Source organism: Salmo trutta, chromosome 33 (assembly GCF_901001165.1).
Source record: "Salmo trutta chromosome 33, fSalTru1.1, whole genome shotgun sequence".
Classification (NCBI taxonomy): domain Eukaryota; kingdom Metazoa; phylum Chordata; class Actinopteri; order Salmoniformes; family Salmonidae; genus Salmo; species Salmo trutta.
The window spans coordinates 16,394,902-16,459,051 of record NC_042989.1 but is presented as its reverse complement, the minus strand read 5'-3'; the positions used below and the strand labels follow the sequence as shown (position 1 = coordinate 16,459,051).

The window sequence follows — 64,150 nt, the reverse complement described above, 5'->3', positions numbered from 1 at the left end:
CGTACTTTTTGGAGAAATGTCCTCTGGTCTGATAAAACTAAAATAGAACTGTTGGCAATATTTACCATCGTTATGTTTGGAGGGAAAAGGGGGATGCTTGCAAGCCGAAGAACACCATCCCAACCGTGAAGCATGGGGGTGGCAGCATCACATATACTGTGAACCATCAGATCCTCCTCTCCACCCTCTCCGAGTTGGGCATCTCCGGCGCGGCCCACGCTTGGATTGCGTCCTACCTGACAGGTCGCTCCTACCAGGTGGCGTGGCGAGAATCTGTCTCCGCACCACGCGCTCTCACCACTGGTGTCCCCCAGGGCTCTGTTCTAGGCCCTCTCCTATTCTCGCTATACACCAAGTCACTTGGCTCTGTCATATCCTCACATGGTCTCTCCTATCATTGCTATGCAGACGACACACAATTAATCTTCTCCTTTCTCCCTTCTGATAACCAGGCGGCGAATCGCATCTCTGCATGTCTGGCAGACATATCAGTGTGGATGACGGATCACCACCTCAAGCTGAACCTCAGCAAGACGGAGCTGCTCTTCCTCCCGGGGAAGGACTGCCCGTTCCATGATCTCGCCATCACGGTTGACAACTCCCTTGTGTCCTCCTCGCAGAGTGCTAAGAACCTTGGCGTGATCCTGGACAACACCCTGTCGTTCTCCACTAACATCAAGGCGGTGACCCGATCCTGTAGGTTCATGCTCTACAACATTCGCAGAGTACGACCCTGCCTCACACAGGAAGCGACGCAGGTCCTAATCCAGGCACTTGTCATCTCCCGTCTGGATTACTGCAACTCGCTGTTGGCTGGGCTCCCTGCCTGTGCCATTAAACCCCTACAACTCATCCAGAACGCCGCAGCCCGTCTGGTGTTCAACCTTCCCAAGTTCTCTCACGTCACCCCGCTCCTCCGCTCTCTCCACTGGCTTCCAGTTGAAGCTCGCATCTGCTACAAGACCATGGTGCTTGCCTACGGAGCTGTGAGGGGAACGGCACCTCCATACCTTCAGGCTCTGATCAGGCCCTACACCCAAACAAGGGCACTGCGTTCATCCACCTCTGGCCTGCTGGCCCCCCTACCTCTGAGCAAGCACGGTTCCCGCTCAGCCCAGTCCAAACTGTTCGCTGCTCTGGCACCCCAATGGTGGAACAAGCTCCCTCACGACGCCAGGACAGCGGAGTCAATCACCACCTTCCGGAGACACCTGAAACCCCCACCTCTTTAAGGAATACCTGGGATAGGATAAAGTAATCCTTCTAACCCCCCCCCCCTTAAAAGATTTAGATGCACTATTGTAAAGTGGTTGTTCCACTGGATATCATAAGGTGAATGCACCAATTTGTAAGTCGCTCTGGATAAGAGCGTCTGCTAAATGACTTAAATGTAAATGTAAATGTAATCATGTTTTGGGGTGCTTTGCTGCAGGAGGGACTGGTGCACTTCACAAAATAGATGGCATCATGAGGGAGGAAAATGATGTGGATATAAAGAAGCAACATCTCAAGACATCAGTCAGGAAGTTAAAGCTTGGTCACAAATGGGTCTTCCAAATGGATAATGACCCCAAGCATACTTCCAAAGTTGTGGCAAAATGGCTTAAGGACAACAAAGTCAAGGTATTGCAGTGGCCATCACAAAGCCCTGACCTCAATCCTATTTGTGGGCAGAACTGAAAAAGTGTGTGCAAGCGAGGAGGCCTACAAACCTGACTCAGTTACACCAGCTATGTCAGGAGGAATGGGCCAAAATTCCCCAAACTTATTGTGGGAAGCTTGTGGAAGGCTACCCGAAACGTTTGACCCAAGTTAAACAATTTAAAGGCAATGCTACCAAATACTAATTGAGTGTATGTACACTTCTGACCCACTGGGAATGTGATGAAAGAAATAAAAGCTGAAATAAATCATTCTCTCTACTATTATTCTGACATTTCACATTCTTAAACTAAAGTGGTGATCCTAACTGACCTAAGACAGGGAATTTTTACTAGGATTAAATGTCAGGAATTGTGAAAAACTGAGTTTAAATGTATTTGGCTAAGGTGTATGTAAACTTCCGACTTCAACTGTATATTGCACAGATGAGTGTATGTTAAACATATCTTGTTAAGATCTGGCTCTGATGTATCCGACTACAAACACACACACACACACACACACACACACACACACACACACACACACACACACACACACACACACACACACACACACACACACACACTATATTAACCACACACACCATATCAACTAAATAAATGCTGTAGTTCGCCCACACACTCAGGACTCTTCACCCCTTGAGGATGGAGTGGGAGAGTAGGAGCTGAAATAGCTCCTGCAGTAGTCCTGTACACACGCGCACTGTCCACAGGTCAAGCTTTTTAGGATTCAAACCCTTGCAACCAACCATGATGGAAAACCTGTACAGGTATGTATGGTCCTATGGTATGGTGCTGCACGTGGGAGCCCATACCCTCTGTATTGTTTTTGATGACACACATGACAGAAACACTTGGCTGCCAGATGAGCTGGTCCACCTTAAAATAATCACTGTTTGTTACCTCCGTGTTTAAAAGTTCAGGCAGTTTCGGGAACAGCAACATGGCACAGTTGAAACCAAAACGTTCCTGTAAACTGCCATGTATTATTCATTCACCTTCATGTAAATTATCATGTAGTCAACTTGTCCAACCACTCCTGTCCTTATTAATAATATTACTCAGCTCAATTGTGGATTCTGCGGTAGCAGAAACAGAGACAGGCATCCTGACAATAACTGACACTAACTGAACGGTCACTATGGATGGAGAGTGCCTTCAGAATGTATTCATACCCCTTGACTTATTCCACATTTTGTTGAGTTACAGTCTGAATTCAAAATGGATTACATATATGTTTTTCCTCACCCACACACAATACCCCATAATGACAAAGTGAAAACATGTTTTTAGAAATGTTTGCAAATTAATTGAAAATATATCTCATTTACATAAGTATTCACACCACTAAATCAATACTTTGTAGAAGCACCTTTGGCAGTGATTACAGCTGTGAGTCTTTCTGGGTAAGCTTTCCACACCTGGATTTATATAATTTGTCCATTATAAAAATTCTTCAAGCTCTGTCAAATTGGTTCATGATCATTGTTAGACAACCATTTGCAAGTCTTGCCATAGATTTTCAAGTAGATTTAAGTCAAAACTGTAACTTGGCCACTCAGGAACATTCACTGTCTTCTTGGTAAGGAACTCCAGTGTGGATTTGACCTTGTGTTTTAGGTTATTGTTCTGCTGTAAAGTGAATTTGTCTCTTAGTGTCTGTTGGAAAGCAGACTGAAGCAGGCTCCATTCCATTTATTTTCTATACTGAAAAACTCCCCAGTCCTTAATGATTACAAGCATACCCATAATATGATGCAGCCACCAGTATGCTTGAAAATATGGAGAGTGGTACTCAGTAATGTGTTGTATTGGATTTGCCCCAAACACAGCGCTTTGTATTCAGGACAAGTATTTCTTTAGTGCCTTGTTGCAAACAGGATGCAGGCTTTGGAATATTTTTATTTTGTTCAGGCTTTCTTTTTTTCACTCTGTTAATTAGGTTAGTATTGTGGCGTAACTACAATGTCCATCGTTTTCTCCTATCACAGCCATTAAACTCTGTAACTGTTTTAAAGTCACCATTGGCCTCATGGTGAAATCCCTGAGTGGTTTTCTTCCTCTTCTGCAACTGAGTTAGGAAGGACGCCTGTATCTTTGTAGTGACTGTGTGTATTGCTACACCTTCCAAAGTGTAATTAATAACTTCACCATGCTCAAAGGTATATTCAACGTCTGTTTTTTTTACCCATCTACCAATATGTGCCCTTTGCGAGGCAGATAATTGTATGTGTGGGGTATAGAGATGAGGTAGTTATTCAAAAATCACATAAAACCCTATTATTACACACTGAGTGAGTCCATGCAAATTATTAGGTGACTTGTTACTCCTGAACTTATTTAGACCTGCCATATCAAAGGGGTTGAATAATTACTGATTCAAGACATTTCAGATTTTCATTTTTCATTAATTAGTAAACATTTAAAAATAACATAATTCCACTTTGACATTATGGTGTATTGTCTGTAGGCCAGTGACAAACTTAATACATTTTCAATTCAGGTTGTAACATAACAAAATGTGGAAAAAGTCAAGGGGGTGTGATTACTTTCTGAAAGCACTGTAAATGTTCCATATAGGGACAGACAGACATACAGACAGACAGTGTAACTGTTGTCTCATAGTAATTGTACAATTATGAATTTGAAGAATTATCTTTGTTAGGTTACGAGCCAGACAGTTTTATAGGAATGATTCCATACATTTTTCAAATGAACTGCCAATATGCCAACATTCCATTCAACCAACGCAGTCAATCCACAACCATGCACTGGCTGACATCATTTGATGATAGAACTTAGACAAGTTGTAAATGCAACAAGTACTTGATATTGTATCATATAATACAGTGGAGGCAGCTGAGGGGAGAAGGGCTAATAATAATGGCCGGAACGGAGCAAATGGAATGGCATCAAACAACTGGAAACAATGTGTTTGATGTATTTGATACCATTCCAGTGATTCTGCAACCGTGTCATTACCACGAGCCCGTTCTCCTCAATTAAGGTGCCACCAACCCCCTGTGATATAATAGCACTCACAACTTATCAAAATGTAGACATTTATGGTATGTTTAAAATATTTTAGATGCTATTTCTTTTTACCGTATAAACTGTATGACAATCTTTTAGGTTGACAATGATTCTATTACACATGTTCTGATACATCACATGCCTTATTTTTATTTTCCTCCATAAGTAAAATCAAGATTATCTCTATGGGTGCAGCTACAACGTAGAATGTTCAAAATATGCCGTGGTTATTTTTAACCACCCGTCTGTAGAATCTCGCCACCCGTCTGTAGAATCTCGCCACCCGTCTGTAGAATCTCGCCACCCGTCTGTAGAATCCCCATTATGTCCATAGATAGATGTTCGTGTCTGTGTGTGTAGTGTTGCCCCTTGGTGCCCGGCCTGTGCCCAGCTGAAGGAGAGATTCTCTAGCCTGGCAGCAGCCATGGCGGTTTATGGAGGAGAGGTGGACGTCACACAACAGCCTGGTATAGAAATATTATGAAGTTGATTATGAGTCTCCTTCTAACCCCCCATTTCTCCTCTCTCTCTCTCTCTCTCTCTCTCTCTCGCTTTCTCTTTTTTGGTTACTACACAGCCAACCATTTTCCAGTTAGTATCTCAGTAAACCTCTAACCTTTCTATGTAAGTGTACAGTATTTATCTGTGTGTGTGTATATTTTACAGTGTAAAGGAGGGTAGCGTGAGGAGGTACGTGTCTGTCCGTAAGGCGTTGGAGTTCCATGCGTATGTCTCTAACACTAGGTGGGAGGAGGTGGAACCACTGCCTTCGTGAAAGTCTCCTTCTTTCTCCTCTGTAAATATACACACCATATACAGTATATTACACATAAACATGGAAATATTCATTTTCACTTCTGTAAATACAGGTAACTGCCAAAATAATGGAAACACTTGAGTAAATGAGGGATCCAAAGTATATTGAAAGCAGGTGCTATTATTTTGGCAATTACCTGGCAGTAACCTAATATCTGACTTTACGATTGACTTTGTGGATCTCCTCCCTCCAGGATGAGCTGCATGGCCGGACTTTTCAGGCTTTCTCTGTGGATCAGGGTGAGACCCAATCTCTCTCACACACACACACACATAGAATGGTGCAAAGGATCCACACACAGAATCATACGTGTGTGTGTGTGCAGTGGACTCATGGGTATCCAAGGTGGGATTTGGGCGTGCTGTCGTGGGGCTCCTACCTCTCCTTTGCCATGGAAACACTTGTCACTGGGCTGCTCATGGGACTGGTTATTTACACACTAATAATACTTTCACTATATTATGGTATTACTACTTTACTATTACTAAACACCCAACAGCCCAAAACAATTTAATCAATTTTAGAATAAGGCTGTAACGTAACAAAACGTGCTTTTGAAGGGTACTGAACATGTTGACAATGTCATCATTCTGAGAAAGATGCCAAATCACCTCTCTCTTACAACCTACTAGAGTATGTAGACACACAAACACACACTTCGATGAGTTTCTCTGCAGTGAAATGTGATCTTATGTAAGAGTGGGAGTAGGAGGATGGCTGCTATTTCGGGACTGGGCAGAGGAGACTGGAGAGGCATCAGGAGGACAGATGTGTGTGTGTGTGTGTGTGTGTGTGTGTGTGTGTGTGTGTGTGTGTGTGTGTGTGTGGGCTGCACTCAGCTTCTCTTGTGTAACCAGCTGTCTTCTAGCGCCTAAAAGTTTGGAACTCAACTCCTGCCCACACTGACATTAACTTTGCCCTCTTAACTACCTTAATTCTAAACTAAATTATCAACTACATTTAGTTTACTTTATTTTTGTTTTTGTTAACACCGTCTCTAACTGCTCTGATCCTGTCTCAACTCTCCCCTCCGCTCAACAGAGTTTATTTCAACTCTTGTGTGTCTCTCTCTCTCTCTCTGTGTTTGTGTGTGTAGGTGCTGGTCCTTCTTGCAGACTGCCTTTGTCCTCCCAACATAAGCAGAAAGAGGAGAGAGCAGGTGAGAGGATGATTCCACAGAACAACGCAGCAACACACACAAACAAAGTGTGTTATTCATGCTCTACAGCAGTGGTTACGAAACCTTTTTTGAACCGTGGCACACCTTGATAGGATATAAAATTCACAGAATTTATTTAGTGGTAATGACCCCTATCTCATCTGATCCATACTGCACATTTCGGTATGTTTTTTTAATTGATTAAATAGGGTTTCTTTGAAATAGTTTTGATAGTTCCTTGCTCTTGATGGTTAATTTGTGTATAGATATTTTTTTTAGCTCTGGTAAAATAGGTCTCTAGTGTTGAACAATTTGAGCTACTGACGAGAGGTTTTCAGCATTGCAAAGGTGCAACCAAGGACACAAAGCCATGCTCTGTTTTGCTTCTATGGCAGAGGCTGTGGTATAGCTAAGCCCAGAGACATACAGTACCTGTCAAGAGTTTGGACACACCTACGCATTACAGGGTTTTTCTTTATTTTTTACTAGTTTTACTTCTGTAGTTACCAAAAAAAGTGTTAAACAAATCTAAATATATTTTATATTTGAGATTCTTCAAAGTAGCCACCTTTTGTCTTGATGACATCTTTGCACACTCTTGGCATTCTCTCAGCCAGCTTCATGAGGAATGCTTTTCCAAGAGTCTTGTAGGAGTTCCCACATATGCTGACCACTTGTTGGCTGCTTTTTCTTGACTCAGCGGTCCAACTCATCCCAAACCATCTCAATTGGGTTGAGGTCAGGTGATTGTGGAGGCCAGGTCATCTGATGCAGCACTCCATCACTCTCCTTGGTAAAATTGCCCTTACACAGCCTGGAGGTGTGTTTTTGGTCATTGTCCTGTTGAAAAACAAATGATAGTCCCACTAAGCACAAACCATGTGGGATGGGGTATGCTGCAGAATGCTGTGGTAGCCACGCTGGTTAAGTGTGCCTTGAATTCTAAATAAATCACTGACAGTGTCACCAGCAAAGGACCGCCACACCATCACACCTCCTCCTCCATGCTTCACAGTGGGAACCACACATACAGAGATCATCCATTCACCTACTCTGTGTCTCACAAAAACATGGTGGTTGGAACCAAAAATATCAAATTTGAACTCAACAGACAGAAGGACAGATTTCCACCGGTCTAATGTCCATTGCTCGGGTTTCTTGGCCCAAGCAAGTCTCTTCCTATTGGTGTCCTTTAGTAGTGGTTTCTTTGCAGCAATTCGACCATGAAGGCCTGATTCACGCAGTCTCCTCTGAACAGTTGATGTTGAGATGTGTCTGTTACTTGAACTCTGTGAAGCATTTATTTGGGCTGCAATCTGAGGTGCCGTTAACTCTAATTAATTTATCCTCTGCAGCAGAGGTAACTCTGGGTTTTCCTTTGCTGTGGTGGTCTTCATGAGAGCCAGTTTCATCATAGTGCTTGATGGTTTTTGTGACTGCACTTGAAGAAACTTTCAAAGTTCTTGAAATTTTCCATATTGACTGACCTTCATGTCTTAAATTAATGATGGACTGTTGTTTTACTTTACTTATTTGAGCTGTTCTTGCCATAATATGGACTTAGTCTTTTACCAAATAGGGCTATCTTCTGTATACCACCCCAACCTTGTCACAACACAACTGATTGGCTCAAACGCATTAAGAAGGAAAGAAATTCCACAAATTAACTTTTAACAAGGCTCACCTGTTAATTGAACTGCATTCCAGGAGAGTGTGCAAAGCTGTCATCAAGGCAAAGGGTGACTACTTTGAAGAATCTCAAATATAGACTATATTTTGATTTGTTTAACACTTTTTTGGTTACCATATGTGTTATTTCATAGTGTTGATGTCTTCACTATTACTCTACAATCTAGAAAATACAAAAAATAAAGAAAAAGCCTGGAATGAGTAGGGGTGTCCAAACGTTTGACTGGTACTGTACATGTTGTCCACCCAATCAAAGGATCAGAGAATTAATCTAGTACTGAAATCATAAGCTACAGCTCGGTAGCACTGCAGTGCATAACATGTGGTGTGTAGTTGACTCAGAGAGAGAAAGACAATAGTTGAAAAGTTTTTAACATATTAATTTCTTCAAAAATGAAGGAGAAGCAAGAGAGAGGGCGAGAGAGAGCTAGCTATATTTCATTTTTTTTCACTTTCACTTACTATCAAATGCAGCTAGCTAGTTTAGCCTACTCAAACACCCGGTTCAATCAGAGAGTGATGCTATGTTACCTAGCTGGTCATGGTAAGCTTTTGGTTTTATTAATTTATTGCCACCGGGGCACGATCGTGTAGCTGCTAAACTTGCTAACTGTACATTGTACTGTATGATTACAGCGGGTTTACTGATGTGTAAGTTCTAGTAGTTATGCTGACTTGATGTTAGCTAATATGGTGACAACGATGTAGGCTGTGTGTAGCGGTTATGATATGGCTTGGAAAGGTATTTTCACCTGGTCACAGACAGCTGATGTGTTGTGAACTGAAGTCCAAAAGCGAAGGGAAGAGGAGAGAGCATGGATGCGAGAAGGAATTATCCAACAATCAAAGTGCTCATGCTGTTTGTATGTGGTTGCTATGAAAGTAGGGGTGTGCCGAAATGGCCACCATACTCGTATCTGTAAATTGACAGTTGATAGTCGGATCGGATGATACTAGTGATTGGAAAAAACTGTAGTGTAGAAAAAACTGTAGCGGCAGGTAGCCTAGTGGTTAGCGTGTTGGACTAGTAACTGGAAGGTTGCTAGATCGAATCCCCGAGCTGACAAGGTAAAAATCTTTCATTCTGTCCCTGAACAAGGTAGTTAACCCACTAGGCTGTCATTGTAAATAAGAATTTGTTCTTAACTGACTTGCCTAGTTAAATAAATAAAAATATGCTTAAATAGATGTTGGCAAAATACCTCCCTGCACATTCTCACTGCAAAAAAGCTACAGATTAGGAGGGGTGGGTGTGTTTGTGTCCTCAACTTGTAGCAGGCAGCCAATAGTTTAATCTTTTTTCTCTACCCTTGCCGCACTTGTTAGATATTATGCATATTGATAGCGTGATAGCAAACCTCCTCGCCATTTGATTTATCATAGTAGCAGGCAGCAGCAATCTAAATGATCAGACCGATATGAGGAAAAGTGACCGGGTGAAATTATGAAGCAAGTGGACAAAGAAATACAGCTTCACTATATCCAATCAGAGCAGCAGGATCAACGTACAGCCCGCCCTTCTCTTTACAGACGGGCAAACTAGCCAGTTGAGTTATTTAGACCCAACATGACTGACTCAAAGACAGTACGGTATGGTTTAGAAACTCTGTGACTGACTGACATGAAAAAGATGCTTGCTGGCACCCGAAAACAGGGTGTTGCATTCTGCGAAAACAGTTGCATTCTAAAATATAATTTTTGTTCCCCCCAGTTTTATCATTGCACTGTGATACTAAAAGCGGCATCAGTGTGCTTTAGGATCATGCGGGAGCCTCAGAGTGGTTGGGTAGGCTGTTTGGCCGGTTTCAGCCAGCTGGATTTAGGACCAAGCAGACACCACAGAGCATGTGGACAGGCTGTGTGAAGGCAAAGCTTCTGAAAGGCATGGTGCTGCTGTCTCTGTGTGTGTTACGCTTTTTCTCCAAGTCATAAAAGCAATGAGAGCAGAAACTGGCTACACTTTATTTGAATGATGTAGCTGGCAAGGTAACTGCTGTTTGACTTAACAGAAAAAATATAAATATTCCCAGTGCTGAGCTATCAGTGTAACTGACATGTAACGTTAGCTACAGTAATATTTAATTCCCTCTCGACTGAAGTTCTGTCTGAAGAGAATAAACTAGCTAGTAGCTACCACAGCCAGTTCAGCTCTAGTCTCTAGCCATCTGTCAGGTTAACTGTATCTAACAGCTGTTGTGTGTGTGAAATGTTTTGTAGCCTTTTTGTCCTGTTTCAACAGAAGTAAATTAACTTGGCTAGTTTTCTTCAGTTGATGTAACCTTACTATTAGAGCTAACCAAAAGTTGGCTAACATTAGCTAGCTCACTAACTTTAGCTATTATTTGTGCCTCAATCACACTAGACCCGAATCAAACGATGAAACCAGTGGCCAAACAATCGAAGACCAATAATTATTATTATTTTTTATTTTTTTACATTTTGACAGCGCAATGTGAGTATAGCAACATACTGCTATTGATCTGTCAGTTTCCCTAGCTAACTGCCTACTTTTCACAATGACATGGTATAAACAGCTCTACAAGCTATACTGTCAGGTGCACAGTCAGTACACAATACTATGCTCATCAGACAGCCAGGGAAGACCAGTCTACGGAGCTCAGGTGAATTTTGCATTATAAACTGCTCAAAAAAATAAAGGGAACACTTAAACAACACAATGTAACTCCAAGTCAATCACACTTCTGTGAAATCAAACTGTCCACTTAGGAAGCAACACTGATTGACAATACATTTCACATGCTGTTGTGCAAATGGAATAGACAACAGGTGGAAATTATAGGCAATAAGCAAGACACCCCCAATAAAGGAGTGGTTCTGCAGGTGGGGACCACAGACCACTTCTCAGTTCCTATGCTTCTTGGCTGATGTTTTGGTCACTTTTGAATGCTGGAAGTGCTTTCACTCTAGTGGTAGCATGAGACAGAGTCTACAACCCACACAAGTGGCTCAGGTAGTGCAGCTCATCCAGGATGGCACATCAATGCGAGCTGTGGCAAGAAGGTTTGCTGTGTCTGTCAGCGTAGTGTCCAGAGCATGGAGGCGCTACCAGGAGACAGGCCAGTACATCAGGAGACGTGGAGGAGGTCGTAGGAGGGCAACAACCCAGCAGCAGGACCGCTACCTCCGCCTTTGTGCAAGGAGGAGCACGAGAAGCACTGCCAGAGCCCTGCAAAATGACCTCCAGCAGGCCACAAATGTGCATGTGTCTGCTCAAACGGTCAGAAACAGACTCCATGAGGATGGTATGAGGGCCCGACATCCACAGGTGGGGGTTGTGCTTACAGCCCAACACCGTGCAGGACATTTGGCATTTGCCAGAGAACACCAAGATTGGCAAATTCGCCACTGGCGCCCTGTGCTCTTCACAGATGAAAGCAGGTTCACACTGAGCACGTGACAGACGTGACAGAGTCTGGAGACGCCGTGGAGAACGTTCTGCTGCCTGCAACATCCTCCAGCATGACCGGTTTGGCGGTGGGTCAGTCATGGTGTGGGGTTGCATTTCTTTGGGGGGCCGCACAGCCCTCCATGTGCTCGCCAGAGGTAACCTGACTGCCATTAGGTACCGAGATGAGATCCTCAGACCCCTTGTGAGACCATATGCTGGTGCGGTTGGCCCTGGGTTCCTCCTAATGCAAGACAATGCTAGACCTCATGTGGCGGAGGAAGGCATTGATGCTATGGACTGGCCCGCACGTTCCCCAGACCTGAATCCAATTGAGCACATCTGGGACATCATGTCTCGCTCCATCCACCAACGCCACGTTGCACCACAGACTGTCCAGGAGTTGGCGGATGCTTTAGTCCAGGTCTGGGAGGAGATCCCTCAGGAGACCATCGCCACCTCATCAGGAGCATGCCCAGGCGTTGTAGGGAGGTCATACAGGCACGTGGAGGCCACACACACTACTGAGCCCCATTTTGACTTGTTTTAAGGACATTACATCAAAGTTGGATCAGCCTGTAGTGTGGTTTTCCACTTTAATTTTGAGACTTCCATGGTAAATTGGATTTCCATTGATTCTTTTTGTGTGATTTTGTTGTCAGCACATTCAACTATGTAAAGAAAAAAGTATTTAATAAGATTATTTCTTTCCTTCAGATCTAGGATGTGTTGTTTAAGTGTTCCCTTTATTTTTTTGAGCAGTATATTATAACAATCAGTGAACAGATACAAAATTCCATCTGAGTTCATGGGTAGGCTATAGTCTGGGATCTGGGAATAATGGTAATTTAAATGATTGAACCATTGATTCTATTCTTGGATAATATAATGTATAAATGTACACCAAGGTAATTCTTTGTCATGCCTCATCTTAGCAGGATCAGGTGATGACAGGGGTCTCAGCAGGGTCAGCTAGCCAGGGAAGTCCAGTCTGTGACGGCGCTCAGGAGAACATTTATAGATACAACACTTTATTCTCTCTGTGCAGAAAACACTGGACAAGCCAGATGCTTCAAAGATTGAAACTATTTTAAGGCAGTCTGACAAACCTCAAGTTGATTTCCGAACGGTATCAAAGGTTGACAGAGGCTTTTCCTGATGACACAAAACATGTCAAACAAAAATTTGAGAAAGACCTGGCAGACACTATTGATGATGATGAATGTATACAGATATGTTTGAATGCCCAGTCATGTTCACATAATCTCAGACATATATCACTCCAGTTTAAGACCATCCATAGAACATAATATATGCCAGTGAAACTAAATATTATGCACTCAGAAATGTCATTCCTCTGCTGAAGGTGTAAAACACAAAAGGGAACATATTTGCATGTTATGATCATGCTTTGTGTCATCAGGAAAAGCCACTATCAACATTTGATACAGTTTGGAAATCACCTTGAAGTTTGTCAGACTGCCTTAAAATAGTTTCAATCTTTGAAACTTCTGGCATCATCTGACATGATGGCGCTGATGGAGATGGCAGCATCACGACTAGCTCTTAGGAAACTCTGCAGTATTTTGTTTATGTACTATTTTTTACGTTATTAGCTCAGGAATTGTTTTGTGTCATTACATACAGCCGGGAAGAACTATTGGATATTAGAGCAACGGTAACTCACCAGAACTTTCAGCTACAATAAATGCAGCCTCAGGATATGTGGTTTCCAGTTTGCATAAAGTCCACTGAAGTTCTTTGAGGGCCGTCGTGGCGCCTCACAAGTCCTCAACTGGTAGCTTCATTAAATAGTACCCACAAAACACCAGTCTCAACTTCAACAGTGAAGAGGCGACTCCGGGATGCTGGCCTTCTAGGCAGAGTTCCTCTGTCCAGTGTCTGTGTTCTTCTGCCCATTTTAATCTTTTCTTTTTATTGGTCAGTCTGAGATATGGCTTTTTCTTTGCAACTTTGCATAGAAGGTCAGCATCCCGGAGTCGCCTCTTCACTGTTGACGTTGAAACTGGTGATTTTAGAAATGGATCACTAGCCACTTTAATAATGTTTCTGTATCTCGCATTACCCAACTCATATGTATAAACTGCACTCCACACTATTCTACGGTATTTTTGTCACTTTTAAATTGTGTTTACATCTTGCATCACCCATCTCATATGTATATATTGTATTCTATACTACACCACTGACTGTTAAACAGCCATCTCCAGCACATCAGAGGCTGCTGCTTATAGACATAGATTAGGAATCACTGGCCACTTTAAGGAAAATTAAACACTAGCCACTTTGATAATCTCAGTAATCTTGCATTACTCATCTCATATGTGTAAACAGTACTCTATACTATTCTACGGTATCTTAGACACTTTAATTGTGTGTAAATATTGCATCACCCATCTCATATGTATATATTGTATTCTATACTATGCCACTGTATCTTAGTCCAATGCCACTCTGACATATGAACTCAGCAAAAAAAGAAACGTCTTCTCACTGTCAACTGCGTTTATTTTCAGCAAACTTAACATGTGTAAATATTTGTATAAACATAACAACATTCAACAACTGAGACATAAACTGAACAAGTTCCACAGACATGTGACTAACAGAAATGGGATAATGTGTCCCTGAAAAAAGGGGGGGGGGGTCAAAATCAAAAGTAACAGTCAGTATCTGGTGTGGCCACCAGCTGCATTAAGTACTACAGTGCATCTCCTCCTCATGGACTGCACCAGATTTGTCAGTTCTTGCTGTGAGATGTTACCCCACTCTTCCACCAAGGCACCTGCAAGTTCCTGGACATTTCTGGGGGGAATGGCCCTAGCCTCACCCTCCGATCCAACAGGTCCCAGACGTGCTCAATGGGATTGAGATCCGGGCTCTTCGCTGGCCATGGCAGAACACTGACATTCCTGTCTTGCAGAAAATCACGCACAGAATGAGCAGTATGGCTGGTGGCATTGTTATGCTGGAGGGTCATGTCAAGATGAGCCTGCAGGAAGGGTATCAAATGAGGGAGGAGGATGTCTTCCCTGTAACGCACAGCGTTGAGATTTCCGTGCAATGACAACAAGCTCAGTCCGATTATGCTGTGTCACACCGCCCCAGACCATGACGGACTCTCTACCTCCAAATCGATCCCGCTCCAGAGTACAGGCCTCGGTGTAACGCTCATTCCTTCTACAATAAACGCGAATCCGACCATCACCCCTAGTGAGACAAAACCGCGACTCTTCAGTGAAGAGCACTTTTTGCAAGTCCTTTCTGTTCCAGCGACAGTGGGTTTGTGCCCATAGGCGAAGTTGTTGCCGGTGATGTCTGGTGAGGACCTGCCTTACAACAGGCCTACAAGCCCTCAGTCCAGCCTCTTTCAGCCTATTGTGGACAGTCTGAGCACTGATGGAGGGATTGTGCATTCCTGGTGTAACTCAGGCAGTTGTTGTTGGCATCCTGTACCTGTCCCGCAGGTGTGATGTTCGGATGTACCGATCCTGTGCAGGTGTTGTTACATGTGGTATGCCACTGCGAGGACGATCAGCTGTCCATCCTGTCTCCCTGTAGTGCTGTCTTTGGCGTCTCACAGTATGGACATTGCAATTTATTTCCCTTGCCACGTCTGCAGTCTTCATGCCTCCTTGCAGCATGCCTAAGGCACGTACACACAGATGAGCAGGATCCCTGGGCATCTTTCTTTTGGTGTTTTTCAGAGTCAGTAGAAAGGCCTCTTTAATGTCCTAAGTTTTCATAACTGTGATCTTAATTGCCTACCATCTGTAAGCTGTTAGTGTCTTAATGACCGTTCCACAGGTGCATGTTCATTAATTGTTTATGGTTCATTGAACAAGCATGGGAAACAGTGTTTAAACCTTTACAATGAAGATCTGTGAAGTTATTTAGATTTTTACTATTTATCTTTAAAAGACAGGGTCCTGAAAAAGGGAAGTTTCTTTTTTTGCTGAGTTTATGTATATATTCTTAATCCATTCTTTACTTTGATTTACGTGTATTTTGGGTTGTGAAACTGTTAGATATTACTTGTTAGATATTACTGCACTGTTGGAGCTAGAAGCACAAGCATTTCGCTACACCCGCAATAACATCTGCTAAACACATGTATATGACCAATACATTTGATTTGATTTGATTTGAAGGCTGGCTGAATTCTGTCAGAGAATGTTATTTTATCTCAGCATGTCTACAGATTCCCCCTCCCTGTTTTGTTTGATTTTACTTTAATTTATTTAGTCAATATTTTCTTAACTCTTTCTTGAACTGCATTGTTGGTTAAGGGCAGTTCAAGGCAGTAAGCATTTCACGGTAAGTTCTACACCTGTTGTATTCGGAGCATGTGACAAATACAATTTGATTTGATTACTTCGTATCCCTTGCACAAATAGCCTACAGCTGTGTCTGTCCCGAGCTCACTGGTGCAGGAAACTCTAATATTTTATCCAATGTTTCAAGTTCCTTGCAGACAGGCCATGCGTCGCCAATGTGATTTATAGGATATTTATTTTTATCAGGATATTTTCTACATGCAGGCTGCAATGTTTTTATGTAGGCTATTTTTACATAGTTGGCAATGGCAATAAAAGTTACTTTTAGATTTGTATGATTTTCATTTAAATTTAGACTGTAGATTAACCACGGACAATGATTTTGAGATACAAAGACTGCTTTAATGAAAAGAAACTGTTCAACGAAATTGTGCTCATGAAAATCATAACTGGCACGCAGATTGGTAGAAATGGTAACATAAATTGGCACTCCAAATGGAAAAGGTTGCCGACCGCAGATATAGCCTATTACCGGTAACTTCAGGTGCATAATGACAGAATATTCTAAGGCCATCAGCAGTGGGAGGAGAGTCAAGAACAGGTTTTTTTCCTTCTGGTTAGGCAATCTTTATCTCTGGCTCCCTCTTGAGTCATTTGTGTGTCTTAATTATTTTATCAAACAGCCTGCTCAAAGCATCAGACAATCTCAGTACATATAGCCTAGTTGATTTTATTAAAACACATAGGGTGTGTCTATATATGGAAATATACATGTTAAAAAAAATTGACCAATTGATTGCTTGAAAGAAAAGACTGCTCTTGGTTGACTAAGGGACAGCCTTAGTAGAAATGCAGGAAATGAGCTTTAGATTTCCCAAACACTTCTCAAGGAGGACCCACAGACCCACCGTCAGGTTATGTCCCCCTCACTTCTAAAATCAAAATTACGCCCCTGCCCGAAAATAACAATGTTTTTCACGAATAATTACAAATAATACTCCGATCATCATCGTATCCAGAAAATTTCCCATATCCGTTACAATACTTGTTTTGTCTGACTACAAGGCACCCTCCTATATGAAAGTGAACTGTGTTTATGTGTGATCAGGGGTGTATTCATTCCGCCGATTCTGTTGAAAAACGTTTCTTAAATTGAACAAAACGGGAATAAACATACCTGGATTTGTCCAATAAAAACTCTTGTTTGCAACTGTTGGACTAATGATTACATCCTAGATCAGCTGGATGCAGACAAGATTGTGCAAGGCGGTATTAAATGTGTCAATGTTTGTCACCTTGATTACTCAAATTTCTCTCAACTTGTGCACCTACGTTGTAAACTTTTATTCATAGGCTAGGTTGTAGCCAGCTCATGATGGGTATAAGGAAAATTTGAGTATCATGTAGCAGCCTAAACCTATCGATGTTACATTGAGCTGGGTGAATGGAATATGACTGACAGACATTCAATATGCTGTAACAGAAATTAGGCAATTAGACAAAAATCATCCTCCCTTATCTATATGATATAGGCTACTGTCCATTACACATGACAAAAAAACATAAAAGTCCATGGATGTAGTTAGCTATATGCTCTCTTGGGTAAATAAATTAAACTAGCTCCAGTAGGCTAGTCTTTTTGAGTGTGAACTGTATTACTGTACTGTATTGTATTATACTGTATTATATTGACTGGAATTACACAAATCATGATAAAACAGAAGAGGACATGCGATTCTGGTGCAGCACATGCGACCTACAAAGTTACAAGTGTAGGCTAGCTAATTTGATTTTAATTTTGAAATATAGTGTTGAGGATCAGCGTGGCAGACGTGTTGTTTCCTACCCTTACCACCTGGGGGCGGCCATTCAGGAAGTCCAGGATCCAGTTGCAGGGGGAGGTGTTTAGCTTAGTGATGAGCTTTGTGGGCACTATGGTGCCCACCAACACCACCTCGGACACCACATCCAGCTTCAGACAGACACATATAGATTCGATTTTTTTTAACTTTCGTTTATTTAGGAAATATTTTAACTCTTTCTTGAACTGCATTGTTGGTTCATTTTAAGGGCTTGGAAGTATTTCATTGTAACAATACAATTTGATTTGGTAGCAGGGTGGTGTGAGGTGTACGTGGACAGAGGGGTGCGGAGAGGGACTGATGTCCTGAAGGCCTTAGCTCTGTGGGCTACTGCTGTCTTCCTTGGACGACCTGTACTCTGGGGGCTCACCTGCTAGGTACAACTGTGTGTGTGCGCAGATGATGCCAATTACAATGATCATATGCGGTTGTGATACCTATTTTAGTTGAGTGTCTGCTAAATAAGTGAAATGTAAAATGTGGGTGGGTGTTTGAAGGGAGAGCAGGGTGTCAGTTATGTTCTGGAGCTCATGAGAGACGAGATACACCTGGCGATGGCCCTGGCAGGTAACCATGGTGACCACTATCCATAGCTAATTAAGCTACTCTGGCCCTTACCTCCTTCTCTTAATTCTAGCCCTCACCTCCAATCCTTTAATTTATCCAAGTATGTGTAACTGCATACTTGGAGCGTCTGAAAGTGGGTGTTGCAAAAGTGGGTGGATCAACAGTGATGTGCGTAACATCAGCACTGTTATTGGTTAGACAGGCCATAGCCCGGTGCGCCATGGGTCAGCTTAATGTTAAAATAGCAGCCACCTGAAACAGTCGAGTGGAAACAAATCTGCCCAATTAGCTAATTCGCTTTCCATACACCAACTTCTGTTCATCCACCGTTCTTTCGCCATGGCCACTTTCAGACACACTCCACGTATGCAGTTACCCATGACTGCATTTATCTGCACTGACCTGAGTTCAGAGGTGAGGGTTGAACTGTGTATTTTGTCTGCAGGATGTTGTTCGCTGGCGGAGGTTAAAAGAACCCTTGTCAGAAGAGCTGAATTCACCTCCGGGATCTGAAGAGTGAAGACGCGGAATTCTCTCACACACACAAATTGGATTTCAAGGCACCAGCCATGTAACACCTGGATAAATTAATGATTTAATACATTTGTAAATTGTAGTGACCCTCGCTGCTTTTCAAGTTTCCAAAACACTACAAATCTGATGTAATGTGCTGATGAAATATCACCTGGTATAATTTGCAGTGGTGGGAAAAGTACCCAATTTTCATACTTGAAAGTAAATATACATTTAATAGACAAAGTCTCAAGTAAAAGTCACCCAGTAAAATCGTACTTGAGTAAAAGTCAAAGTATTTGGTTTTAGATATAAGTATCAAAAGTATAAATAATTTAAAATTCCTTATATTAATCAAACCAGACTGCACGATTTTATTTACGGGTAGCCAGGGGCACATTCCAACACTCAGACATAAATTTACAAACAAAGCGTGTGTTTAGTGAGTCTGCCAGATAAGATGCAATAGGGATGACCAGGGATTCTCTCTAAGTACGTGAATTAGACCATTTTCCTGTCCTGCTAAGCATTCAAAATGTAATGAGTACTTTGGTTTCAGGGAAAATGTACAGAGAAAGTACATTTTCTTTAGGAATGTAGGAGTAAAAGTTGTCAAATTTAAATAGTAAAGTACAGATACTTGAAAGTACTAAAGTAGTTTTGGGGGGTATTTGTACTTAAGTACTTTACACCACTGATCATTTGAAGCCTCATTAAATCATGTTTCTTCCCAATATGACTGATGTTGCAGTTTGACTAGCCTTGCACAGCCATCCTTAGAAATCTTGTCTCACTGAACCCTGGGCTTCCAAGGGTTTGACTAAACCTGCTGTACTGGAGAAATCCCTAAGCTAGGAGACAGAACTCCCGAGTGGCGCAGCATCTCAGTGCTAGAGGCGTCACTACAGAGCCTGGTTCGATTCCGGGCTATATCACAACTGGCCGTGATCGGGAGTCCCACAGGGCGGCGCACAATTGGCCCAGCGTCAGCCGGGTTAGGGGAGGGTTTGGCCGGGGTAGGCCGTCATTTTAAATAAGAATGTGTTCATAACTGACTTGCCTAGTTAAATTAAACAAAAAAAACTAATGGCAATACAAATAGCAATAGTCAATCTCATAATCAACAGCTGGTGACTTCAGTAGACCAGCAGATGTCACTAACACAGCTTGGACACACTAAACCTTCTTGGTACAATTGGTGGCAATGTTGAAAACGTCCCCATCGCATACACGTTTAAAATTCCCACCACACACCCTTGCAGAATCCTGATCTTCTTTACAGACCATACTAGCAATCTAAACAAGGAGTTGATACCTACGGCGGGAGAGCAGGATCATGGTTTAATCACATTCATCAGATACAAAACGCTTCCCATGGCAATACTGAGATTAAAAATACACACTCAGAGTTAATTTTGGAGTCTTTCCAAACAAGTGGGTGTGTGTGTTCAACTTGAGTACTCAGGCGCATCAATGGCTGTGGAGTGTATTAAGTTGCAACCGTTACTTGGTGCTTGCTGAGTTGCCATGGTTACTTGGTGCTGTTGAGCACAGCAACAGTCTTCATGCCATAGTGATAGTAGCTGTAGCCTGACACAGTCGTCGTTACCGCTGTGATATACCTGCACATAAACACAGTATTACCAACACATGCAGAACAAAAACAATGAACCATTTAGAGTTTCAGAGTGCAGTGTGTAGCGTGCCAAAACAGACTGCCTGTGGTGTGTTTCTTACCATAGGGCTTGCAGGAGCGGACTGTCTGTGTAGTGAAAGACAGGTGAGGCCAACGATGCTGCTACTAGGAAGAGCTGGATCGCTGTGTTCACCTGCACGCGCGCATACAACCCACACACACAATTAACCAACTAGACAAATGACAGAGGACTGTTGTATGATGTTTTGTGCATGAGTATTTAGATATATGTGTGTGTATATAAGGTACAGAAACTTACCTTGCTGAGGGTGGTGGGTTTGAGCTGCGCTGTTGTGTAGCAGGGGTTAAAAAACTTACTGAGAGTCACCTGGAACGAGAGAGAAGGAAAGAGAGAAAGAGAGCGAGAGGAGGGAGCGAAAGATAATTATTATGTAGTCTAAACAAAGGAACGGCAAAGATCTAAACGCAACAAAGTTCTGGATCCACTGCCATTCATCTCCTCGTTCCTGTATCCTACTGATGGACCATAGTGTCCGTGACAGCTCTGAACGCTGTGTGTGAGACTTACAGGAGGTGGGACAGTCTTGTATCTGACGTAGAAAACAGCTGCTATCAGACCAACGTCTCTGGCTATCACCAACGCTGTCAGGGGAGCTAAGAAAAGACACATGGTCAGAGGTGCTGGAAGAGCACAAATTTAACAACTAATTCATTTTTGCTTTCAAATGTCTTCTACATCTATGAGTATTGTGTTGACATTGTTTGGGATTATTAGCCCTGTAAACAAAGATTTAATTGAATTTCGCAGCAAGGAAGGACTTGCATTTCAACACACCTGGGATGAGCTGTGCGTAGGTGAGACTTATGTAGAGAACGCTGATGAGGATTTTATCAGCCAATGGGTCAAGTGCGCTGCCCAGCGCAGACTTCTGACTGGGCCAGTTACGGGCTATATAACCATCCAGCTACAAAGACAACACACAAGGTTAACAGTGTGTAGTATGTATGTGTGTATGGTGGTGTATTATTTAATTTATCAAAGTATACTATATATAAACAAAAGTATGTGGACACCCCTTCAAATTTGTGGATTCAGCCATACCTGTTACTGACAGGTGTATAAAATCAAGAACACAACCATGCAATCTCTATAGACAAACATTGGCAGTATTATGGCCTTACTGAAGAGCTCAGTGACTTTCAACGTGGCACCGTCATAAGATGCAAGTCAGTTTGTCATATTTCTGCCCTGCTAGAGCTGCCCAGTCAACTGTAAGTTCTGTTATTGTGAAGTGGAAACATCTAGTAGCACAACGTCTAGGAGCAACAACGGCTCAGCAACAAAGTGGTAGGCCACACAAGCAATGTCAGCACAATAACTGTTCTTTGGGGGCTTCATGAAATGGGTTTCCATTACCGAGCAGCCGCACACAAGCCTACGATCACCATGCGCAATGCCAAGCGTCGGCTGGAGTGGTGTAAAGCTCGCCGCCATTGGACTCTGGAGCAGTGGAAATGCGTTCTCAGGAGTGATGAATCATCTTGCAGTCTGACAGACAAATCTGGGTTCGGCGGATGCCAAGAAAACACTACCTGCCTCAATGCATAGTGCCAACTGTAAAGTTTGGTGGAGGAGGAATAATGGTCTGGGTCTGTTTTTCATGGTTTGTGCTACGCCCTTTAGTTCCAGTGAAGGGAAATCTTAACACTACAGCATACAATGACATTCTGGACAATTCTGTGTTTCCAACTTTGTGGCAACAGTTTCCCTGTTTCAGCATGACAATGTCCTCGTGCACAAAGTGTGGTCCATACAGAAATGGTTTGTCGACATCAGTGTGGAAGAACTTGACTGGCCTGCAAAGAGCCCTGGACTCAACCCCATTGAACACCTTTAGGATGAATTGGAACGCTGACTGCGAGCCAGGCCTAATCGCCCAACATCAGTGCCCAACCTCACTAATTATCTTGTGGCTGAATGAAAGCAAATCCCCGCAGCAATATTCCAACATCTAGTGAAATGCCTTATTGCAACAAAGGGGGGACCAACTTCATATTAATGCCCATGATTTTGGAATTAGATGTTCAACAAGCAATGTCCACATATTTTTGGTCATAGAGTGTATTTCAAGCTGTATGTATGTGTGTACCACATCAGTAAATCCAGCCAAAGCAAAGAGCCCAAGGGAGAGGTGAAAGTGTTGCTCAGTTATCAGGACTCCCAGGACTGGAGCCAGTGCGATGCGACACACACACAGCAGGTTGGGGATGGTCCACGGGTTCTCATACTGAAACACACATAGAAAGTAAAAAAACAAACACTGGTTGAGCAAAATTTAGTGCAGGACTGTGCATTGTTCATATGACTAGAGAGTGTGTGGTTCTTTGCCTTTAAAACATGCCATGACAGGACAAAGGTGACAGCAAGGGAAACCAGCCCTAAAAGTAGACTCAGCAATATGGCATAATTTAAACGACAGCAGGGCAACTTCCTGCTCACAGACAACAACAATGAATCTGCCAAGACTACCACTTGTCTTACCACATCGACCTACACCACCTACCAGTTCTTTAAACTTGAACAGTCCTTGACCAAGATCAGATGGTCCATCAGCTGGCTGGGTGGTTTCCCTCAGGTCCACTCCAGGTGTGCAGTCGGCTGGGGTCTCACGGGGTTTTCCACTACAGAGACCTCTCCAGCCTGGAAACACACCAGAACTCACTGGGAACAACCTCAACCCCAGGAGCAGATGAGAGTTAGACGAGTGATCAGTAGGGTAAAACCTAAAGCGGCTGTCGTGACCTCTGCGGTGACAAGATCGGGTGACGCTTTCGGTGGGACCCTTTAGCGCATGGCCGCTAACCTCTGGGGTCGTTGGGCTGGGGATGTGCGTGTCCTGTGGGGGATGTGTGTGATATTGTGTGTAGCTGGACCACTGGGCGACAGAGGAGACGCTGTTTTTAAGTCTCTGCAGCAACTTCAGTTCTACCCTCACACACACACCTGTCTGCTGCCGCCATGACGCAGGAATTGCCCAACACACACTTCTCGCACAGTGCGCTACGTGCCCTCGCGCACACACCGCCAAGTTATTTTTAGAAACCGACAAGAACATCGCGAACAAGACGCGACTTACAAACTAACCTCATTTACCACTCTTCACACACACACAACTGTTTATAACACCTCCACGCTGGTTCATATTTGTCCTGTTTCCTTAGTATCAACCAGCAGCTCTAGCCGATCAAGCCAACGTGTTCCATGTTTGCTGCCGTATTCCGCGACAGTTTTACGACGTCGTGGTATTGGTGGATATCAACACAGATACAAGCATCTCTGATGCCAGTACTACAGGGTTTCCCAAAACTGTGATTTAAAAGGTTAGCTAGGTTTGATAATTTGGGTGATTATAATCCGATAATGCAGGATGTGTCACCATTTTGGGCGTTCAGAGTGCATAATTTTACCAATACCTGCCTCCTTTTCTCTAAAATGTGAAGGTTATTTATTTCACGCATGCGCAGTCAGATAAATCCTTGAACCAGTCACTTGCACCTCAGCTGAACAAACAGCGCCTCGCAGTGGACTCTATACGCAACTGCAAAGGAGTCTGCAAAACCCTGTTCCTAATATTTGTACTTTATTTTATCAAAATGTTCATATTTCTAGCTTATTTATTTTGCCACATTCGTCCCCAGAGCAGTTAAATTATAAGATTTGCATAATACAAATAGTCAAAATACATGAACATTGGTCAGGAATTAATATTCAAACAGATTCATTATTAATGTATTAAACTGTTACATTAATATACAGTACCAGTCAAAGGTTTGGACACACCTACTCAAGGTGAAAGTCAGTCAATCTGGAAAATTTCAAGAACCTTCAAGTGCAGTCGCAAAAAAACATCAAGCACTATGATGAAACTGGCTCTCATGAGGACCGCCACAGGAAAGGAAGACCCAGAGTTACCTACAGGGGATAAGTTCATTGGAGTTACCAGCCTCAGAAATTGCAGCCCAAATGAATGCTTCACAGAGTTCAAGTAACAGACACATCAACTGTTCAGAGACTGTGAATCAGACCTTCATGGTCGAATTGCTGCAAAGAAACCACTACTAAAGGACACCAATAAGAAGAAGAGACTTGCTTGGGCCAAGAAACATGAGAAATTGACATTAGACCGGTGTAAATCTATCCTTTGGTCTGGAGTCCAAATTGGAGATTTTTGGTTCCAACAGCTGTCTTTGTGAGACGCAGAGTAGGTGAAAGGATGATCTCCGCATGTGTGGTTTCCACCGTTTAGCATGGAAAAGGAGGTTGATGGTGTCAGGGTGCTTTGCTGGTTACACTGTCAGTGATTTATTTAGAATTCAAGGCACACTTAACCAGCATGGCTACCACAGCATTCTGCAGCGATACCCCATCCCATCTGGTTTGCGCTTAGTGGGACTATCATTTGTTTTTCAACAGGACAATGACCCAACACACCTCCAGGCTGTGTGAGGGCTATTTGACCAAGAAGGAGTGATGGAGTGCTACATCAGATGACCTGGCCTCCACAATCACCCAACCTCAACCCAATTGAGATGGTTTGGGATGAGTTGGACAGCAGAGTGAAGGAAAAGCAGCCAACAAGTGGTCAGCATATATGGGAACTCCTTCAAGGTTGTTGGAAAAGTATTCCAGGTGAGAATGCCAAGAGTGTGCAAAGCTGTCATCAAGGCAAAGGGTGGCTACTTTGAATAATCTTAAATATATTTTGATTTAACACTTTTGGTTACTACAGGATTCCATATAGTTTTGATCTGCACTATTATTCTACAATGTAGAAAATAGTAAAAATAAATGAAGACCCTGGAATGAGTAGGTGTGTCCAAACTTTTGACTGCTACTGTATAGATATACATCTCAGTATTGGAAGAATTCACTGATACACAACCAATTATTTACAAAACATGTGTATTGCAATAAGTAACGGCAGGTCTTTAAATGACGTTTGTGTATTATATAGTCTGTAGCTGGTACTGTCTGTGTCCTTTCTTCAGCAGGTAGCCCTGTTCATTCAGAGAACTGATGAAACCCTCAAAGTCTGCAACCTGAATCAAAACACACACACACACGCACACACACACACACACCCTTTTGAATTCCACGACCTGCAACATAACAGCAGCCGTAAGACTGAAAGCAACAGACAGAGGTGTGTGGGTGTTACCTGTATGTTGAGGTCCTTGGCCAGGCTGCGTAGCTGTGGGAGGTCGTACAACATGGTGTGTGTGCGCTGAGCGTGTGTGTTGAGCCCAGTGATAAATCTCTTGGCAGCCGAACGCTGACTCATCCCAACACCCAGTACTGACCGCTCAAAGTCCAGACCTCCACTACCATCAGAGAAGGTATCTGCCAGACTGACACACACAATATACACATTCACACACACACACACACCAGAATGTCCCCCACAGAATTGTCCCTTTTAATTGAGCGTATTTTCATAAATCTGTTTTACCATTCAGAAATGAAAGCACTATCTAGTCCTCCCCCATTTGAAAGTATCATAAGTATTTGGACAAATTCACTTATAGTGTAGTCAATTTAGTCAAACGTTTTGTATTTGGTCCCATATTCCTAGCATACAATGACTACAAACTTGTTGAATGCATTTGCAGTTTGTTTTGCTTGCGTTTCAGATTATATTGTGCCCAATAGAAATTAATGGTAAATAATGGATTGTGTCATTTTGGAGTCACTTTTATTGTAAATAAGAATATAATATTTCTGAACACTTCTACATTAATGTGGATGCTACCATGGATTACAGATAATCATGAATGAATCATGAATAATAATGAGAAATCTTTAGAGGTATAATATCATACCTCCCAAAAATTGCTAAGCTCCATGTTTTGGGGGCATGATCTCTGTGCATCTGTAACGAACTCACCCATCATTATTCATGATTCTTTCAATACTATCTGTGATCATGGTAGCATCCATATTCATGTAGAAGTGTTTAAAACATTCTGTTCTTATTTACAATAAGTGACAGTACATTATGTACCCCAAAATTGAATTTGTCCAAATACATCTGACACCTTTATTTCTAAACAGTAAAACAGATATGTATGGAAATACCCTCAAATAAAAAGATGATATTCTGTACTCACCACCTAAAACATTTGATTTCAAATCCAAACTGCTTGAGTAGAGGCAAATGACATGTTTCAGCTTCATTGTCCAAATAAATACGTAGGGGAATGTATGTGGGATAGTGTGTTACCTGTGTTTCATGATCTCCACTACGTCTTCAGCGTCACTCTTGGTGGCTGTCTCTCTGAGCTCCAGCTTCGCCCGCGCCTACACACACACACACACATAGTCAGGGCACAGGCTCAGGTCTGTGTGACATGTTAGAGACTTTAGGATGTGTTATGATCAAATTCCATGTGTGTATTTGAGTGAGTGTGTTTGACTACCTCTGTGAGGCGGATGAGGGACTCCAGCTGGCGTGTGGTGATGGGTGTGCCGTCGACCGGGTGTGTGTGTGAGCGTAGGGAGAGGTAGAAGTCCTGGAGCGTCTGGGCAGCGGCGGTAGAGAGCGAGGGATGAACGTAGCGACGGGCATAACCAACATATTTTCTCAGCAGGGAGTGGGGGATGGGGTCTACACACTCCCCTGGACACACCTAACAGAGACAGACTCAATGTCAGAAATTCCATATATTTTGGTAAAGTACTTTGGTATTTGTGTGTGGGTACCTGCAGCCGGTCAGAAAGAGGTGTGTCAGAGGGCTCCAGCAGCGAGCTCTGTGATTGATGGTCGTCTCCTCGTGTAACCACGGCACCTGAAGCCCCTCCCTTCCCTGACCTGACGGCCATGACATGTTCCGACAGCCGGCGGTCATGTGACTCATCAGGAACATCCAATAGGAGGAAGACCACGTCAAACCTCGAAAGGAGGGCACTGCCCATCCTACACGCACATACACAAAATAAGTCAACTTGTACCTACAGTTTAGCATTAGCTAAAAATGAAAGGTGAAAATGTGTGAGTCTACTTGAGGTTTTCGGAGACCGTCTTGGCCCTGTTGTAGTGTCCTCCAGCAGGGTTAGCAGCAGCGATAACAGAGGTCCTAGCAGGTAGGGAACACACCAGACCAGCCTTAGCCAGACTGATGGTCTGCTGCTCCATGGCCTCTAGTAACGCTTGTTGCTGGTGGCCCAGCTTATCAAACTCATCTATACAGCACAGCCCTGACACAAACACACAAATGGCACAGATAGGTTGGATGATGACAGTTGGGATGATGATAGTTGGGATGTAAGCGCACACACACACACACCTCCCCCTACCTTGGTCTCCTAGTACCAGAGCTCCAGCCTCCAGTGCGTAGTCTCCAGAGCCGGCGTCTCTGGACAGAGTGACGGTTAGCCCTGACGTACTGGTAGTGTTACCACACACATAGATCCCCCTGGGAGCCACATTACACACCGCCTACACACACACACACACAGTTACAACGGCTGAGGTTGGCGTGTTCGTAAGTGTGTGTGCATGTTACCTGTAGCATCTGACTCTTCCCCAGGCCAGGGTCTCCCACCACCAGTATATGAGGGTCTCCTCTGATGGGGATCCTGTTCTTATCATCAGCATGCTTCTGACTGCCTCCAAACAACGCTAAGGACAGGCCTGCTTTTACTAGCTACACACAAACAAAACACACATTTATTTTTAAACAAACACATTTTTTTGAAACATGGCCATAGCTTACCTGAAACAACATGACCAATGGAAACTAGGCTCTCACCAGGTGGCCGTAGATGGCTGGACACAAGGAGCTGGAATACAAATCACATCAGTCACTCACAATATATAACAAAAGCACTATATTAGTACAGTAGTGTCACAGTAGTATTCTGTGTGTGCGTGTCTTACTGTACGATGAGCTTCAGTAGATCAGGTTGGCTGTGTATTTCCTGGATGGCGTACAGCTCCTTCAAAGAGAACTCTATCCCCGATGACCTTTCTCCTCCAGATGACCCCTGACCTCCAGCCTCCTTCACTTTCTGACCTTAAGAAGAAACTTGATTGTCCACACAATTTGAAAACACTTCATTGTTTGGCCTCCCAATAATATGAGTAACAACTACACAATAACAGACCTACAGCTACCTTTAGAGTTGCTGACGGAGTTGGCCTCAATGTAGAGCAGGAACATACACTTATCCTTCTTCCCCCTGCTGCCGCCTACACACACACACACCACACAAAACACACACACACCTCATCAATTACTCAGACAGTGCCAGTGATGTTAACAACTGTGTGTGTGAGTGAATACCATCGTCTTGGCTGACTCGGACTGTTCCAGTAATAGTAACGGTGTCTCCAGGGACCGCACTGTCACAGAGGTCAGAGGTCAGATGACATTCCACCGTCCGAGGGATCCGCCCTGCCTCCCTCTGCTCTCCTCCAATCAGCTCCTGGACCCTGGGGCACCATGGGAAATAGAGTTTGCAAACAGCCTCAGTCCCCTAAACACTTTCCCCCCTAGTCACTGACCCCTAGCCCATACACCCTAGACACAGACCCCTAGTCCATAACCCTAGAAACGTATGGAGATATAAGAAGATTGGATAGGTATGTATAAGCATTATAAATAATAGTGTAGTTACTTGATATTCTGCCAGTCCACAGTGAGGGTGAGAGGGGAGGTCCTGTTGGGGACGAAGGAATGACTGCGACACTGTGGCTGCACACACTGAAGAAACACACGCACAATCAGCACACACACACACAGCCTGTGGTTCAAACCAATGTAGGTTGTAGTGAAAGTGCTTTGTGGCAAGGTGAGTGTATGTGTTGTACCTTGGTGGGCATGGTGAACTTGCCGTGTGGCAGGGTGAGTGTGTGTGTGTGTGAGCAGCCGGAGCAGGTGAAAGCCAAGCGTGTGCAGAATGGCCTGATGTTGCTGACACGTACCACGGTCCCCCTCACACACACCAACCGACCAAACACACTCGCACGCAGCGTCCTCAGGGCTGTCAATGGCTCATAGTTATACAACCTGAAACAAACACACAGTTATATAACCTGAAACTGAGTCAGAGAGAGAGAGAGAGTGTGCGTGTTTTACCTGGCGCTGATGTGGGGTATGTTAATGATGGGTGTGGCTCCCCCAGGAAGCCCTTCCCCCTGTAACTCTGCAGCGTGTCTCTCCAAGTCCATCGTCAAAACCTGACACACACACACATATTAAAATACATAGACACAACTACCTTCAGTGAAGCGTGTGTGTATATGTACCTGGTGTATGGCGAGGCCCAGACAGTTGAGGGTGGTCTCTGGTTGTTCTCTCAGCTGATTGGACAGGTCCGGCAGAGCCATATACACCTTCTTATCCTCAACAAGAGCCTTATAGTCCACCAACACACTGCCCTGACGCTCAATCTCATCCTACACACACATACAAACAAATTAAGCTTGCCCACTCACCAAAGGCTACTATTTTTAGAGGTTAAAACAATGTGCAGAAATCTCATTTTTTTCAACTTACTTTGTCATAGAGGTGTATCTGTGAGGTGAAGTACTGTTCAAACACTTTGATCTTCTCCACATACGGAGAACTCTCTATGAAACCTTCATACAGGAAACACACACACACACACACAAATAGATAATTACAAAAAAATAGGTATATAGACAACACACACTAAAATACAAACACACAACAGTAGGTTTGCGGGACCTTAATTGAGGAGGACGGGCTCGTGGTAATGGCTGGGGCAGAATAGGTGGAACGGTATCAAATACGTCAAAGACATCACTTCCATGTGTTTGATGCAATTCCATTTACTCCATTATTATGAGCCGTCCTCCCCTCAGTAGCCTCCACTGATACACACCTACCTTCAGTGAAGTAGAGGGCCCAGCCTTTATAGGGAGAGAGTCTGTCCAGAGTGGTCTGACACACACGGGACTGAGAGGAGCCTAGAAAGAGACAGCAAGAGAAAGAGATACTGAAGCCTCCACAATGGAGTCAGTGTTGTCCCAAAACCAAGGGGTTGGAAATCATTGAGGGGTTAAGGAATATTTTGAGGCTAGTCTTATCTCTAACTGTCCCTTACCTCTAACCAGGCTAACTGTGTGTGTCTGACCCATACCTCTTTGAGTACTGGGGGGGCGTGAGTTTCCTCTCCATGGTCTTCCCCTCCATCCCCCTCCTCCTCCTCCCCTCCATCCCCCTCCCCCTCCCCTCCATCCTCCCCTCTGCCCTCCTCTGCGGGAGCCGTGAGCAGAACCCTCTCCACTCATCTTACACCTGGAAATGAGAGAAGGATAACGTAGAGAAAGAGAGAGGTTCAGGTGTCTGGGGATGAATATGGATAGCTCATTCTGAAGGCATCCTAACATCCTGAACATTTGTGAAAAACTAACATTGGAGAATGGAGCAAAGCAGGCTAAAGTTGCCAATGAAGATAGTCCTCGCTCTAATAGTCCTCGCTCTAATAATGCCTCGTTCCTTGTTGGAGTGTATCATGGAGAAGGATGTGTTTTTGGTAGATCCATTTGCGGTCAACGAGATGGTGGAGGACACACTGGGGAAAGGTGGAGTCAAAGTGACCAGGAGTGGTATTGTGTTGATTTATTGCATGTTAGAAGAACAAAATTAAAGTGCATTATGTCTTGGGGAATTATCAGAGTATTTAGTAGAAAGCTTTAATTTTCTGATCTGGGCACCGGTAAAAGGTGTAATCTCTGGCGTTGCGGTGGAAATTGAGGTTGGAAAACTAAAAGCAGAATGGTACCAGGAGTAGTGGGGGCAAGTCGAATGAACTGTATGGAGAAATGGAAGGACAGAGGAAAGCCTATATAATACGGTATGTTGTGGAAGAGTCAGTGGAATCACGTTCCTGAGTTCCCTGTAAGGGTGAAGAAGGTCGAAGTAGCAAGAATCCGAGCTGTCCACCAGGTCCCCTATGCAGAGGCAGTGCAAATAGCCGAATTAAAAAATGCACATTATGAAGAAATGGCAATGGATGCTCCGCGGACCGCCATAATGCCGATGAAGAGAAGATTAACCTCGCTAACATAACTCGTTTAATAGAGGAATATGACGCAATTAACAGTCAATTCAATAGCTAACGTTAGCTGTTATGTTGGGTGTGAACGACAGCTAACTTAGGTCACCTGAGCTAGCTAACTCACAATGTATGGTGAAAAGTTAGCACATAGCTTAACTATCTTCAGCTAACTCACCTGCTACTAGAATAGCTAAATTAGTTAGCTAGCAAACGTTAGCTACAATCGTGGAGACAAATGTTTCTACTCACCCGAGTTGCTTGGCTGGGAAGCAAACGTCACTTCTAAAGACAAACTTTACAGAATAATAGATACTCTTTGGTTACGCTTCTTTCATACGCTAAATGTGCAATGATATTCTTAACTAGCTAACGTTATAGCAGATATATAAACCATATATTTGGTTAACAACACGACAGCTTCTGTATTCAGTTGATGATGGTTCTGTTTATTAAATTTGTTAGCTTTGGCGCAATTTCGAGGCAACTTCCGCTTCTTTGCAGCGGAAGACCATTACCAACAGGATAAACAAATACTAATCATAGTTTTGTTTTAAGTCTTGTATGAATAGCTATATAACATACTTGTTATAGGAGCTAGCAGAAAATATAAATGCAGTATGATTCGTACGGGGAAAAAAGCGTACTGGATTAAAACTTGCAATTTACTCCAGCTCGCTAGGTGGTGGTGATGCACCAAAACTTTGAGGATATCAGAATTAATAGTCACACAACCGAGGAAGATTCTCTCTCATCAGCACCACCTCTCAGCATCCATTCCCAGCTAAACGGATTCTCCGGAATATTTGTTTTTACCTTGTCGACGACACACACACACAGCCCAAACAGCAATGGATACCTCCGGGAAAGAGAAGGAGGCGATGCAGCTGATGGCTGAAGCCGACAAGAAGGTCAAATCCTCCGGCTCATTCCTGGGGGGGATGTTCGGGTGAGATGAGATGCACTGGTTTCCTTGTTCAAGTCAGTACACGAGCGCTGATTCAGTAATTCATCACGGAGGGGGGAAGGGTCGATGCGTTGCATGACATTGGACAAAAAAATCGCGAGGGTATTGGTGATGTAGCTGTATGATGATTAGGCCTACATTCATGTAAATGTTTTAAAAGTATCATTATGCAGTAGTGAGGGGGAGAATGTCGGGCCTGTTTGTCGCAGTCAGTCAGGCCTCTGCCTTGGGGAGAAGATCTGCACTGTTCCGGTCATCTGACAGCAAATTGTCAACATTTACTGTTTAACCACCAGGATATCGTTGCTCATTACAGATGAAAGGGTAGTGGCCTATTATATAGGTACGAAAGTCCAGAAAGGACATACTGTATGAATAAATAAATAAATACATTCCTACGTTATGTCAAGATCACAACTTATTTACACAACATCACCAAAAGTATGTGAACACCCCTTCAAATTAGTGGATTCGGCTATTTCAGCCACACCCGTTGCTGACAGGTGTATAAAATCGAGCACACATCCCTGCAATCTCCATAGACAAACATTGTCAGTAGAATGGCCCGTACTGAAGGGCTCAGTGACTTTCAACATGGCACCGTCATAGGATACCACCTTTCCAACAAGACAGTTGTCAAATTTCTTCCCTGGTAGAGCTTCCCCGGTCAACTGTAAGTGCTGTTATTGTGAAGTGGAAACGTCTAGGAGCAACAACAGCTCAGCCACAAAGTGGTAGGCCACACAAGCTCACAGAACAGGACCTCCAAGTGCTGAAGCGCATAGCATGTAAAAATCGTGCGTTCTCGGTTGCAACACTCACTACCGAGTTCCAACCATCTTCTGGAAGCAACGTCAGCACAAGAACTGTTCGTCTGGAGCTTCATGAAATGGGTTTCCATGGCCAAGCACCCGCCAGCAAGCCTCAGATCACCGTGCACAATGCCAAGAGTCTGCTGGAGTGGTGTAAAGCTCACTGCCATTGGACTTTGGAGCAGTGGAAACGCGTTCTCTAGATTGATTAATCACACTTCACCATCTGGCAGTCTGACAAACCATACAGAAATGGTTTGTCAAGATCATTGTGGAAGAACTTGACTGGTGTGGAAGAACTTGACTGGTCTGCACATAGCCCTGAGCTCAACCCTATTGAACACCTTTGGGTTGAATTGGAACGCAAACTGTGAGCCAGGCCTAATCGCCCAACATCAGTGCCGACCTCACTAATACTCTTGTGGCTTAATGGAAGCAAGTCCCCGCAGCAATGTTCCAACATCTAGTGGAAAGCCTTCCCAGAGGAGCGGAGGCTATTATAGCAGCTAAGGTGGGACCAACTCCATATTAATGCCCATGATTTTGGAATGAGATGTTCGACGAGCAGATGTCCACATACTTCTGGTCATGTAGTGTATCTCATGATCACGACATAACAAAAGTTGTTTTGTCGAGATCACAAGATACACTCTATAAATAGGAGTGTGAAGGTATTGATGATGGATTGACAGTATGGCTGAGGTGGAAGAGCCCATGGTGGATCAGAGCATACGTTGTTTTATTGATTGCTACACTAAGTTAGAATGTTAGCAAGCTAAATGTTCCTTGCCTAGAGCTAAAAGCACATGGGGCATTTAAGCCCTGACTGATGTCTGACGGCAGCACTGTCTCCAAGGCTGTGTGTTCCACCCCCAGGACCACAGTCAATCGCATGCAAGCAATAACGCAGCCAACTTGGCTAGTCTTGTGAGTGAGCTAGCTAGGTAGTCTTGTTACCTAGCTTGCTAGCTAGCTTGTTATCTGTGCAGGTTGTTAGCTTGCATAACTGATATGCATATAATTGTAAGGGACACTTAATATTTTTATGGATAATATTTCAATTTACAGAGCTTGATCAGATTCAATAGCAGCTTCAGAGGCTGATAAATTAGGATTCTGCCTTGTAGGCTTTCCTTGTTAAAGCTCCTTGCAAGCAGATCAGCATTCAGTGCATTATGTATATGATCAAGAGTGGTTGCACTCTGTTCCTGGCAGGCTGATCCGATTCAATAGCATCCTCAGAGGCTAATAATATGAGCCTTGCATATGAGGCTGCTTTTGAATCTAATCAGCCTACCAGGAATAGAGCACACCCACTCTAGATTATATGCATCAGCCTATAAAGCACTTTGACAGCTAATCTGCATGAAAGGAGCCTTACCTATGAAACAGCCTACAAGGCAACATCCTGACTTATCAGCCTTTGAGGCTGAAATTGTATCTGATCAGCCTGTCAGGAATGGAGCTTACACACTGTAAATAAAAATTATATCCACAAAAACATGAAGTGTCTCATATAATTAAATAACAGTTACGGAAGCTAACAAACAGCATAGAGAGCAAGCTAGCTTGTTATCTAGCTAGCTAGCTCACAAGACTAGCCAAATGCATGCGATTGGCTGTGGTCTTGGGTGCGGCATGCAGCCTGGTAGACTACCTGTCAGGCATCATTCAGGGCTTTAATGCCCCACGAGAGCACTGCGATCAATGCAGCCACAGGGCTCCTTGATGAGGTTGTTATCGTGCATCTGAACAAATTAATGGATGATCCATGGTACTTTTGATTATCTCGTGATTTCAACAAAACAACTTTTGTTATGTCGTGATCACGAGAAAATGATCTTGTGATCTTGACAAAACACTGTTTGTTATGTACTGTAATGATCATGAGATAAATATGTCATGATCTTTAGATAACAAGATAATATTTTTTTATTCATACAGTATGTCCTCTCTGGACTTCCATATTGGCCTATTCTGTAGAACAGACATGGCTCTCTGACATGTAGAGTAGGCCAACTCTACTCTATTCATGAGATTTCCTTTAGTAGACAACGTTCAGTTTGTATCCTCCTGAATGAGAGCCAGTAAACACAAACACACATTTTCTGACGATGTCCAGGTCTATAGCTCATATACCTGCCAGTTTTTAACCATGTGTGTATGTGTGTGTGTATGTGTATTTCAGGGGGAGTCACCACAAAGTAGAAGATGCATGTGAGATGTATGCCAGAGCAGCCAACATGTTCAAGATGGCCAAGAACTGGACTGGTGGGCCTCACACACACACACACACACACACACACACACACACTGCTGAAATACTATAGATGTTACATAGACATGATAATTATGTTTGTGTGTGTGTAGCTGCTGGTAATGCGTTCTGCCAGGGGGCCCGGCTCCACATGCAGCTGCAGAACAAACTGGACTCAGCCACCAGCTTCGTCGACGCAGGGAACGCTTACAAGAAGGCTGACCCTCAGGGTAGGAACACGTACCCATATCCACTCACTCCAAAACATACTAGACTAGAGGGCAAAGCCTCCCTGACATCTGGGACCCTCCCCTTTGATATTAGTCCCTAATAGTAGATAAAGTATGCTTTTGTCTTTGGTCTCTCTCTCTTACCCTCTCTGGTGGGAAAACCTAACCTCTCTTACTCTCTGCTCCCTTCATATATCTCCCTGCCCCCTTTTCTCTTTCTCTCTCCCCTCTTTCACTCCTCCCTTTCCTCCTCTTTCTTGTAGAGGCTATCAACTGTCTAAATGCAGCCATCGATATTTACACTGACATGGTAAGCCTAGTCCAACCCTTGAGCCCTGACCTCTAATCCCTAACCTGTGACCTCTAACCATACCACTTTCATCTTTAACCTGCTTCACCCATTTCTATGTGCAATTGTGCATGTACTGTGTGTGAAGGGGGCTATTTTTTCTAGCCATCATCAGCTGAGACCGCCCGATATAAAGGCTGATACAGAATGTACTGTATATTCTAGTGATTCTGTATCAGCGTTGTTGCAATCAACGTGTTATTCTCCATCTCTGTCCTAATGATCCACATGTGTATTACAGGGTAGGTTTACTATTGCAGCCAAACATCACATCACCATCGCAGAGGTGTATGAGTCTGAGCTGGTGGACATAGAGAAGGTACGGAACACACACAAAACGTGCGCACACACACACACACACACACACACAGAACTCCATATGAACAATACTTTATTTGTGTGTCTCCTGTTACCCAGGCGATCGCCCACTATGAGCAGGCAGCCGATTATTATAAAGGGGAGGAGTCCAACAGGTGAGTCTCCTGTGATGTTTAGTATAAATTAATACTATACCATTCAGTTATGCTACCCTCTACTATTACTCAAATGCTATTGTATTATACTACTCAAGTAATTTCTATCATAGAGATTAGGGTTCAGGGGGAGTTGTCATGAGGGGCTCCCCAGGTCTCTATGCTGGGACCTGTGCTGTTCCTTCTGTCTCTCACTGTCTCTCTCCTCTCTCTCTCTCAGTTCTGCTAACAAGTGTCTGCTGAAGGTGGGCCACTACAGTGCTCAGCTGGAGCAGTATCCGAAAGCCATTGAGATCTACGAGCAGGTGTGTTTTGCCTGCATTTTAAAACCCTGAAATGTGATGATCGGTTCTCTCTGAGAGATGTCACAGTGATGTAATGGTGTGTGTGTCAGGTGGCCACCAATACCATGGACAACCCCTTGCTGAAGTATAATGCCAAAGAGTACTTCTTTAAAGCCTCCCTCTGTCACTTCATAGTGGATGAACTCAACGCAAAGGTATTATTATTATCATTATTATTAGTGGTAGTTGTTCTCTTGTTTTGAAGCAAGACACACAGAGTAGACACATTCTTCATATTATTCTAACTGAACCGAGGGAGTACCTGTCAATTATTAGTGATTGTGTGTGTGTGTTTTGTGTTTTTTTTTATAGCTGGCCATAGAGAAGTATGAGGAGATGTTTCCTGCTTTCGCAGACTCCAGAGAGTGCAAGCTGCTGAAGGTAGACACGATGAGCGCCTTTGTGTGTGTGCGTGTGTGTAAAAGACTTCACGCTGCTCGTTTAACAGCATAGCTTCCTTCTTCACGAGCCCACACCCATCTCCCCCTCTCTGTCTCTGTAGAAGTTGCTGGATGCCCATGAGGAGCAGAACTGTGAGGCGTTTACTGAAGCTGTTAAAGAGTTTGACTCCATCTCTCGTCTGGACCAATGGCTCACCACCATGCTGCTCCGTATCAAGAAGACCATCCAGGGAGATGCTGGAGATCTCAAATAAAGAGAGATAGAGGGGTGGGTTGGGGGAGGATACAAGAGGGAGGGAGGGATAGAGAAAAAGATGGCTAGGTAGATAGATGATGGAGAGAGAGGAGGGGAGAGAGGATGGACAGAGACAGAAGGAGAGATGAGGGAGAAAGGGATGAAGGGAGAGATATAGGGTTAGGGCAGTGGTGTGAAGGGAGACAGGTCTTTATGCGTTTGATGTGTTCAGTGTAAATAAGTCCATGGCTCCTGTAGTCCATCATGTCTTACCATACCTCTCTTCACACTCCTGTCAAAAACGCTGTTTCAACTTAAAATAGGAGTTACCCAGCTGATGTAAAGTTACGTCAACTTATCAAGATGAGTTGACAAAACCAGGGAACAAATGATTAGATATATTATAGTATACAAGTTCATACAACTTTATATTTTAGGTCAGTGGGGTACACTTACACTCATGTTTTAAGTTGAAACAGTAAGCCTTTTACAGTGCATGTCACACTTAACCTTCCTAACCTCTCCACTGAATGTTCCCTTGTTTGGGCCCTGTACGTTCATGTTTTAACATGTAGGGCTTACAGATAGTGTGTCAAAAGGTGGAGTGTGTGTGTGTGTGTGTGGCACACACACAATGTATCACATTGAAGCCAATATATCTGTGCCAGTGCTGGTTGTCATTGTTTTGTTGTTGTTGTTGTTTTGTGTGTGTGTGTGTGAGTGAGTGAGTGCGAGAGACAACCAAAGGGACACCCCGTTCTATTCATTATATTTCTATGGTCCCCTTAGATATGTTTTCCACCCCTAGACACCTCCCCTAATCCGCTAGACACTTGTGATCTGAAAAGATTGGCTAGGTAATAGCACACACAAATCCAATCCTCTCAGATCTACACGTGTTAAGGGTCAAAGGTTAAGGCCAGAGATTATGGGAAGTGTCTGTAATGTAGTGTGTGTTGCTGTGGTGTGTGTATTCCTCTCAGCATGTTGCCATGGTAATGATGTGTGTGTTCAGTGTTGTGTGCAGTCAAACTACATGTTATCACACATATCTCTATGTTCATGAATTACCACACGTTTGTGCAAAAATTTACTAAAAATAAAACTTTAACAAACTTGCATTTGCTGCGGTGTGTTTGTGTGTGCTTGTGTGAAAGAAAGCGAGAGGGGGGAATATTGAATATTTCTATAATAAAAATCAATGTAAAAAAAATGTAATACATTTAAATTGATGGGAATTTTCGTGAAATCAAATAACAATTATATCTAACACTGATTTTCCTAATTGTTTGCACGTTTGTCAGACTGTAGGACTACAAACAAAACATTTCCTTCAGTCTGTATCATCTCATCTTGTCAATGAAACAGCAAGCAACTTCGTCATTTTTTCAGACATTCCGATGTTGTTTTTAGAAAACCGCGATATTTGTTATCAGCAACGTTCTATTGGCAGTTCGTTTCTGGTTGTTTGTTATTTTGTCTACCCTGTCCATTAATCACGGAAGATATTTCACTTTATATATTTCATATAGGTTACGTTTAGATTATTTTATCACATGGATATTCAGGAAGTGTCAGGATCACCTGAGAGCATCCGTCAGTCACCAGATCGCTATAACTCTCTGTCGGACAGTCTCTCGAGCGGTCCTTTTGTATCACGCCATCCCGTCCCGTCCCGCAACGTGGGGAACTACCTGTTGTATGATCCGCTGCAGGAAAACGTACTCAGAGCTGCGAATACTCATAGCGGAGAGGAGTTGGTGTGCAAGGTCTGTGGATTAAAACAAATATATACAAATATTTATTTTTGAAAACATGATGGTGCCCAATCACCTACTCTTATCTCTTTTCCATCTCAATCGTTGGCGCCATCTTCTAGTCTCTTCTCTCTTTGTCTCCTTACTCCAGCCTTTCCCCATTATCTCCTCTTATTCCTGCAGTGCCAACATGCTCAACAGAAACAGGACCCTCATGTACAGTAGGCATGTGTTCGTATGTAGGCTGTGCAAGCACAGTTACACCATAATGCAGATCTAGTCTTATTGGTTTCATAGGGCCTCAAAAGTATTTCTGAATTCCAGTTGTTTCACCTATAATATTGGCTATTGTAGAATCTTGATGTCTTCTCAACAGTGTTCCTGTGTTCTAGGTGCTTCCTGTCTCTCGGTACCGGGAGGTTCTGTGTTCGTACTACTGCCTGCCCCCCCACCCCAACATAATTGAGATGCGTGATGTGGTTGTCGGGGACGCCCATGCCTACTTGTTCTTCCCACGTTCCTACGGGAACCTAGGGGTGATGCTCCAGGCCCGGCGGCTACCAGAGGACACAGCCAGATACCTGTTCCGCCAGCTGGTGTCGGCTGTGGCACATTGCCATAACAATGGACTAGTGCTCAGAGACCTCAAGCTGAACAAGTTTGTCTTCAAGAACAAGGAGAGGTGTGTGTGCAGAGCAGCCTGGTGACCTAGAGGCCGGAGAGGGAGCATACGTGACAAATAGCTTCTTAACAAAGAACAATTTCTTAAGCAAGAATTTTGCTATGACTATTTGGGAGTGGTCTAAGTAGGAGGGGAAAACTGAAAACTAGCTGTTATTGGCAAAGAGGTTTAGAACTCTCTTTCTTATTGGTCTATTAACTCATTTACCGCCTGTTGATGTCACCAGGCAGGCCAAAACTCCATCCCACCAAAACAGGCTGAAATTTCAGGCGCTTAAAGGGCATTGTCATAATTTTCACAATATTATTCCAACCTCAGTGTGGAAATGTACAGGAAATCACATTTTTGACTGCACTGGGCCTTTAAAGTTAATTTCCTGCAATTCTACACATTTTGCCATGGGGCAGCAATTCTACTCATTTTGCCATGACTTATGCCATGTTATTGATATCTGAGTGACTTACTAAATCAATGGGGTCCCCCTGGAGGTCAGGAACCCTGGGCACATGCCCTGTGTGCCTGTATTCGGCCTGTATTCGGCCATGATTAATACACATTTAGATAGCTGGCTAGACTAATTTACCAATGTAAAAATTGTTAGCTGACATGGCTAATTGAGTTACTGTCAGTGACTGACATACTGTAACAAGAGAAAAACTGCTGATGCACAACCAAATTTGCTCAATTTTGAAATTGCATCTTCTGTATTCTACATCTTGTGTATTCTAGTTGAGATCCCGACTGAGTTTAATTATTTTTGGTCGGGCCCCATTTGTGTGTGTGTGTGTGTGTCAGGACCCTGTTGATGCTGGAAAGCTTGGATGATGCGGTCATAATGCAGGAAGGAAACACCTCCCCCTATTGCAGCCCAGGACATGGGGACGTCTCTGGCAGTTTGTGGGTCTGTGCTCCAGCTACAGATGTCTGGTCTCTGGGAGTGATGCTCCACGCGTTGCTATTGGGCTGTTACCCTGTTGGGGCTGGACTAACCCAAGAGAGGGCCGTACTAACCTCGCAAGCTCGCTGTCTGATACGCTCAGCCCTGCATTCTAACCCCAACCTCCGCCTCTCTGCCTCCGAGCTTCTCACACACCCCTGGCTGTCCACACATGCACAGGCATACACACAGGCACATACACCAGATCAGACTGTACCTACCTGACACACACACAATATAAAGCAACACCAATAAAGGATGACATTTGTATAGAATTGTGTTCTTCATTTTCTTTTATGCTATTTTTAATAACACTATTATTATAGTTTTATATATTGTAGATTAACTTTCACCCTATAGTTGAATCAAAGAGTTTGGAATATACTGGTTAAAGGCACTTAGTCAGTGGCTCTTGATATGAACGTCAACAGTAGCCTACAGCACTTGAGTTTCCATGCTTTACCATTTTAATCTTTCCATTTGTTGCAATCAACTTAACTGACATTATACAAATGCCTTCTATTCCATGAGCCACATGAGAATTATATCAATATAAAGCTGAATATTTTTCTTAAGGTTTGACTACACTACTTATGGCGCATTTTCACTGAGGATTTACCCTGGTGTTTTAAGCAAGAGGCTCTGACTTTTCTGTTTCCATCTACGCGGGACAGCACCCATGTCTCACTGGGCCATGGCTCCGGTGGACCTGCTTTCGCTTGGGCCCAAAGCCAGGCCACTGGTACTTTTCATATGGCATTTTCATAACAATGGCTAACTGTGAACTTTAACACCTCAAAAAGCAACTGTTTTGATTATGCAGAAGTTTATTCTCACTGTCAGTCTCCCCGGTTACGACCCATTTTGCCTGTCCTGACCCTGAGCCTGCCTGCCGTCTACGTCTATCGACTTACCAGGATTATGAACCGGGCGTTTCCCAGTGCTCCCTCATTTTCTAGCTACAGCCCTGTTTGTTTCCGTCGGACCGTTCAAAGATGGCGTATTTTATAACGCTGATGTCCGGGAGGGTACTCGCCTGGGCTACGGCGGTGTGGGAGAAACAATCCACTGTTTGCCGTAGTCTGGAGGATTTTGTGGCGGAAGTTGTTCGATTCTCCATTGTCTGAGAGAGGCGGTTCGGAAGCTACTTCAACTGCATCAAGACTCCCGTAGTGTGGCAGACTACACAGTGCACTTTAACGCCGAGAGTCCCTGGAACCTGGAATCCCTGTTCTACACGTTCCTTCATGGATTTTCAAAGGGAATTAAGGACAAGCTCGCAGCCCGGGAGCTGCCCTTGGACCTCGACTCTCTCATATGCTTGACCATAAGGATCAATGGGTGACTACTGGAACGCAGTAGGGAGAGGAGGTCTGTTCCCAGGCACACATGCCCGTCCACGGTTTTCCCCTCGCCTCTGAAGAACCCTGGGAATCACTAACGCCTGCATTCCTGAGAGAATCCAAAGTCACCCGAGTTCCCTCAAATGCTTGAGGACTGTCGACCCGCCTCCTCCGGTGCTCATGCAACTCGGCAGGACTAAATTGTCCCCTGAGGAACGTTTACGCAGACTGAGCTCTAAAAGCTGTCTGTATTGTGGAACTTACATATCCACCTGTCCGGTAAAAAGCCCAGGCTCATCAGTAGGTACAGGTACACTGGTGGGCCATATAGGGAGTCTCCCATCTCCCATTACTCGCACTCCTCTCCATGCTATCCTGTTGTGGGGTGACCGGTCAAAATCTCTCCAGGTGCTCGTGGACTCTGGGGCCGACGAGAGCTTTATGGGCACTAGCCTGGTGTCGGAGCTGGGTATCTCCACACAACTCCTCTCCGTTCCCATGGACGCCAGAGCATTTGACGGATGCTCTATTGGCAGGGTTACTCACAGTACGATTCCTATCAACCTGCGAGTGTTGGTACCTTCTTCCTCCCCTGAACAGTGGTGGAAAAAGTACTGTCAGGAGTTCACCTAGGGGTCATAATTGGGGCTGTACCAAATGATTGATGTATTAGAAGTATTGATTATGCTTATGTTGTATTAATAGAAGGGGAGGGGTTATAAGACCCCTCCCTCCTTACATGTATAGTGTCCTAGACAACAGATGTAACAATATATATACATTATGAGGTTTAATATTGTTCCACAGTTGTTTTCTAGTTCTCTCTCTCTGCCTCTTATAAAGAGACCCCTCTGAGAAATGTGTGACTGAGACAGAACTCTGCAGGGGAGTGTAGGAGATAAGACTAGTCAGACATTCCACTATAAATCAATTTGGACATTTACTGCTAAGCTGTTAGATAACACTAAAAGCCTTGTTTATATAGCTGTGTAGGCATGGTTTTGGTCTCATGAGTAAAAGGTAATGATGTAAGCAGTGACATCACTAGGGCTGGACTTTGGGTTTAATAAAATAACATGGGACCTTTTCTTTGATGCAGAACTTACTCGGAAACATGCGTGCTATGTTCCTGATTGTCAACTTCTGCCTGCAATTGCATTAATAAAGGTTTTTTAATGATTTAATTAAAGATATTGTCATAATGCTAATTTCCCCAATGAGCCAATGATTGACAAGGAACAAGGAAACGAACCTCAACAGTACCCAATTGTCATACTTGAGTAAAAGTATAGATACTTTAATAGAAAGTTACTCAAGTAAAAGTCACCCAGTAAAACACCAGTTGAGTAAAAGTATAAAAGTATTTGGGTACGCTGGTGACGCTCTCTCTGTGCTCCTATCCAGGGCGTACAATTTACTATTAATACTTGACCAACCCCTCCCCTGCTGTGTTCATTTAGTAATATTTAATTAGGAATCAAACCCAATTTACTAATTTGGCAACTCTTTCTGCCATTTTTTGTCCTTTTCATCTTAAAATTTTGAAACAACAATGGCCATGAATCACAAAAGAGCAGGCCTCTACTAAAGCCCCGGGCTCACCAGACACTGATTCTGATCCCCCCCAAGGTAATGGCGGCTACCATTAAGTCTGAACAGACTGTGCTGGCTAAGGTGGAGTCACTATCCACTGACCTATCTGCACAAATAGCCACTCTCGCCACCAAGGTCACAACAAAGATCGACTCCGTTAAAAAATACTTGGTGAAACAGGACACCCGTCTGAATAGCCTGGAAGGCGGCGCAAATACTTACGCCGACAAAGTGATGACACTGGAAGAGCAAGTCACCCGGCTATCAGATGTCGTCAAACTGAGAACAGACAGCGCCGGGGGAACGGTCGCATTTTCAGCGTACGAGAGGGACTTGAGACCGTAGGCGGAATGCGGCTTACCCTATCTATAGCTAAACTGCTACAGGAAATTCTAGGCCTCGATTACGCCCCCACCCTTGACCGCGTGCACAGAAGCTTACAGTCCGCACCGAAGAATGGGGAGCCGCCCAGACCCATCTTAGTCAAATTCCACTACCTTCAGGAGAAGGAGGATGTCTTCCGTAATGCGGCATTCCTCAAGAAGAGGTAAGCCTTCAACGAGGTGAGGGGGCTCCTACATCGCTGTCTGGACACCAAGTACAGCATTCTCTACCCAGCTGTGCTGAAGTTCACTACTCCATCCGGCGAGCAGAAAACATTTGTGGACTTAACCGGGGCCAAAGAATACATCGTCGCGCACCTACATCCACAGGAAGACAGGCAACATATGACTAACTAGCCATTGTAGGCCCATACTCTGACCCTGCACTAGTGTTGATGATCAGTTTCATGAGACGGAGATCAAGTCAAGGCACCGGAGAGGGTGGATTCGTTAATAATAATAAGGCAGCTTTATTAAGATACAAAGATATTTGGCATAGCGTGCACGGACTCGTTCTGTCACCTCTTAAGGAGACCACAGAAGAGAGCCCCGAATATAGAGTACATAGGCATTTTGTACAGGGTATGACAACAATATGACGTAGGTTGAATCTGGTTGATCCTCTCAGCTGACTGGTGGTGGAGTGAGCCTTGGGTGCTCATTGGTTCCTGTTCTTGCCAGATTGCTGATTCCTCCTTGGCCGTGTGTGTGTGTGTGTGTGTGTAACGAGTCTACTCAGCCTACACTACTTCTAGCTTATCTTCATGTGTGTACCCGAGAGTCAGACACCCAAGGACAGTGCCTGTTTTTATGCTACAGTTAGGACAGTTTCTGCTACCAGCCCCTCCCGTACACCTGTCCTTGAGCAGGCCCCACAACCAGGCATTGTGTGTGTGTGTGGGTGGTTAGGATTAACTGTTCTCCAAGATGTTATCTTGGTATAATGATTGTGTAAGGTTACTGGCAGTGTTTAGGCAATATCGCATTAGTATCAAGAGACATAAAGAATATATTTATTACACTAGCCATGCTAATGCAACGAACTAATGAACTCATCTTGATTAGAAACATGCCTCCACCCTGCTGCCAAAAAAGGACACTTATTCTTCCAGTAACTTAACATTATGAACAATGATGGTATGTATAGGGGTGACATGTTCTCACAAGGACAATATAGTTTGAATAGTATTTTATTTACAATGCATGGCACAATTAGCTTTAACCAACTAGATGCGGCTGTGCAGCCTCGGAGCTAGGTGGCGCAGTATTAGTTAGCCTAGTCGCTACCTACGCCTAGCCACTGAGCTCTCTTTCCATGCCGTAATAGGATAACCTACTAACATACTGTGAGCATGTTGAATACCTACACGTTTATACTACCAAAGGACCACGTATTATTTTTTACTATTTGACTGGTTGGTCCGCCTTGGTGTTTAGTGGCTGCTGGCACGGGAACGCAGGTTGTAGAGCTGAGTGAACACTGCAGGACAGGTATTAATTACCAAGTGTTTGCCAGTTATTTTTCGGTGTTCTGGCTTGTTAGGATGTTCAACTGAGGGTTACATTTATACAAATGTTAAATTACACTGTTTTCTGATTATTATTTTTTTTTTTAGGTTATCCCAAGTGTATGGGGTTGACGGGGGGACATATACCTCCTTTTTATATATTGTTTTACTATCCTTCAAATATGCATAAGATTCATTAGAGAACTGAGGTGGTTCCCTCCAGAATCCCTTCCCTGTGTAAACTTGATTACGTTCAACTTGGATAGAGCTCTACTCAGGTTCGGTTTAACATGGTAGTATTTTCCTCTAGTCTAGGAGAGGTAGATGCAGCCTTCCAACAGGCGGAAGGCCAGCATAGGGGTCCAAGATTTTCTGGGTATTTTGTAGTTTTTTCTTTATATTTTATTACTCTGACCTTTCAGCACACTGGCCATGTGATTGTACTAACATTAATTTGTAATTACTATGACTATGCCTAATTCACATACTCTAGGCTCCACTTGCTTTATCAGCTGGAACTTAAGCGTAGCTTGGTGTATGCTCATCTTAAGTCTTTAAATCCAGACATTGTTTTCTCCAAGAGACCCATCTCCAGTCCAGCGACCATGATAAACACAAGAGAGGATAGTTTGACCAAATATTTCACTCCAACTTTGGTGCCAGAAAAAGGCACCTTGTTTGTCTCCTCCAAAGTAATTTCAGATAATAATGTCAGATATATTATAGTGATGGGGAAATTGTTTAGCACACAGGTTATACTGGCTAACCTCTATGGTCATAATTGGGATGACGCTCAATTTCTTTCTGACCTCATTGCAACACTTCCCGACCTTAACTCTCATCATTTGTTACTGGGCGGAGATTTCAGTTGTGTATTGCATCCAAGTCTAGACAGATCCAGACCGAAGTCCAACAATGCAATTGTCAGGCGCAGTAATCAACTCATTTCTAGAATCCTATAATTTGTCTGATCCATGGAGGAGCAATCCCACTGCTAAACAGTACTCTTTTTTTTCCTCCAGTCCACCACTCATACTCTAGGATTTACTTTTTCCTGCTGGACAGTAGAATTCTTCCTTTTATAACTAATAGCCAATATCACAGCATCTTTATCTTAGACTATAGCCCTGTCCAGTTAGATATCCCCTTTCCGGACAGTACTGCGTCACAACGCGCGTGGCGACTTGACCTACTACTACATCGTCAGGGGTGCAGTTGATCTGTGAAAAGACATCAACATGAGTTAATATTTAGTGCCTTTAAAAAAATACATATTGATGTATTTTTACAGATCAACTGCACCCCTGACGTCTCATTCTATTGTGTGGGAGTCGTTAAAAGCATATCTAAGGGGCCAAATTATTTCATACACAGCGTATGACAACAAACAGTGCACTCAACGCTTATCGAAGCTCTCATTCTAGCGGTGGACAACAGGTATGCCTCTTCTCCAACTCCTGAACTCTACAAAGAGAGACTGCTACACCAATCGGAATTAGACAATCTTTCCACTAAACAAAACGGAGCAGCTTCTGTTTAAGTCAAGGCAGACATTTTATGAACACGGAGAGAAAGCTGGCAAGAAGTTCTCACCAGCTTCGACAATCCGCTGCTAGCCGCACCATACCTGAAATCTGTGTTGCAGCTGATTTAACTTCTTATAAGGGCACAAGGCGAGACCCAGATGCAAACACAGGGGGCAGAAGGTTAGAGTCCAAGATGTTTATTAACAATCCAAAAGGGGTAGGCAAGAGAAAGGTCATGGACAGGCAAAAGGTCAAAACCAGTTCAGAGTTCCAGAATGGCAGGCAGGCAGAATGGTCAGGCAGTCAGGAACAGAGTCTAGAAAAACAAGCAAAGGTCAAAACCGGGAGGACTAGTAAAAGAGAATAGAAAAGCAGGCGTATGGGGAAAAACACACTGGTTGACTTGAACATACAAGACAAACTGGCACAGAGAAACAGGAAACACAGGGATAAATACACCAGGGAAAATAAGCGACACCTGGAGTGGGTGGAGACTAGCACAAGGTCAGGTGAAACAGATCAGGGCGTGACACTTCTATCAATCCCAAAGAAATCAACAATCAATTTAAGCAATTCTACTCTGCTCTTTACTCGTCTGAGGCTCTTCCTGATATCTCGTATGCATGCATTTCTATACAATCTGTGCAACCCCTGTCTCAATTCAGATGATCAAACCAGCATGGATGCCTCAATAAGTGATGTTCGAAGCTACTCTGGCAATCCAGTCCATGCTGAACGGCAAAGCTCCTGGGCCTGATGGCTTCCCTATTGAATTTTATAAAGCATTCTCCTCTAAACTATCCCCTATCCTCAGCTCAATGTACAATGAAGTCCTTTCTAGTCAGAAACTGCCCCAGACACTTACCCAGGAAACTATTTCAGTTTTGCTTAAAAAAAGATAAGAATCCCCTAGACTGTGGCTCATACCGCCTTTTGTGTGTTTTCTGCTGCAATTATAAAATTCTCACTAAGGTCCTCTCACTCCATTTAGAGACAGTATGTCACGTCCTGGCCAGTATATAAGGTTAATTGTTTTGTAGTTTGGTCAGGGCGTGACAGAGGGTATTTGTTTTATGTGGTTCAGGGTGGTGTGTTTGGTTTAAGGGTGTTTGATTTAGTATTTCCGGGGTTTTGGTTTATAGTCTGTGTATGTATTTCTATGTCTAGTCTGGTGAGTGTGTTTCTATGTTGGTTAATTGGGGTTGGGACTCTCAGTTGAAGGCAGGTGTTGTCTATCTGCCTTTGATTGAGAGTCCCATAATTAAGGGTGTGTTTGTGATTTGTGGGTGATTGTTCTGTGTTCAGCCCTAGGCTTTGCCAGACTGTTTGTGGTTGTTCGCGCGTTCTCGTGTTTTTTTTTTTTTTTGTACGTTCATTGTTGATAGTTAAATAAAAGTCAAAATGAGCATACACGTACCTGCTGCGTATTGGTCTACCTTTTCTGATGACGATTTCGCGCTATCGTCAGAAGACGAAGACAACCGTGACAGAATCACCCACCTAACCAGGACCAAGCAGCAGAGGAAGGAGCGGAGGATTTTCGAAGAGGACAAACGAGAGAGATGGACTTGGAGGGAGAAGGCTCCTACACTTGGGAGGAGATCCAAGCAGGGAAAGATCGCCTTCCTTGGAAACAGGTGGTACGCGAGAGAGAGGATAGGAGTAAGGCTGGTATGGACCGGGAACGTTTCCGAGGGACAAGACTGGCGTTGAAGCACGAGAGGCACCCCCAAGAATTTTTTTGGGGGGGGCACACGGGTAGTTTGGCTAGGCCTAGGAAGAGCCGGAAGCCAGCTACCCGTGGTTATATGGAGGAGCGTATGAGGTGGGGAGCGCCATGTTTTGCTGAGAAGCGCACTATCTCACCCAAACGCACGCACAGTCCGGTGCGAGTTATTCCAGCCCCTCGCAGGTGCCGTGCTAGAGCGGGCATCCAGCCTGGTAGGAGGATGCCTGCGCAGCGCATCTGGTCGCCGGTACGCCTTCGAGGACCAGGCTACCCAACTCCCGCTCTACGCACGGCTACCATCAGGCCCCTGCACAGCCCAGTCTGCCCTGTACGAGCACTCCGCTCGTACAGGGCTACTAGTTCCATCCAGCCAAGGCGGGTTGTGCAGGAGGTAAGATCTAGACCGGCTGTGCGCCTCCATAGCCCTGGGTTTCCAGCTCCTGTCTCTCGTGCGGACCCGGAAGTGCGTCCACCCAGTCCGACTCGTCCTGTTCCCGCTCCCCGCACTAAACGGCAAGTGAGTAAACCCAGCCTCGCCAGTCAACAGTCGTCGGAGCTGCCCGCCAGTCAACAGTCGTCGGAGCTGCCCGCCAGTCAACAGTCGTCGGAGCTGCCCGCCAGTCAACAGTCGTCGGAGCTGCCCGCCAGTCAACAGTCGTCGGAGCTGCCCGCCAGTCAACAGTCGTCGGAGCTGCCCGCCAGTCAACAGTCGTCGGAGCTGCCCGCCAGTCAACAGTCGTCGGAGCTGCCCGCCAGTCAACAGTCGTCGGAGCTGCCCGCCAGTCAACAGTCGCCGGAGCTGCCCGCCAGTCAACAGTCGCCGGAGCTGCCCGCCAGTCAACAGTCGCCGGAGTGGCCAGACTGCGCCGAACTGCCGGAGTGGCCAGACTGCCCCGAACTGCCGGAGTGGCCAGACTGCGCCGAACTGCCGGAGTGGCCAGACTGCCCCGAACTGCCGGAGTGGCCGGACTGCCCCGAACTGCCGGAGTGGCCGGACTGCCCCGAACTGCCGGAGTGGCCGGACTGCCCCGAACTGCCGGAGTGGCCGGACTGCCCCGAACTGCCGGAGTGGCCGGACTGCCCCGAACTGCCGGAGTGGCCGGACTGCCCCGAACTGCCGGAGTGGCCGGACTGCCCCGAACTGCCGGAGTGGCCGGACTGCCCCGAACTGCCGGAGTGGCCGGACTGCCCCGGACTGCCCCGAGTTGCCGGACTGCCCCGAGTTGCCCGACTGTCCCGAGTTGCCAGACTGCCCAGACTGTCCCGAGTTGCCAGACTGTCCCGAGTTGCCAGACTGCCCAGACTGTCCCGAGTTGCCAGACTGTCCCGAGTTGCCAGACTGCCCAGACTGTCCCGAGTTGCCAGACTGCCCAGACTGTCCCGAGTTGCCAGACTGCCCAGACTGTCCCGAGTTGCCAGACTGCCCAGACTGTCCCGAGTTGCCAGACTGCCCAGACTGTCCCGAGTTGCCAGACTGCCCAGACTGTCCCGAGTTGCCAGACTGCCCAGACTGTCCCGAGTTGCCAGACTGCCCAGACTGTCCCGAGTTGCCAGACTGCCCAGACTGTCCCGAGTTGCCAGACTGCCCAGACTGTCCCGAGTTGCCAGACTGTCCCGAGTTGCCAGACTGTCCCGAGTTGCCAGACTGTCCCGAGTTGCCAGACTGTCCCGAGCTGCCAGACTGTCCCGAGCTGCCAGACTGTCCCGAGCTGCCAGACTGTCCCGAGCTGCCAGACTGTCCCGAGCTGCCAGACTGTCCCGAGCTGCCAGACTGTCCCGAGCTGTCCCAGACTGTCCCAGACTGTCCCAGACTGCCTGGAACGGCCTGAGCCACCTCCAAAAAATAGGTGGGTTGGGGAGGGGGGGTGTAGTACAGTGCCGTCGTTGACGGCAGCCACCCTCCCTTCCCTCCCTTTAGTAAGGGGGAATTTTTCTTTTGGGTATTGTTTGGGGTTATTTTTTTTTGTTAAGGTGCTTCCGGGGTAGCACCTTTAAGGGGGGGGGGGTACTGTCACGTCCTGGCCAGTATATAAGGTTAATTGTTTTGTCGTTTGGTCAGGGTGTGACAGAGGGTATTTGTTTTATGTGGTTCAGGGTGGTGTGTTTGGTTTAAGGGTGTTTGATTTAGTATTTCCGGGGTTTTGGTTTATAGTCTGTGTATGTATTTCTATGTCTAGTCTGGTGAGTGTGTTTCTATGTTGGTTAATTGGGGTTGGGACTCTCAGTTGAAGGCAGGTGTTGTCTATCTGCCTTTGATTGAGAGTCCCATAATTAAGGGTGTGTTTGTGATTTGTGGGTGATTGTTCTGTGTTCAGCCCTAGGCTTTGCCAGACTGTTTGTGGTTGTTCGCTCGTTCTCGTGTTTTTGTTATTTTTTGTACGTTCATTGTTGATAGTTAAATAAAAGTCAAAATGAGCATACACGTACCTGCTGCGTATTGGTCTACCTTTTCTGATGACGATTTCGCACTATCGTCAGAAGACGAAGACAACCGTGACACAGTAATACCTAATATAATTAACTCTGACCAAACCGGATTTATCTCAGGTAGGCAATCTTTCTATAATATGCGCTGGCTATTTAATGTTCTTTATTCTGCCCACTCAACTCAACAGCCAGAGATTGTCATCTCTCTTGATGCTGAGAAGGCTTTCGACCGGGTTGAGTGGGAATATCAATTTACAGTACTAGATATTGGGGTTTGGCCCGTCATTCCTTTCCTGAATTAAGATCTTGTACTCGTCCCCAGTGGCTTCTGTTTGCACTAACAATGTTACCTCCAGCTACTTCCCAGGGGGGCCAGGCAGGGTTGCTGTTTATCCCCTTTCCTATTTGATATAGCTATTGAGCCTCTTACTATCGCCCTGCACACGGAGGAGAGGATTAAGGGAATACTAAGGGGCAACAAGTCACAAGGTGTCCTTATATACAGACAATCTTCTTATATACATTTCTAACCCCGTGGAGTCTATACCCTATCTATTGGACATGCTACAAGGTTTTGGGACATTCTCTGTTTATAAGTTAAACCTAACAAAAACTGTGCTTCTCCCCATTAATCACCTTAAATGATGCTCAATTTAAGGTGGAGCATCAGGTCTTTTTGGGGATAAAGGTCACATGCTCATTTAAGGCTCTGTTTAAACAGAATTTCAAAACACTCCTGGAGCGCACTAACCAGGATTTACAAGGCTCTTCCCATTTCATTAGCAGGTCGCATTAATTCTTTTAAGATGACTGTACTACCTAGGTTTTTGTACTTATTCCAAATGATTCCCATTTTTCTGCCAAAGTCGATGTTCAAACAACTGGACAGCTACATTTCCAACTTCATTTGGAATAAGTCAAATCCGCGAATAAGAAAAGTATATTTAGAGAGACCTAAGCCCGCAGGCCATTTTTTTACACTACTACTGGTTAGCAAATATATCTAAATGTGTTCATTGAGTTTCTACATTTGAAAATAAGGATGGTCCAACTGGGGCCATCATGGAGTTACAGTCAAGCCTGCCAACTTCTCCTGTCTCACTCCTGTGCTCCCCACTGCCCATGAACCTCGGTACCCATGTTTTGAATCCCATTGTCAAGAACTCCCTTAAAATCTGGTCCCAATTCCAAAATCACTTTAGCCTTAAACAAGCAAGCTGCTTCTCTCCATTAACATCTAATCATCTCTTCCCAGCATCACAGATTGACACAGCATTCCAGTTCTGGTATAAGAATGGTCTGGTGTTTTTTTGTGACCTATTTGTTGATAACATTAATCTCATTCGATACTCTGAAGGTTGACCATAATATTCCCAATACCCACTTTTTTTTTAGATATCTGCAAACTCTCAGTTTTGCCAAAACATTCCCTTATTTCCACTCGAGCCCTTTAAGTGTCCCGTCGAGAGGTGCTTAGATCTTAATCCGTATCTGAAGGGCACAATCTCCAGATTATACGACATAATACAGAACATTAATCCGTCTTCCTTGGCAAGTACAAAATCTGCATGGGAGCAAGACACTGGTAGCGAGCTACCCGATGATATGGCAACAAAGTATTGAGCGTATCCACACCTCATAATTTTGCATAAGGCATGGGCTCATTCAGTTTAAAGTTTTGCACCGTCTCCATTACTCAAATGACATATTGTCAAAAACATATTCAAATGTTGACCCCAAGTGTTTGAGATGCCACCAGAGTCCAGCGACTGTAGGACACATATTTTGATCATGCCAATCTTTGAATGGCTTCTGGGACCCCATTTTTGAGGCATTCTCAAATAATGTGTCATACAACTGTTAGCCCCAACACGTTCAATGCCATTTTTGGGGTGCTTCCCCTAGACCAGAATGCTACCACGCATCAGGCGAATGTGATATAATTTGCCTCGCTGCTAGCTCGCCGCCTTGTCGTCTTTCACTGGAAGTTATGCAGTGTGTTAAGGAAGTGATGTCATCTCTGCCTCTGGAGAAGGTTAGGTAAACTGTGCATGGGTCCCGACAAAAGTTTGACTTAACCTGGTCCCCATTAATACAATACGTGGAGAGCCTGTCTTTTCCTTAGTGTAACTTGCATATTTTGGTAAACAGTCATGTCTGTTCTAGTGGCCATTTGTGCTGATAAGAGGGAGGGAGGGATGGATAGATGGATGGATGATAGGGAGGGATGGATGATAGGGAGGGATGGATGGATGGGAAAATGAGGGGTTGGGGTTGTACTGTTTCTGTCCTCATCTGAAAATCTATAACGTAAAAAAATATATATATACTTAAATATCAAAAGTAAATGTAATTGTTAAAATATCCTTAAGCATCAAAAGTAAAAGTATAAATAATTTCAAATTATGCAAACCAGACGGTAGCATTTTCTTGTTTTTAAAATGTATGGATAGCCAGGGGCATACTCCAACACTCAGACATTATTTACAAAAGATGCATTTGTGTTTAGTGAGTCTGCTAGACCAGAGGCAATAGGGATGACCATGTGTTCTATTGATAAGTGCGGGAATTTCAAAATTTTCCTGTCCTGATATGCATTCAAAATGTAAATAGTAATTTGGGTTGCCAGGGAAAATGCATGGAGTAAAAAGTACAATATGTTCTTTAGTAATGTAGTGAAGTAAGAGTAAAAGTTATCAAAAATATAAATAGTAATGTAAAGTACAGACACCCCCAAAAAACTACTTAAGTAGAACTTTAAAGTATTTTTACTTAAGTACTTTACACCACTGGTGGAGGAGGACAAAACCCTGCGCCCGTGTATCGACTACCGGGGCCTTAATGACATCCCAGAAAAGAACCGTTACCTGCTACCACTCCTCTCCTCAGCTTTTGAGCCTCTCCTGGGGGCGACTCTATTCTCGACGTTGGACCTTCGGAATGCCTACCATCTGGTTCGGATACGGGAAAGAGACGAATGGAAGATAGCCTTTAACACAGCTAGTGGGCACTACGAGTATCTGGTTATGCATTTCGGACTGACTAACGTTCGCGCAGTGTTCCAGGCTCTGGTCAATGATGTGCTCTGTGACATGTTGAACCCGTTCATATTTGTCCACCTTGATGACATCCTTGTATTTTCCCGTTCGGTTCAGGAGCATGTTCTCCACGTCCAACAAGTCCTCCAGCGCCTCCTGGAGAACCAATTGTTTGACAAGGCAGAGAAGTGTGAATTTCATGGCTCCACTATCTCCTCTCTGGGATACGTCATCGCTGCCGGGAACATTCAGATGGATCTGGACAAGGTGAGAACAGTGGTGGAGTGGCCCCAACCCACATCCAGAGTGCAGCTGCAACGTTTCCCGGGATTTGCTACCACTGCTTCATCCGGGGCTACAGCACCCTGGCTTCCCCCCTCTCTGCACTCACCTCACCCAAGGTTCCGTTCACGTGGTCCCCAACTGCTGACCGGGCGTATCTTTTTGTGTCTGTAAACTGTATTATGCGAGAAATGGCGGGGTGGGAACACCTTTATGCACAAATATTTATATAATAACCATTATATCAGGTCATCTAGAAGTCTTTGCTAGGTAAAGACCTGCCTTATCTCAGCTCACTGGTCACCATAGCAACACCCACCCGTAGCACGGGCTCCAGCAGGTATATTTCACTGGTCACCCCCAAAGCCAACTCCTCCTTTGGCCGCCTTTCCTTCCATTTCTCTGCTGCCAATGACTGGAACGAATTGCAAAAATCACTGAAGCTGGAGACTTATATCTCCCTCACTAACTTTAAGCACCAGCTGTCAGAGCAGCTTACCGATCACTGTGCATCTGTAAATAGCCCACCCAACTACCTCATTCCCCAAATTGATATTTATTTTTGCTCTTTTTGCACCCCAGTATCTCTACTTGCATATCATCATCTGCACATCTATCACTCCAGTGTTAATGCTAAATTGTAATTATTTTGCCACTATGGCCTATTTATTTTCTTACCTCCCTAATCTTACTACATTTGCACACACTGTATATAGACTTTTCTATTGTGTTTTCTTTCTTCTATTGTGTTATTGACTGTACGTTTGTTTATCCCATGTGTAACTCTGTGTTGTTGTTTTTGTCGCACTGCTTTGCTTTATCTTGGCCAGGTCGCAGTTGTAAATGAGAACATGTTCTCAACTGGCCTACCTGGTTAAATAAAGGTGAAATAAAAATAAATAAAAATATCAAAGTAAACTTGGAGTCATGTAATGATATGGTGTGGGGTCCTTCCACTACAACTTGGAAAACATGAAGTTTATTTGACTACAGATAAAATAAGTTATGATGAACTTCACAGGATGGGGAAAGTAAACAGTGATCTTGATGCTCCTTTCCAATAAATATTGAAGGTCTGATTTTGGTGACATGTTGATCGATGCTTGACTGCCGTTTGAAAAATAAAAACATTCTTCCTCTTATCCATAATAATCTCATCATAGACTAGCCTACCCGCACTGTATCTGTGAGCTGTTGGCTAGAGCGCACGTGCCAAGACCAGAGTAGGCGCATTTGCTATTTAACGCAACAGTTTTTTGTGACAAAACTGTTGAAAATGCAATGGAAACATATTGAACTAGATTTTATTCGGTACATGAAAAGGGTGAAATCATTAGTCCAACAGTTGCAATTGAGAGTTTCTATTGGACAAATTCAGGTATGTTTATCCCTGTTTCGTTCTGTTTGCTTTTCTTTAAGAAACGTTTTTCAACAGAATCGGCAGAATGAATACAGCGCTGATTACAAACAAACACAGTTCACTTTCATAGCATCCACATACAAACAGCATGATCATTTTACTTGTTGTATAATTCATTTTCGCTTCAACATGCTCTCCTCTCACCTTTTCTCTTCACTTGTGGACTTCAGTGCACAACAGATCAGCTGTCTGTAACCAGGAGAAAAAAAAACTTTCTAAGCCAAACCTTCATATCATAACCGCTAACCACTACACAGCCTACATTGCTGTCACTGTATTAGCTAATGTCATAGTCAACATAGCTTCTAGAACTAATGTGTTTGTAAACCTGCTACAATCATGCTGTACAGTGTACAGTTAGCAAGCAGTTTAGCATTTACACCGGCGCCCAGTTGCAATAAATTAATAAAAACCAAAAGCTTACCTTGACTTGGAAGAGCTCCATTGTTGGATAGCCATAGCCAGCTAGCTAAGATAGCATTCCTGTCTGTTTGAGCTGGATGTTTGAGTTTGCTAAACTAGCTAGCTGCATTCACCAGCTAAGGGGAAGTGAAAGTGAAAAAAAATACAACTAAATATAGCTAGCTCAATCTCTCTCTCTTCTCCATCATTTTTAAAGAACTGAATTTGCTCAAAACTGTTCAACTATTGTATTTTTCTCTCTGAGTGAACTACTCACCACATTGTATTCCCTGCAGTGCTAGCTAGCTGTAGCTTATGCTTTCAGTACTTGATTAATTCTCTGATCCTTTGATTAGGTGGACAACATGTCAGTTCATCCTGCAAGAGCTCTGCTAGTCATAATTACTGTGTAAGTCTATATAAGGGGGTGTGAACTATGAGTCTTCTAGGTTTTGTATTGAAGTAAATGTACCCAAGTGGAGGACCGAAACTAGCTCTCTTCCGGCTACACCATGGTGCTACCCTACAGAGTGCTGTTGAGGCTACTCTAGACCTTCATTGTGTTGTAATAAATGATTTGGTGACGTTAATATATTTAGTAGAGTTTTATCTAATCACTTTTTTAACGTTCACTGAGGAGGATGGTTCTCTCCTTCCTCCTCTGCAGAACCTCCATTGTGTCAGACTGATTTGTAATAGACTGTCATAGGGCAAATTAAAAAAGTAAACATTTGCCGTTGATTACATAACTTTTTTACATTGTGGGGTCGGGAAGAAATGTTTATATTAAAATGAGGTTACGGGCCAAAAACATTTGAGAACCCCTAACCTTAACCCCGAACCTAGCTAACGTTAGCCACAACAAATTGGAATTCGTAACATACACCACGCATTGCAAATTCGTAATATATTGTATAAATTGCAATTTGTAACATCATACAAATAGTAATTCGTAACATAATATACTAAATGGATGATGGACAGCAACAAATTAATACATCATACGAAACGTAACATATCCCACTAAATGGAGGTCACCGATTTACCTTTACTGTGTTATGTCTACCGCTGATTACAGGTTGCCCTAGTTTAACATTTTACATTTACATTTACGTCATTTAGCAAAGGAATGTACTGTCTGATAAGGGTGTATACACTAGTGACTAGAGTAAGAGTCGAAAATCAGCAGTAGAGGTCCTGAATAAAATAAAAGAATGATATGTGACTATGCAGGAACAATCTAGCTATTCATTATATTTTGATGGAGCCACAATACTTTGCGCACTTCCGGTGTCCGCCATATTGCATTTCTGTCCATGTTGAAAACATAACGCGTTCGTATATCGTAGTAAAGAAAATTGTCCAACTCTTCGTATTGTTTTATTTTGTGATATCTTAGTTGTTTCTTTTATAATTACTACCTGAAGGGTAGCAACACACAACAGCCAAGATGCCGCGTATCATGATCAAAGGGGGTGTATGGCGAAACACCGAGGTAAGTTGGCATGGCTAACGCTACGGTGTGCTGTTAGCTAGTTTCCAACTAATATTCAAATACTTTTAGATAGGTAACTCAACTCTTACGCCAGGTTAACTAGCTACCATGTAAATGTATTGATTTAGCTACTCAACATCGTGTAATTCACTGGATCACGTTAGTTGGCTAGTCAACTAGCTAGGCAACAACATTAGCTAGTTTAAGGTAGCTAGCTAGTAACGTTAGCTGTTTATAGCTGGTGTATTTAATGTTATTTACACACTAACGTTGCTCGTAATATGGTTGCAAAAAAACTGAAGATTCCGCGGTGCCAGAAGTGAAAGAAAATGTTGCTTGTGGTCCGGACGGTTGATGAAGATTTAACAAAATAATCGTAGCTCAAAACTTGGGGGCCAAGTAAAAATATTTGCCCATGAGCAGCCAGTTGGGGAACACCGTCCTAGTCAATAGATCACCAATTCTCCACTGAGTTAAACTTTTTGGAAATGGAAAATTCACTTTCTCATCCAAGTGTTGTAAATATGGTTCAGCAGGATGGTGGGCATTTTGATCAGTAAGGATGTCTACCATTGAGCGCTAAAATAATGATTATGATCACACTAACCCCAATTTAAATATTATGGGGACACCTATACATTTGGCAGCCAAGCACGAGTTATCTGTTTAGCCTATTATCGTCTATAGAGTTGACGTTGAAATATCTAAACGCCTAAAATAAAAACCTCCACTCCAGGGGCCTCATTTATTAGTTTTTTCTGATTGCTTAGGCACTATCTTTGAAACTATAGGCTATTTTTGCAAAACTCTACACACTAACCACAGAGCTTACACCAAACCAGCAAAACATTATACATCTCTTGCAAAAGCAAACAATTCTTGCAAAACTCTTCAAACACTTTTAAAAATTTGTACACACAAACCATCATTTGAATAAGCAAACGAAGCACCAACTATGTACTGATAGTATAAATGAAAAACACTTGTGGCTTTTGCTTTTTCTGTGTACAGGGCATAGCAGTTTGCAATACATGTAGTAAACACACATACACACAGGTATCCAAATGTGTACGTATGGATGTGTATTCCGAACATAACATACTATCAAATACATATAAGGGGAAAAAGTATAAATAAATCTCAATGTTCTAACACTCCTCAAACAACAACAAGCGCAGTAGAAGAAAACGAAAACATTTGTGCTAGAAAAAAATAACAGAAAAAATGTAGGCTAAATCTCAACCATCTTTGTGGGTCTGGCCATAAGATTTCATCCACATCACATGCGATGTTGTCTTGAGCTAGGCAGGGTGGAAAGTATCGCCCGGAGTGCCATATCCAGGCCTGGCATGACCCCTAATCGATGTCTCCACAAGCCTCCTCCATTGCCTGTAGAAGGGGTATGCGCTGGTCGAGCTGGCGATCAGACACCTTCTAACGCCATGCAGAGAATAATTCTAAAATAGGATTCAAGAACGGAGAGTATGGGGGGAGATTGAGTGTGATGAAAAGTGGGTGACCTGTGAACCAATTGCGGACCACAGCAGCCCGGTGGAAACTAACATTGTCCCAGATGATAATGTACCTGGGCTGCTCTGGCCCCTGGTGATTAGGGATTAGTCTGTTGTGGAGGGTATCTAGAAATGTGATAATGTGTGCAGTGTTGTATTAGCCTAGGATTGCATGATGTTCATCCCGGGACGTTGATGGCACGGTGTCCGATGATATTTCTGCCGCGGCCCCTTGTTTTTTCAAGGTTGAAACCTGCCTCGTCCACATATATTAGCTCATAATGCACTGCATCTGCTTTTAGCTCCATGACTCTCTGAAAGAGAAAAGACAAAACAATGTAGCACAGTACGAAAAGACAGGGATCAGTGTGGTGGCTAATTTCTGCATTACCAAATGAGGAGAGTTAAACACACCAGTCCGAGTTAACTACATCTTTAATTAATTTAATGAATTAATTTAATTAAGATACTTTTGCAAAAGCACTTGACCTTCAATGATGCCATTGAAAAAGGTGACTACACCTTCAATACAAAGAGCTTTTATACCCACGGTCCACCCCTCTCAACGTACATGACAAACCACAGATACATAGAATGGGTCACAAGGTTAAGTTTTGTATGAAAATATATCTATAAAACACAGCAACTGCTATATCAACAGAGTCATTATATAGACCAGTGTCTGGTCTCCCTAGAACCATCCCTCCCTGGTACGGTATTGAACAGAACTATTAGCTCATGTCCTCTGGAATGCTTTTTAGGCGTTCTTAACAAAATACACCATAAATCTCCTCTGTCAGTGCTATCTCATAGAGGCCCATCCTCAGTAAGACACCTCTTGTTCCCACTCCTGGACAAGCTCACTGAGGGGAGTGACCTGCGCACAGACATTGAGGAGACAAATAATTGGTTCCCCATTAATCACGCCATCCCTTCACATGGTTTAAGAATAGGTAAAGACACATTCACATGAAGGCAATGTTTCATTCTGTCCTCCTCTCTTGCTGAGATTCTGCATAGCAACAGAGACATGTAAAAAAACAAATCTGACCTCTCCCCTCTCTGGGCCCCAAGTTACTGAGCCCCAGCTAAGGGAAACGTGCAGCTGAAAGACACCAGAGTCCAAAGGACACTTTCTAATGACAAGTATCTCTCATAAGCATATTATACTAATAAAACATCTTAATTATCTATGTTACCCAACTAATTCTGATTCATCCACCACATCAGTCAATATGATGTAGCACCATACACTTCCAGATCCAGTACCAATGATAGGATAGTATAGCTTACCTGCACATATTCATACTCAGTTTTACATGGTCTGAGTTTCTTTTGAAAGGGACTCCGTACAGCTGCTTCATCCTAATTCTGTTGTGTTTCAGTAGACGAGACAGTGCAGAGAGACTCACTCTGTTGACGTTTTGGAATATGGTGTTATCTGCCATTATGTGGTCCTGCAGTTCTCTGATGCAGTTATTTGGAATGACCATATTTACAATGTGGGTCTCCTGCTCTGAGGTGAAAAGTTGACCTCTTCCACCAGATACTGGTTTTCTTGCAGTTCTGTAAAAACATTTGAATGGTTTCAGTGATAGATCCTTCTCATTATGAAAGTACAGTACATATTACTGTACCAGTAAGACAACAGCACTTGCAGTTACTTATCGCTCTCATTTCGAAATATCCGGATGATACCTGCAACAGTATAGCGGCTCAGATTTGGTTGAACCCTTTGCCCAGCCTCCCTCATGCTCATCCCATGGTTGACAACAAGTTCAAACACACTCGCTCTGATTTCATCAGTTATTGTGTTCCTGACTCCTCGTCCTCACCTTCTCCCCCGTAATACTTCACCTCCTCCACATCCTCCTCTAGTTCTCACCCCTTTTACTCTGTCCAATATTGGCCTCCATTGTTGTCCAAACCAAATGTTTACCTGTGGCCTATTTATAGTGCTCAAGCTCTGATTTGTAAGTCAACTCAATAACCAAAATTGTTTTCACATGTGTCAATGTGGAAAGACAATTGGTGAAATAGTGTAGCAATGTAGAGACCAGTGTTTACAGTTTTGCTGGAAGTGTTATTAAATTACAAACTGTGTGTAAAGCAGAGAACGTGCATTTAGTTTGGCACACTTGGTAAATGCATTGGCTACAAGTGTTAATGGTTTCAGAGAGAGTGCTTCAAGAAACACTTAGTGTTTAAGCATTCAGGAAAAACTGTAATGCATTAAATTAAAATGTTGTAGGCCGTCATTGTAAATAAGAATTTGCCGAGTTAAATAAAGGTCAAATAAATATTGTGTAGAAACTATTCTAAAATACTACTTACGAACAGGATTTAGAATGGTCCTACGCATAGAAAGTGTCATTTTATCAAACAATCCTACCGGTAGGCTCCTGAGTGGCGCAGCGGTCTAAGGCACTATATCTCAGTGCTAGAGGCGTCACTACAGACCCTGGTTCGATTCCAGGCTGTATCACATCCAGCCGTGATTTGGAGTCCAATAGGGCGGCGCACAATTGGCCCACCGTCGTACGGGTTAGGGTTTGGCAGGAGTTGGCAGTCATTGTAAATAAGACTTTGCTCTTAACTGACTTGCCTAGTTAAATAAAATGTAATTAAAATAAAAAACAAGAACCATTGATAAATACTAATTGTTCGCAGTGCTTGTGCATGACCTTGGCTGTTAGCATTTCCAAATGCCCCTGATTAAACATATATGCTCAAAATCATACCTTTAAACCCCATGGAGAATATACAATGCCGCACCATGAAATACAAGGGAGCAACCAAAAAACATACGAAAGATAACTGTCCCCGAGACTGAAATAGAGGTGCTAGTCAGAGATTGAGTACAACCTAAAGGATTTATTTGGCTTGCTTAGTTGTGGCTTGACCAGTAAAAATAAAAACATAGCTACAACGAGAGGACAATTAGGACAATACAAGTTGCTTTAGCAATGACAAGTATAGCCTACTTCAAATGAGTAAGCAACACTCACCAATAAGCCATCCATCCTTAAAAGCTTCCTCCTGTAGGCATATAGGCCAACATTGCTGTTCTGAAAAATTAACGAGTCTAGAGTTCTACCTGGCCACCACGTTCAGCAGCGTCTTTTGCACATCACATAACTTATCACCTGCACATAGAGTGGAAGCCTTTTCTGTTTAAATAGTTTTGCCGTCTATTGCGCCTTTTGTTTTTTTGGAACCCATTGATGGCATCATGGCAAAGAAACCCCTCTTGACTTCAATCTGTTGTACGATGGTGTATGAAAATTGTATGCGTTCCTGTTAGTTTTGCTGATTGCATCCAAAACATTGGCTCAACAAGGGCTATGCGATGCCGATCGGCAAGCTCCCGTTGAAAAGTGCCCATTGTCAAAAACCAGACGCTGGAGAGTACTTGGATGTGCACCGGAATGGCATGTTGAGGTTTTAAATCGTCGCAAAAATCCTATAACATTGGCTCATCATATCTTTTCCCAAAACCTATCTGTACTTTCTGTAGAAAAAGACCCACATGTCTCTAAAAACACGCTCTGTGAAATGCAGTGTGTGCTAACTCTTCAAACAGAGCAAAATCAGGCTCTCATTCGATTTCCCATTATATCTTTTATAGTATATCAACAACGGTTTCACTTTCACACATGCCTCTAAATAAAAAATGACTGTACTTTATATGGATTGTCATCACGAATGCACTGTGGTCAAATGATATACCTGTCAAAATATGTTTCATGAATTCACAATGGAAATACAATGAAATCAAATAATGTCTTGATTATTACATTCACAATTTTACACATTTTCAACATGTTTTCCCCATTCTTCGCTTGATAAGCAGTTGTCACTTGTCACTATGCGTACGCATCGTCGTGCCTGTGTGTAAATTTACGCACAAGCGAATGTTCATTTTGATAAATGTCACACTTTGTATGGAAATGACCCTATGCATGGTTTACACACAGATGTGCCAACACATGATTAATAAATAAGGCCCAGGCTTTTTTTTTTTAAATATACAAGGGGCCGTTTGGAAAAACAAATCCTTTGAGACTTGTACTAACACACGCTTGCATAATATTTAGATAACCAATGTCTCTAGTAATACTAGTCCCGTCCAATCAGGGCTATGCTATATAACATGGCAAAGAGTAGGCTTTTTGGCATAGTGTGCCGCATCATCCCATGGGATCTGTTAAGGCTACAAAGAGCAGAAACATCAATGAAATATTCTAGTTCCTGAACAGCACCTTATATATTCAAACAGAATAGGCCTTTTGTAAGTTGCT

At 43.6% G+C, this 64,150-nt stretch overlaps 5 protein-coding genes and 1 long non-coding RNA gene across 7 annotated transcripts in view; 4 read left to right on the top strand and 2 right to left on the bottom strand.

The window, feature by feature from the left end:
- The first annotated feature begins 18,221 nt into the window (after positions 1-18,221).
- Positions 18,222-19,111, top strand: LOC115172490 (uncharacterized). Its single transcript, XR_003871441.1, has 2 exons — positions 18,222-18,305; positions 18,941-19,111. It is a non-coding gene; the product is annotated as an uncharacterized LOC115172490 (long non-coding RNA).
- A 1,223-nt stretch (positions 19,112-20,334) lies between these two features.
- On the bottom strand, positions 20,335-23,968 carry crls1 (cardiolipin synthase 1). Its single transcript, XM_029729973.1, has 7 exons — positions 23,230-23,968; positions 22,816-22,953; positions 21,501-21,630; positions 21,234-21,319; positions 20,964-21,032; positions 20,746-20,837; positions 20,335-20,630 (listed from the first exon to the last, which is right to left on the bottom strand). The coding sequence occupies exons 1-7, from the start codon at positions 23,779-23,781 to the stop codon at positions 20,540-20,542; spliced, it is 1,158 nt and encodes a 385-aa protein (XP_029585833.1). The 5' UTR covers positions 23,782-23,968; the 3' UTR covers positions 20,335-20,539.
- Positions 23,969-25,611: 1,643 nt separating this feature from the next.
- On the bottom strand, positions 25,612-32,316 carry mcm8 (minichromosome maintenance 8 homologous recombination repair factor). Its single transcript, XM_029729968.1, has 20 exons — positions 32,001-32,316; positions 30,831-30,988; positions 30,577-30,657; positions 30,224-30,306; positions 29,974-30,123; positions 29,804-29,904; positions 29,536-29,734; positions 29,343-29,428; positions 29,009-29,157; positions 28,840-28,914; positions 28,603-28,738; positions 28,475-28,505; positions 28,229-28,369; positions 28,020-28,161; positions 27,725-27,920; positions 27,426-27,639; positions 27,143-27,352; positions 26,947-27,023; positions 25,885-26,074; positions 25,612-25,765 (listed from the first exon to the last, which is right to left on the bottom strand). The coding sequence occupies exons 2-20, from the start codon at positions 30,979-30,981 to the stop codon at positions 25,673-25,675; spliced, it is 2,505 nt and encodes an 834-aa protein (XP_029585828.1). The 5' UTR covers positions 30,982-30,988; positions 32,001-32,316; the 3' UTR covers positions 25,612-25,672.
- Positions 32,317-32,599: 283 nt separating this feature from the next.
- Positions 32,600-38,937, top strand: LOC115172487 (N-ethylmaleimide-sensitive factor attachment protein, beta a). Of its 2 annotated transcripts, XM_029729969.1 has the most exons (10): positions 32,600-32,697; positions 35,716-35,798; positions 35,898-36,014; positions 36,278-36,324; positions 36,605-36,682; positions 36,781-36,836; positions 37,057-37,141; positions 37,231-37,335; positions 37,493-37,561; positions 37,683-38,937. In XM_029729969.1, exons 1-10 carry the CDS (start codon positions 32,600-32,602, stop codon positions 37,833-37,835), a joined length of 891 nt encoding a protein of 296 aa, XP_029585829.1. In that variant the 3' UTR covers positions 37,836-38,937. The 2 variants fall into 2 exon arrangements, with proteins under 2 accessions (XP_029585829.1, XP_029585830.1); XM_029729970.1 differs by lacking the exons at positions 32,600-32,697; positions 35,716-35,798; positions 36,278-36,324 and having other exon boundaries at positions 35,907-36,014.
- A 249-nt stretch (positions 38,938-39,186) lies between these two features.
- On the top strand, positions 39,187-41,443 carry LOC115172488 (tribbles homolog 2-like). Its single transcript, XM_029729972.1, has 3 exons — positions 39,187-39,585; positions 39,966-40,255; positions 41,051-41,443. The coding sequence occupies exons 1-3, from the start codon at positions 39,373-39,375 to the stop codon at positions 41,415-41,417; spliced, it is 870 nt and encodes a 289-aa protein (XP_029585832.1). The 5' UTR covers positions 39,187-39,372; the 3' UTR covers positions 41,418-41,443.
- Positions 41,444-58,139: 16,696 nt separating this feature from the next.
- cdc5l (CDC5 cell division cycle 5-like (S. pombe)) overlaps positions 58,140-64,150 on the top strand; it is a 23,666-nt gene continuing 17,655 nt past the window's right edge. Inside the window, exon 1 of the mRNA XM_029729967.1 lies at positions 58,140-58,338. Within this exon, the coding sequence (XP_029585827.1) occupies positions 58,294-58,338 (45 nt within the window). The 5' untranslated portion in view covers positions 58,140-58,293. The remainder of the gene's footprint in view (positions 58,339-64,150) is intronic.

Excerpts from the sequence above, each read along its gene's own strand:
- crls1 (XM_029729973.1), bottom strand. The coding sequence starts at position 23,781 with ATGTTCTTGTCGGTTTCTAAAAATAACTTGGCGGTGTGTGCGCGAGGG. Across the intron at positions 22,954-23,229 it reads TGTTCAAGTTTAAAGAACTG|TATGAGAACCCGTGGACCAT; the intron begins GTAGGTGGTGTA and ends TGTGTGTTTCAG. Across the intron at positions 20,631-20,745 it reads CCGCTCCTGCAAGCCCTATG|GTATATCACAGCGGTAACGA; the intron begins GTAAGAAACACA and ends GTTTATGTGCAG.
- mcm8 (XM_029729968.1), bottom strand. The coding sequence starts at position 30,981 with ATGAGTGGAGAGGGTTCTGCTCACGGCTCCCGCAGAGGAGGGCAGAGG. Across the intron at positions 29,158-29,342 it reads GTGGACTGGCAGAATATCAA|GGTCCAGGAGCTGATTGGAG; the intron begins GTAACTACACTA and ends ATGGTGCCCCAG. Across the intron at positions 28,506-28,602 it reads CTACTGAAGCTCATCGTACA|CTCCTTGTGTCCAGCCATCT; the intron begins GTAAGACACGCA and ends TTTGTATTCCAG.
- LOC115172487 (XM_029729969.1), top strand. The coding sequence starts at position 32,600 with ATGGATACCTCCGGGAAAGAGAAGGAGGCGATGCAGCTGATGGCTGAA. Across the intron at positions 36,683-36,780 it reads AGCTGGTGGACATAGAGAAG|GCGATCGCCCACTATGAGCA; the intron begins GTACGGAACACA and ends CCTGTTACCCAG. Across the intron at positions 36,837-37,056 it reads AAAGGGGAGGAGTCCAACAG|TTCTGCTAACAAGTGTCTGC; the intron begins GTGAGTCTCCTG and ends TCTCTCTCTCAG.
- LOC115172488 (XM_029729972.1), top strand. The coding sequence starts at position 39,373 with ATGGATATTCAGGAAGTGTCAGGATCACCTGAGAGCATCCGTCAGTCA. Across the intron at positions 39,586-39,965 it reads GAGAGGAGTTGGTGTGCAAG|GTGCTTCCTGTCTCTCGGTA; the intron begins GTCTGTGGATTA and ends CCTGTGTTCTAG. Across the intron at positions 40,256-41,050 it reads GTCTTCAAGAACAAGGAGAG|GACCCTGTTGATGCTGGAAA; the intron begins GTGTGTGTGCAG and ends TGTGTGTGTCAG.